Below are 72,089 nucleotides of genomic sequence, written 5' to 3'. Positions count from 1 at the left end.
TTTTCAGTTGTGGACATTCAGACTTAAAATATTCTGATTTCTTACATTCATAGCAAATAAAGAGTTGCTCCTTATCTTTCTCTTTGCTGTGTTCTCTTTTTGTGGGTGGCCTCTTCCTCATCCTTTATTTCTTTTTCCTCAAAAACTTCTTAAACCTTCTAGTAATGAGAGCCATTTCTTCATCCTGCTCCTCATTTTCCATATCATCAGTTCCTTCATCAAGTTGAGCCATGGATTTGAGGACGATTGTCCTCTTCTTTTTGACTTCTTCTTCTTGATGTTGTTTCATGCTCAGCTCATGTGTCATCAGTGATCCTAGAAGCTCTTCCAAGGGTAGGATGTTCAGATCTTTGGCTTCTTGGATAGCGGTCACTTTGGCTTTTCAAGTTCTTGATAAGAACCTAAGAATCTTTCTCACGAGATCACTGTTAGAATAAGATTTACCATGACTTTTTAGATCATTTATAATATCAGTAAAATGAGTAAATATTTCAGTTATAGATTCATCATGCTCCATTTTAAAAAGTTCATATTTATGCACGAGCATGTTAATTTTGGATTCCTTCACTTGATTAGTTTCTTCATGAGTTACTTCTAATCTATCCCATATTTCTTTAGCAGACATGCATGTTGAAATACGATTGAATTCATTAGCATCTAGAGCACAATATAAAATATTCATGGCTTTAGCATTTAGTTGAGCCATTTTCTTATCAACCTCATCCCATTCTTTTTCGGATTTGGTTGATTCCACACCATCAATTAATTTAGTAGGTGTGTGTGGTCTATTTACTATGATACTCTACATATCATAGTCAAGTGCTTGAATAAAGATTTTTATCCAAGCTTTCCAATAGGTATAGTTTGACCCATTGAAAAGTGGAAGTCGGTTTGTGGACTGCCCCTCGACTACAGAAGTGCCAACTTGAGTTGCCATAGATCTTTAGCTGTTTGATGGTTAAATAAAAGTAGGACTAGAGCACCGAGCTCTGATACCACTTGTTGTCCAGTAATGCAACCCAAGAAGGGGGGGTGAATTGGGTTTTAAAAAATTTAAACTTAACTTACAACTATGAAGATTATTTAACAATGAGCAGGATGAGTATGGAGAGTGTAATTTATGCAAGGTGTAGAAATTGGATGCAAGAATGCAAGAGGATAAAAAAATTTAAAAGGAAAGTAAGTAAGCACAATACAAACAAGAAGATTTATAGTGGTTCAGTGCCAACCTTGCACCTGCATCCACTCTCCAAGCTCCTACTTGAGAATTTAAATCCACTTAACTGTATTCAACCTGAATACAATGTCGGAATCTCCGACTCTAGCTATCCCAAGCTAGAATACTTATTTTTCGGGTACAAGCTAACCCAATACAATCCGATTCAAAGTTCGGATCAATCTTTTCACATTTTGGATTCCTTCCAAAGTAAAATAAACAACTCAAAAATAGAGTATAAGAGTTAATCACATAAAAGTACAGATGTAGCTCCTTTAATGAGCAAATAATACTTTAAATACACTTTACACAATTAGAAGGAAGCTCTTTTTGATTTTCTCAAGATGGTTGGAGACTTGAATGAGCTCTTAAGGAGTTGGTGAACTTGAAATAAAAGTTTCTTGACCTTTTTAAGAGGGCTCTTGCTTAGGGTTGAAATGAATGCTTGAAGAACCTTTTTCAAATCTCTTTCTTTGTGAGAAAAATTCAGTGCAGGGGTAAAATGGTAATTTTAAAACTTTTACAAAATCATTATTTTACAGTAAAAATTATTAATTAATCTAACTAATTAATAAAAATTTATCCTACACTAGGATCTAAATATGATATATAGAATGCATGCATTTAAATTTGAAATTTGAATTTGAACAGTAAACACTTTACTGTAATGTGTTCAGAACACAATACCTTTGTGCGGATAGTAGATTGCCACAATCTGATCATCGTCGAGAGAGTCTGATCATCGTAATGTAGCCACACAGTATATCTGGCCTCTGCGGATCGTCCACACGAAGCTCTCAGTCTGATCGACTCCTCACGAGTGCTAGCTCATTGTAGAAATCTTTCGACGGCCGATGCTAATCGAACTCCTTCGATCGATATCTGTCGATTCTTTGAATACTCTGGATCATCAGCAGATGTGCCTGAGAGGATGTTGAAGATCTTCTTAAAATTTGGTGGGATCACGACACTCGTACCTCACCTTCTCACTTCTCGAACTCCAGGCTGAAATCCTGAAGAACTCATTGAAACCCTGCGCACATTTTTTCCTTCTTTTCTTTCTTTTTGTCTCGGAAGGATATAGACCTTCACCATGCACACAAGATTTCTCACGTCCAGATTTTCTATCCAAAATTTTTCTTTCACACGTCCCACTCTTCTCCTCCTTTTAAAATAATATCAAACGTCTTATCCATGTGAGAGGATAAAGATGAGTAATTGCACATTTGAATTCAAATCAAATTTTGAATTCAAATGAAAATCAATTTATCCCTATCCACTTAGGGCGTGAGAAGAGGAGGGCGTGGCTTAATTTGTGCATAAATGATTTTATGAGAAATATTTTCTCATGTAATAAATGGGGCGCTAAAAGAGGATAAGGTCAAGGCGCTAAGGTTGGCTGCTCATTCAAATTCAAACTTTGTTTTAAATTTGAATGGCCAACCAATCATCCTTATCCACTCATTTGGCGCATTAAAGTAGGGCATGAGGAGGGCTTTGCGTGAGAAAAAATTCATGAGAACTTCCTTCTCGTGAATTCAAATGGGCGCAGTGGAAGTGAGGTGGCGCAGGGAGAATGGGTCAAGGTGGTTTCATTATTTAAACCAACCTAATTGAACCAAATAAGTTAGGCCCAATTAGATTAATTTAAATCTAAATTAATTAGGCTTAATTAGACTCAATAAAATCTTAATCAAATCAAAAATTGATTAAGCCTAACCTCTGATCAAATCAGGGACCAAACCATCTCGACGATTAGGTCAACTCTTAACCTAATCGGATCAAACCCAACTGAATCCAATTCAATTGGACTTGATCCAAAAATAATTACTCAATCAAATTGAGTTAATTAATAATTAAATTATTAATTAAATCTCTCATAAATATTGAGTCTAAATCCGATGGGTAATCGGGCATCAGAATTCATCGATATGTCACCCTGATCGAAGAGTCCCAAACCAGTGGGACTCTTGACCCCGGTACCCAAAATGTGTGGGACTCATGATCAGAGAATTTTGATTCTCAATCATAAAGTCTCAGACACGTAGAACTCATAGTCTACGAGCATTAGGACTCTTCATCAGCCATCAGATCAGATAGGAACCTCTAATGTGTGTGACCTCGCAGGTTCGAACCTAAGCCGGTAGCACAGGAACCAATTCCTGTACTAATTGAAGTGATCATCTAGCAATGGTACCCGATGATCGGATAGATCGAATAATCACAATCGCAACACTCAGAACCTACGTGAATATGGTTACTGTATAATTCATCCCTTTGACCTCTGTGTTTAGGACGACTCAGGGTAAAACTGTCAAACCTAATTAGATCATCCGAATCGTGCTCAACTCAAACAGTCCTGTGACTCCTCACAAAGACTACCCTGGCCAAGATTTTACTAAATTAAAATATGACTGTACACAGCTCCTAAACTGAAGTGGTCAATCCCATCTTGACACACGCACCGACAAGTCAAGTACTTGACTACACCCAGCAGCCTTCCGTCACTGAATTAGAAATTCAGGTAGTCCAGTGCTTAAGTGTAGTGAGTTGCTTGCAAGTCACCGTGGCGGTCTCAGGTCGGAGGGATATTTATACCCATATTCCATCGAAGCAAATCTTGGTAGCAGAAATAGCTCTGGAGTCGGTCACGTTCAGTACAGATGTACCCTTACATCTCTCCTGTATGCCATACCAGTGTCTCCACACTCATTGGTTAAGAGGACAACCAACCTATATGGCACACCACGACCTATGCCTGATAAACGTTGTCGTCTTTGGTAACAACGTATCATTTGGTCGCGAACAGATTTAAGGACTAAACGATAAATCCTCCTTTGTCGAGTCTAAATAGTCCTAAGGACTTCACCACAACATAGGAGTTCATTAGAAGATAAAATATTTTATGATGAAAAATATCAAAATAATTTTTATTAATTCATAATTTATGTACATATACAAAAATGAGCACAACCGTCAACAAGCTGACGATTGATTTTAGGACACTATTCCCAACAATCTCCCACTTGACCTAAAGCCAATCGGTGCAATATCTAATCCCCATCTTCGACTTGTAGTCGTCGAACTCCTTCACCGCAATGACTTTAGTGAATGGGTCGGTCAGGTTCTCCTTTTCGTCGATCTTCAGAAGATCGACGTCACCTCGATCCATAATTTTCCGGATGAGATGGTAGCGGCATAGAATTTGCTTCGTCCGCTGGTGAGCCTTGGGTTCCTTCGCCTGAGCAATGGCTCCAGAGCTGTCACAGTAGAGCAGAACTGGACCAACAAGGGAAGGTGCTACTCCGAGCTCAGTGATGAATTTTCTCAGCCACACCACTTCTTTGGCATCATCTGATGTAGTGACATACTCCGCCTCGCAAACTGAATCAGCCACTGTGTGTTGCTTGGAACTCTTCCAGCAGATAGCCCCACCATTAAGGGTAAAAATAAATCCTGACACACTTTTACTGTCATCGTGATCAGACTAAAAACTAGAGTCTGTAAACCCTATAAGTCTCAAGTCCGATTCACCATAAACAAGCCACTGGTTCTTAGTATTTCTTAAATACTTCAGGATGATTTTAACAACCTTTCAGTGATTCACTCCTGGATCAGATTGGTATCTACTCACTACCCCTAGTGAGTATGCCACATCTAATCGTGTACATGTCATGACGTACATGATAGATCTCACTGTCGAAGCATATGAAATCCTATCCATACGCTCTCTCTCTTGAGGTGTTGTCGGACAATCCCTCTTCGAGAGAGAAATTCCATGGCCTATCGATAGATAGCCTTTCTTAAAATTCTTCATGTTGAACCTCTTCAGCATAGTATCTATGTAGTAGACTGGGATAAACCAAGCAACCTTTTAGATCTATCCCTATAGATCTTCATCCCTATGATGTAGGTAGCTTCTCCCAAATCCTTTATGGAGAACTGTGACGACAGCCAAATCTTTATTCCCTGTAATGCAGGGACATCATTCTCGATTAAGAGAATATCATCCACATACAATACAAGAAATATCACTACTGGATCATTAGCCCACTTATAAATGCAGGGCTCTTCTCCGTTCTTAACGAAGCCATACGTCTTGATCGTCCTATCAAAACATATATTCCAACTCCGGGATGCCTGCTTAAGTCCATAAATGGACCTCTGTAGTCTGCACACCTTAAACTCATCAGTGGATGTGAATTCTTCAGGTTGTATCATATACACCTCTTCATCCAGCTCTCCATTTAGGAAAACTGTCTTCACATCCATCTGCCAGATTTCATAGTCTAGATGGGCAGCTATCGCAAGCATAATCTGAATGGATTTGAGCATTACCACAGGAAAAAATATCTCGTCATAGTCTATACCATAACGTTGATGATATCCCTTGGCAACCAGATGGGCTTTATAGGTTTTCACCTTTCCGTCTACGCCCCTCTTCCTCTTGAAGACCCACTTACACCCTATGGGTTTTACTCCTTCGGGTGGGTCAACCAATGTCCACACATCGTTGACCTTCATGGACTCCATTTCGGATTTCATGGCCTCTAGCCATTTCTCAGAGTTGGGTCTCTGCATTGCATCCATGTTGGTGATCAGATCCTCATCATTTTCATCAAGTTTGATAGGATCGTCGTTCCGAACTAAGAAACCATAGTATCTGTTCGATTGACGTGGTACTCTACCAGATCGCTTTAAGGGTGCTTGAACAATGGGCTCCGGATCTGATCTAATCAAATTTGATTCAGGTTCAGCAACTTATGTCGGTTTTTTCACCTGTCGAAGTTCGTCAAGTTTGACCTTAGAGGCAACAGTCCCTTCACCAAGGAACTCTTTTTCCAAAAAGATTGCCTTAAGACTGACAAACACCTTTTGCTCATCAGCCAGGTAGAAATAATACCCTTTGGTCTCTTTTGGGTATCCTATAAAATTACACTTGTCAGACCTAGGTCCAAGCTTGTCCGTAATTAAATGTTTAACATAAGCCGGACACCTCTAAACCCTAAGGTGCGAGAGTACTGGCTTACGTCCTATCCATATCTCATATGGCGTTTTGGTTACAGACTTACTCGAAACTCTATTTAGAAGGTAACAAGCCGATTCGAGCGCATACCCCCAGAGGGAGATCGGCAGACCAGCAAACCCCATCATGGATCGAACCATGTCCAACAAGGTCCGATTGCTCCTTTCAGATACACCATTATGCTGTGGTGTTCCAGGAGGAGTCCATTGAGAGAGAATCCCATTCTCCCCAAGATATGTCAGAAACTCATTGAAACGGTATTCACCTCATCGATCAGATCGAAGAGTTTTAATACACTTTTCAGTTTATTTTTTTACCTCATTTCAGAATAGTTTGAACATTTCAAATGACTCCGACTTATGCTTCATTAAATAGACATACCCATACCTCGATAGGTCGTCTGTGAAAGTTATGAAGTAGAAATATCCACCTCTTGCACTTGTGCTCATGGGTCTACATACATCAGAATGTACCAGATCCAAGAGTTCACAGGCTCGCTCACCTTTTTCAGTAAAAGATGACTTGGTCATTTTACCAAGATGACAGGATTCACAGGTTGGAAGTGATTCACAATCACCTACTTCAAGAATTCCTTCTTGAGCCAACCTGTTTATCCTATTCTTATTGATATGACCTAGCCTACAGTGCCAAAGGTAGACTTCTGACACATTATCTATTCTAGGGCATTTACTGGAGGTTTGAACCATATTAACAGGTTGTGATAGAAAGTAAATTCTATTATAAAGTTGTCCAATAAATATTGTAACACCATTCAAAATGATATTGCAAATATTTTTTTTTATTAAAAGTTGATAACCGTTCATTGCCAAAAGGCCTACAGAAATAATATTTAATAAAAGCTTGGACAATAGTGACATTCACTCAGAATTATATTTCGAGAATTGATTATAAGGTTCATGATTCCTAATGCTAGAACTGAAACTTTGCTTCCATCTCCAACGTTCAGGAACCTCTCGCCTTCATCAAATCTCCTACTGACCTGCAGACCCTGCATCGAATTGCAAATATGATAAGGGCTTCCGATATCCAATATCCAGGCAGTAGTATCACAAATGAAAAAGTTGCAAGATGTTATCATATAAGTACCTTGCTTCTTCTTTGGCCTGTTCGGGTCCAGTGAGGCAATGTATAGAGGACAGTTCCTCTTCCAGTGCCCCTGCTTCTTGAAAAGAAGCACTCTGTCTGGCTCTGGTCGGGCTTGCGCTTCTTGGTCTGACCCTGTGCAGACGTCTCAGTATGCAGCTGTACCTTCTTATTCTTCTTCTTCTTGTTCTTCTTTCCTTTCTTAAAGGGTCGACGACTAGAAAAAGACCCTCCCACAATATTCACCGACTCCTTATGGAGCTGGTGATCCTTCTCAAAGTTCTGCAGCAACCCCAACAAGCTGTGATAGTTCACTGTAGGCTTTGTCATTCGAAAATGAGTAAGGAAGGGAAGGAAGGACTTGGGCAGAGAATTAAGGATCGCATCCTTACCGAGCTGCTCGTGCAGGGGAAAACCTAGTTTACTTAGGCGCTCAATCATTTCAATCATGTACAGTACATGATCAGTGACTGAGGCTCCATCCCTCATCCGAGCATTGAAAATGGCACAACTAGTTTTGTGCCTTTCAACGTCGTCAGGCATGCCAAAAGAGTCGTTCAACATTTGAAGCATCTCCTATGGCTGGGCGTTCTCGAACCTGCGACTGAACTCATCATTCATTGCCGCCAGCATTATGCATCGAACGTTGGTGCGGTCGTTGAGCCACTTATGGTAAGTGTCTCGGACCGACCCTCTAGCATTCAGGGCTGGCTACTCAGGTGCCGGATCCGTTACTACATAAAGGATCCGCTCATGCTCAAGGATGATTTTTAATTTTCGATACCAGCTATCGAAATTAGGTTCCATGAGCTTGTCATTATCTAATAATGATCGGAGCGACGGAGTAGTGGCCATAGCTGCATAAAGGAAAACCAGACCTATATTAGTACATAAATTATTAATACTAAAGACTTGGACTTTAATCTAAAGTTTCTCTCAGTATTTTTACGAATTGGTAGCCTCAACCTCCAATTCGAAGAATTACTTTAATTCCTTAGTGGGTACTAGAATCCATACAGACTACACATGAGCCCAACTTTGGTTGGTCAACCCATGTGCATCTATGGGTAGGTTCATAACCAGTTGTTTCTCTAAATAACTTTTAGTAATTAATTTTGCCCCAAAACCTAATCAGTAGGCTTTGGCCTCCACTGAAAAAATCTGGTTAGATCCAACCATTAACATGATTTGATTTGGTGAATCGGACCAATAAATAATCAAGTCCGACTTTGGTCGGCCAACCTAATCACCATCAGAAAGACTCAAACCAAATTATCATACTATGAATGATAATTCCATTAGTCAATAAGTACCAGGCCCTTAGGCCTCCAATGATTATTGTTGGTGCAAAAATCCGCTTGCGCCGGAGAAGCTGGAGTCGAGGAAGTCGCGGTCGCCGTCGGGACCTGCAAAGAAAGTCTAAACCGAAGGTGGGGTTGCTCTGGCAAGACCCTCCGACGCTCAAGTCAGTTCTCTGCCTCAACAAGAATGGAGTGCTCGAACGGAGAATTTAGCAGAGTTTTTAGATGAAAGATGAGAGCTTATAGAATAACGTATCTGGGGTCCCCCTTTTATAGACGGAGGGGGCAACAAATTGATAGCGACGCCCGTAACCGTCTAGTCGTGGGCTGCCCAGAGCCAGGAGGAATTTATTGCGGAGGATAATGGAGTGGGATCGTGGCTATCGTCGTGGCTCGCCACGTGGAATCAGTTACGGGGAGTGGAGCGACGTCCGCTGTCGTGACTCGTCATGGAGTGATGGAGTCACACAGGATCCGCCGTAGGGAGTGGGGCAGAATCGTGGCCGTTAATACGGCCTGTCAGGGAGTAATGGAGCTACGTAGGGCCCGCCGCAGGGAGTGGAGCAGTGTTGTCCGTTACTGTGGCCTGCCAGGGGGTCCAGACTTGTCGGTCGAAGTTCGGTTGGAGTCGGTAGTGGGGTCCAATATCCGTAGGAGTTTGGGCGAGGTCTTTCCGCAGTCGGAATAGAAGATGGAGTTTGGCTTCAGTAGGAGTCCGGACGAAGTCTACCTGCAGTTGAAGTCGTGGACGGAGTCCGGCTCCCGTAGGAGTCCGGACGAAGTCTGTCTGCAGCCGTTGGAGTCGAGTACGAAGCCCGGCTCCCGTAGGAGTCTGGGTGGAGTCTTCCTGCAATTAATGTTAAAGGCGAAGTTCGGCTCCCGTAGGAGTCCGGACAAGGCTTACCAGCAGTTGATGTTGAGGATGGAGCCCGGCTTCCGTAGGAGTTCGGGCGGAGTCTACTTGCAGTTGAAGTTGTCGGCGGAGTCCGGCTCCCGTAGGAGTCCGGACGAAGTCTGTCTGCAGCCGTTGGAATCGAGGATGAAGCCCGGCTCCCGTAGGAGTCCGGGCGGAGTCTTTCTGCAATCAAAGTTAAAGGCGAAGTCCGGCTCCCGTAGGAGTCCGGACAAGGCTTACCGACAGTTGATGTTGAGGACGGAGCCTGGCTCCCGTAGGAGTTCGGGGGGAGTCTACTTGCAGTTGAAGTTGTCGGCAGAGTCCGACTCCCGTAGGAGTCCGGACGAAGTCTGTCTGCAGCCGTTGGAATCGAGGATGAAGCCCGACTCCCGTAGGAGTCCGGGCGGACTCTTTCTGCAATCAAAGTTAAAGGCGAAGTCCGGCTCCCGTAGGAGTCCGGACAAGGCTTACCGGCAGTAGATGTTGAGGATGGAGCCCGGCTCCCGTAGGAGTTCGGGCGGAGTCTACTTGCAGTTGAAGTTGGTGACGGAGCTCGTCTCCCGTGGGAGTCTGGGCGGAGTCCGCAAGGGCTAATCCTGTTGAGAACTTCGACCGTGGGTATTTTGTACCCAACAATTATTAAACTAATGGACTCATTATCACTCACTTAATGGGAGGCTATGACTTAGTTATCGATATAACTTAATTATTTTTAGGATCTAATAATTTTTTTTTTGAGAATTTTATTAAAGAATAGATGAGAAAAAAATATCCAGCCAATTTCAATCCTCCCACTGACTTCATCAAGTCAGATTAAAAAGGATTTACTTAAAGCTAGCATTAGGAGCACCTAAATCAATCAAACTGATTTACCTAATGACATGGGTGAGCCCTAATCACCAAGTGATCTAATCAAAACTTAATTCACCAGGTTGGCCAGGTAAGTGAGATCAGTGGTGGGGATAAGCCATTAACTCGTCAGAGATCGAATCACTGCGAGTAGCTCCTGCTTAAAAACCACTGGTCGAACTGCCAAACTTACCTTAGACACCAACCGATTCATTAGTTTTAATTTGATCAACTTAGTAAATAAGATTCCACCGTGTAGCCATGAATTAAGTCCATCTTGGTCTAGTTAAAGACATGGACCCATTCAACTACAACTATTGGAGTTGAGTCTAGAGTATCCTTGACCTAATCTAATTCAACTTTTGATTAGATTTGACCAATTACTCTAATTTAGTCTATTTCTTTAAGCTAACCTTAGGTCTAACCCAATTATGAACCTAATCCATCTAACCCATTGACCCATAAGTTTATGCAATTATCTTAGGTCTTAATTCACAATTCTAGACCTACTAGACATCACTTAATTCTTTTAATTAAGTATTTGGGCTGATGGGTCAGGGTTTAGCATTTCGAAAATAATTTTTAAATTTGAAAAGTTTTATTTTCTGTTCACCAAATATGTTGACTTATTACACAAATATATCAGCACATTTCATAAATAGCAATCCTATTGCTAATTACATAACAGAAAATAACTCAATCAAAATAAATCATGAATATTCCTTTCACTGCTTTATCTGCATGAGATATAATCGTATCGGTACCCCTACCGTCGTAGGAGATCCCATCGAATGGGAAGAGAGGGCCTTTAAATCCTATTTTTCTCCTATGATCAGATGGCCATGGTAACCAATCTAATTCGATTACTTGCTATTTGGATCAAGTATATCTAAATATATCAATTTTAAAATTTAAAATTTAAATTTTAAATTTCAAATTTTAAATTTTGAGTTTCAAATTTCAAACAAATTTCAAATTTTAAATTTTTGAATTTCAAATTTTGAATTTCAAATTTTAAATTTTAAATTTTAAATTTTAAATTTTAAATTTTAAATTTTAAATTTTAAATTTCAACAAAATTTTAAATTTTAAATTTCAAATTTTAAATTTTTGAATTTTGAATTTCAAATTTTAAATTTTAAAATTTAAATTTCAAATTTTGAATTTCAAATTTTTGAATTTTGAATTTCGAACAACTTTTAAAATTCAAATTTTAAATTTTAAATTTAAATTTTTAGATTACAACTTAATCTACGTATGCAAATATATATATCATATTTAAGAACCTGCTCTGATACCATTTTTTGAAAAAATTCAGTGCAGGGGTAAAATGATAATTTTAAAACTTTTTCAAAATTACTATTTTATAATAAAAATTATTAATTAATCTAATTAATTAATAAAAATTTATCTTATACTAGGATCTAAATATGATATATAGCATGCATGCATTTAAATTTAAAATTCGAATTTGAATAGTAAACACTTTACTGTAATATGTTCAGAACACAATACCTTTGTGCGGGTAGTAGATCGCCGCAATCTGATCACTGTCGAAAGAGTCTGATCATCGTGATGTAGCCATACAGTATGTCTGACCTCTGTGGATCGTCTACACGAAGCTCCCGATCTGATCGACTCCTCGCGAGTGCTAGCTCGTTGTAGAGCCCTTTCGACGATTGATGCTGATCGAACTCCTTCAATCGATGTTTGTCGATTCTTTGAATGCTCTGAATCATCAGCAGACATGCTTGAGAGGATGTTGAAGATCTTTCTAAAATTTGGTGGGCTCACAACACTCGTAGCTCACCTTTTCACTTCCCGAACTCTAAGCTGAAACCTTGAAGAACTCACTGAAATGCTGCGCATACTTTTTCTTTCTTTTCTTTTTTTTTCTCTCGAAAGGATATAGACCTTCACCATGCACACAAGGATTCCTCACGCCCAAATTTTCTCTCCAAAATTTTTCTTTCACACGCCCCACTCTTCTCCTCCTTTTAAAATAATATCAAACGTCTTATCCACGTGAGAGGATAAAGATGAGTAATTGCACATTTGAATTCAAATCAAATTTTGAATTCAAATAGAAATCAATTTATCCCTATCCACTAAGGGCATGAGAAGAGGAGGGCATGGCTTAATTTATGCGTGAGTGATTTCTTGAGAAATATTTTCTCATGTAATAAATGGGGTGCTAAAAGAGGATAAGATCAAGGCGCTAAGATTGGTTGCTCATTCAAATTCAAACTTTGTTTTAAATTTGAATGGCCAACCAATCATCCTTATCCACTCATTTGGCACATTCAAGTAGGGTGTGAGGAGGACTTTGTGTGAGAAAAAATTCATTAAAACTTTATTCTCGTGAATTCAAATGGGCGCAGTGGACGATTCAGGATTAAACTGTCCACCTTGATTAGATCATCCGAATCGTGCTCAACTCAAACAGTCCTGTGACTCCTCACCAAGACTACCCTGGTCAAGATTTTGCTAAATTGAAACACGACTGTACACAGCTCCTAAACTGGAGTGGTCAATCCCATCTTGACACACGCACCGACAAGTCAAGTACTTGACTACACCCAGCAGCCTTCCATCACTGAATTAGAAATTCAGGTAGTCCAGTGCCTAAGTGCAGTGAGTTGCTTGCAAGTCACCGTGGCGGTCTTAGGTCGGAGGGATATTTATACCCATATTCTATCGGAGCAAATCTTGACAGCAGAAATAGCTCTGGAGTCAGTCACATTCAATGCAGATGTACCCTTACATCTCACCTGTATGCCATACTAGTGTCTCCACACTCATTGGTTAAGAGGACAACTAACCTATATGGCACACAACGACCTATGCTTGATAAACGTTGTCGTCCTTGGTAACAACGTATCATTTGGTCGCAAACAGATTTAAGGACTAAATGATAAATCCTCCTTTGTCGAGTCTAAATAGTCCTAAGGACTTCACCACAACATAGGAGTTCAGTAGAAGATGAAATATTTTGTGATAAAAAATATCAAAATAATTTTTATTAATTCATAATTCATGTACATATACAAAAATGAGCACAACCGTCGACAGGCTGACGATTGGCTTTGGGACACTATTTCCAACATTCTTGTCTTTGATTTCCGCCTTTAAGAGCCTTTTATAACTTCAAATAATGGTGGAGAGTAATCTGGACTGAAATAGAGCTGTTAGAGCATATTAAATGAGCATTAAATACAATTGAAATGGGTTAAAAACTAATCGTTGCGAAAACTTTCTGTCACAGGGGTCGACTCATAGGGTCGACTCTTGCTCATTGGTCGACTCATGGGGTCGACCTCTGTGGAAAAGAGCAGAAAATGACTGTTCTATAATTTTGACCTGCAGAGCAGCAGAGGTCGACTCATAGGGTCGACTCATGCCAAGAGATTGACTCATGGGGTTGACTCATAGAGTGTGCCAGCCAAAAATTTTGCGTGCCGTTCAGCCCTTTTAGCCATGAGTCGACTCATGGGGTCGACTCAAAAATATAAACATGATTTTCTTATAAAATACACTTCCAAAAATATTGAAATTACCTCCAATAGATTATACATCTTTTGTTCTTGCTCTTGAGGCTTCCGAATCAGGTCTGATAAAATTATGATTTTATTTCTGAAATATAATAAAATTTTTTTCAAGCCAAAATCATTAGTAATCTCCTCAAATACTTTGTAATCATCAAAATCAATTCAAGGAGCAACAATTGGTATCAATTCAAAATAATTTATCAAAATAATTTAATCTAAATTTAATCAATTCAACCTTTTTGATCAAAAATTTCAAGAATTGGTATCAAATAGACCATCATTGTCTTGCACTCTATTTATTTATCTTTTGACAAAATGAAAAGACTGCTTTATCTCAAATATATTTTGCATAGCTTTGACATTATATCTTTGAGATAAATTCTGAAGATTGATACCTTTATGCATCAAATTGATTGATACCTTTCAAGAAAAGAAAGAAATAATTTTGATAGATTTTCTTTGGTATGAAGAAAAATATTTAAGAAATTTGTTGTTCTAATTTTGTTCAAATACTACATGTTAGGACCGTACATTTGCTCTGATACATTCATAATATCATTTTTGAATTTAATTAATTATTATCTATTATGAAAATAAAGTGATGAATTTTGAAATATATTTTATGCTTGACTTTAATACTTAAACATCTTTATTTTGAAAAGCTATATCATTCTTGAATTTTTGAAGCTCAGAACAATTTTGTCTTTAAATTTGAAAATTTAATTGATGTAGCAACTTTATTCAAAAAGAGGGAGACATATTTTTTTTTAACATATATTGATCCAAAGCAAGAAGAAATTCAATCTCAATTTGCTCTCAAATTTTAAAAAAAGAGGAGTTGTTATGGTATCATAAGCTAGAAAATCTAAATTTGAACATTGAATATGTGTATATTTGAACTTAAATTAATTTTGTTGATTTTGTTTTAATCCCTCTTTGCACTTTTTAATACTGTTAAAAAGAGAGAGAGTATGTTGAATTGAGTATATGCTTGAATTGCTTGAATTGATTCACTATACATGAGATACTCATTTGTTTGTTTAAGAACATCATATGAAATGAATATATGTTGAATATAAATTTGATATTTGAATTTAAGATAAATTTAAATACTTATGAAGTTGATATTGACAAGTTCTTACTTTTTAACTTCATGACTATTTTTGTAAATCAATTGAAACATATTATATTTTTATTGTGTACATACTTAAAATTTTATCATCATCAAAAAGGGAGAGATTGTTGACCTTACGATTGATTTTGATTATTTTAAAATTTTGAGTGATTATGTTAGTAATCATGTATTCATGAGTAAATGTAGAATTTCTCAAGTGCTGAAAATAAAAAAATTATTCATAGAAGAAATTCTCTCAAAAGAAGCTAAGTCAAGGATTTTAAAGATGATTATTTAATGTTCAAGCTAAGTGGAGTCGACTTCAGGAGGCTAAGAGCCAATCCTTGCACTACAATAGACTAAAAATAGAGAGATTTTATATTTCAAGATGTTTAGGAGTTGATCCCAAAATAACTGAAGTCGACCTCAGGATAACTGGAGTCGACCCCAAGCTTAGGATTGCACTAATGGCTAATTTTCTGCACACTTTCAAACAGCTAATTTTCTACTTCCATGGCTAGTCCAAGCCTTCTTATGGTCAAAACTCATTCTTCAGCCAATATCAAATCTATTAAAAGCTAGAGAATCAAATTGGAAAGCAAGATAAAAGGGAATAAAGAAACACATCTTTTTGTAAGAGCTTCATTGTATACCTTTGGAAAGGAAAAAAGAGAAGGATTTATGCTCTGAATTTAGAGGGCTTTCAAGAGAGATTTTCTCCACTTTCAAGCACATCCTCTCAAGCATCATTTGAAGAGAAGTCGAGCTTCAAAAAGCAATTCTTTAGCTTCTACTTCAGATTTTAAAGAGTTTAAATTCTATTTTTATTTTGAGCTGAAATTTTATATCTTTAAAGGAAATATGTCATAGTGCTATGCATGTTTTTTTAAAATTTTTATGCAGCAAAAATAAAAGATTAAACAATTTAATCCTAATCAAATGCATAAGATCTAATCTTAGACTACTACATCATAATCTATTATATACAAAATATGTACTTTAGATCTAAAAACAAAAGCATACATCGATCTCATCGATGCTGAAATCCAAGATCTAACTATTAGATCTAACATTGCAATCAAGATAAGATAGAAATCATTACCAAATCAATTTGATATTGATCTCCTCTAGTCCAATGGTTGGAGAAGGTGTTCCTTAGATCGCTCGCAGCCATACGAAGTTGTCTGGCCTCTACAAAAAATCCACTCGAAGACTGACGCAGATTTGAAGCTTGGAGGTGCTAGCCTGCAAGTAACTTCGATGGCTGATTTCTTCCTTCTTTTTCAAGTACCTTGGACACTCCAAAGCAATAAGATATCTGGAGGAGGAAGAGAGGAAGAGGAGAAGAGCTTTAAAAAATCAAAAATTAGCAAGAAAACCAATGATGGGACATCCAAGAGAGGAGTCCCCTTTTTTATAGACTAGGGATTAGGGTTTTCATCCAAGGAAGGGCGCAACAATCACCACGCCACAAACCTTTTTGGGCATCCAAAAATTTTCAGATTTAAGAGTTGGCATGGGGAAGGAGATTTGGTATCTCATATGTCTAAAAATTCTCTAGAAAAAATAGGAAAAAATCAATTTGGCACCAACAGCCTTCCATGTATAAAAAATTTCTTTCGTAGTTTATATCTTATCTCTAATTCGGATCGCATTCGAATTAGGCAGGAGATAAAATTATGACTCATCAATCATTATCGCCCACCCTTATTGGGTCAACTATTTTGACACCAAAAAGGTCAAGCCAAATCTAATTTGGCATGGAGATGTGGGCATGAGTCCAAATATGGTGCAAGGAGATAAGGATAGAGTCCGAGTTAATGAGCACTCTTCATTTCTAATTTGATTCTAATCCAAATCAAATTTGGATTGAACCCACTGATAGAAATGAACCTAATTCAATTAAAAATTTAGATATCTCATCAAATTTTTAATCCAATTATGAATTAGCTGAGTCAAAACTTTGATCGAATCAGGATCAAAATTTTCTTGTAATCAGGATTGATCATATCAAACCCAATCTGAGTCGAACTGAATCTAATTCAATTAGACTTGATCTAAAGCTCTTTACTCATTTAAATTGAGTCAATTAGTAATCTAATTATCAGTTAATTCTCTATTAATAGTAGAGTCCCAGTCCCAATGGGACTCCTCACCAGAGTCACAGTCTAATTGGACCCTTCAACCATTAGATCTGATCAAATCTTCTAATGTGTGTGGCCCCATAGATTCGAATCTAAGCCGGTAGCATAGAAATAATTTTCTATACCAATTGATGTAACTATCTAGCAATGGTGACCCGACGATCGGATAGGTCAAAGTATTGCAAAGCAACATTCTGGAACCTATTGGCATATGGTTACTGTATAATTCATCTCTTTGATTCTAATTCTCAAAGTGACCTAAAATTTAACTGTCAACCCTAATTAAGTCGATCATATTGTATTTCAACCTTTCAAATTTATCTCATGGATTATTCTGATCAAGATTTTACTAAATTAAAATACACTGATGCATATCTCTTACTAATTCAGAGGAGTCAATTCTATCTTGACTCACACACCGATTTGATAAGTACTTGACTACATCTAGTATCCTTCCATCACTAAGTTCGAAAGTTAGATGGTCTAATACTAAAGTACAGTGAGTTACTTACAAGTCACTATGGTGGTCTCAGGTCTGAGGGACACTTATATCCATACTCTTCACATGCTACTCTTGACAGTAGAGTGCTCGACAAATGGTCACATTCGATATGAATGTACTCCTACATTCTATCTGCATGTCATAATAGTGTCTCCACACTTCTTGGTTAAGAATATAACCAACTCATATGGTATACAATGACCTATACTCGATATTGCTATTATCCTATTAATAGCATATCATTTGGTCGCGAATACTTTTAAGGACTAAACGACAAATCCTCCTTTATTGATCAATTACAGTCCTAAGGACTTCATTACAATATAGGAGTTCAAAGATGGATAATTTATAATAAAAATATTAAATAACTTCTATTAATAAAAATTTATATACAATTACAAGAATGAGCACAATCATCAACAAGCTAACAATTGGTTTGGGACACATTTCCCAACAACTATCACTTGGACCAAAGTCAATCGGTACAGTATTGTATACCCATCTTCGATTTATGATCATCAAACTCTTTGATTTCAAGAGCTTTAGTAAATGGGTCAGCTAGATTTTTCTTTCCGTCGATCTTCTGAAGATTGATGTCACCTCGATCCACGATCTTTCGGATAAGATAAAAGCGACATAGAATGTTTGGTGTGCTGATGGAACCTCGACTTTTTGGCTTGAGTAATGGCTCCAGTATTGTCACAATATAACAAGACGGGGCCATCAATGGAGGATGCCACTCCGAGCTCGTCGATAAATTTTTGCAACCATACAGCTTCCTTCGCAACATCGGATGCCGTGATATACTCCGCTTCGCAAACAAAGTCAGCCACGATGTGCTCCTTGAAATTTTTTCAGTAGATCGCTCCATCATTCAGGATAAAAATATAACCGAACATACTTTTGCTATCATCATGGTCTGACTGAAAGTTAGAGTCGGTAAACCCCATTAGTTTTAAATTAGTTTCACTATACACAAGTCACTGATCCTTAGTATTTCTCAAATATTTAAGAATAGTCTTTACGACCTTCCAGTGGTTCTCTCCTAGATTAGACTAGTATCTACTCACTACCCTTAGTGAGTATGCCACATCTGATCTCGTACATGTTATGACGTATATAATAGAATCTACTGTCGAAGCAAATGGAACTCTACTCATATGCTCTTTCTCTTGAAGAGTTGTCGGACATCTCCTTTGGAAAAAAAAATTTCATGACCTATCGGAAGATAGTCTTTCTTGAAATTTTCCATGCTGAACTATTTCAGCATGGTATCTATGTACGTAGATTGGGAGAGCCCAAGCAGTCTCTTAGATCTATCCCTATAGATCTTCATCTCTAGAAAATAGGCTGCTTCTCCCAGATCCTTCATAGAGAATTGTGACGACAGCCACACTTTTATTCTCTGTAATGCAGAGACATCATTTTCGATTAAGAGAATATCATTTACATACAATACAAGAAATATAATTATTGAACCATTAGCCCACTTATGTATGCAGAATTTTTCTCCATTCCTAATAAAGCCATACGTTCTGATTATCTTATCAAAATGTATATTCCAACTCCGAGATGCTTGCTTCAATCCATAAATGTATCTCTGAAGCTTGCACACCTTGGACTCATTTGTGGATGCGAATCTTTCAGGTTGTATCATATACACCTCTTCGTTCAGCTCTTTATTTAGAAAAGCTGTCTTCATATCTATTTGTTAGACTTCATAGTCCAAATATGCTGCCATCACAAGCATAATTCGAATGGACTTGAGCATTACCATAGAAAAAAATATCTCATCATAGTCAATACCCTAATGCTGACGATAATCCTTGACAACCAAATGGACTTTATAGGTCTCCACCTATCCGTCTGCACCCCTCTTCCTTTTGAAGACCCACTTACACCCTATGGGTTTAATCCCTTTAGGTGGGTCCACTAATGTCCATACATCGTTGACCTTCATGGGCTCCATTGTAGATTTCATGGCTTCAAGCCATTTATCAGAGTCAGACCTTTGCATCGTATCCATATAGGTGATCGGATCCTCATCGTTCTCATCGAGTTCAACAGGATCTCCATCCCAGATCAAGAAATCTAAGTATCTATTCGACTGATGTGGTATTCTACCGGATCACCTTAAGGATGTTTGTGTATTGAGCTCTAAATTTAATTTTATTAAATTTGGTTCAGATTCAATCATTGGTGTCGGTTCTTCTATCTATCGAACTTTATCAAGCTCGATTTTTGAGGCAGTTATTCCTTCATTAAGAATTTTTTTTTTCAAAAAGTATGTCTTATTGCTGACAATCACCTTTTGTTCAATAGGCAGGTAAAAGTAATATCTCCTCGTTTCCTTGGGGTATCCTATGAAATTATATTTATCAGACCTAGGATTAAGCTAGTCAGTTTGTAATCATTTAACATAAGCTGGACACCCCCAAATCCTAAAGTAAGAGAAGTTCGGCCTACGTCTTGATCATATCTCATATGGTGTCTTACTAGCTAACTTGCTCGGTACATTATTGAGTACAAGACAGGCTGTTTCAAGTGCATATCTCCAAAAAGAGATCAACAGAGTTACAAACTCCATCATGGACCGAACCATATCCAACAAGGTTCGATTCCTCTTTTCTGAGATGCCATTATGCTGTGCTGTCCTTGGAGGGGTCCATTGAGAGCGAATTGCATCCACTCCTAGATATATTAGAAATTTATTGAAAATGTATTCATCCCCTCGGTCAGACCAAAGAATTTTAATACTTTTTTCAGTTTATTTTTATACTTTATTACGAAACTGTTTGAACATTTCAAACGATTCAGACTTGTGTTTCATCAAGTAGACGTACCTATACATAGATAGATCGTCTGTGAATGTAATGAAATAGCTATACCCTCTTCTGGCACATGTGCTCGTGGATCCACATACATCAGTATATATCAGACCCAGCACATCACTGGCTCGTTTATTTTTTTCAGTAAAAGGTGATTTGATCATCTTTCCAAGCAAACAAGACTCACAAGTAGGTAATGATTCATAATCATTTTTATCAAGATTCTCTTCTTGAGCTAACCTATTCATCCTATTGTTGTTGATATGACTTAGCCTATAATGCCAAAGGTAGGCATCCGTGACATCATTTATTCTAGGATATTTATTAAAAATGTACATGACATTAGGCCTAGATACAACATAGATACCATTGTTCAACTGTTTATGCAAAATTGTAAACACCATTCAAAATGATATTACAAAAAATTTTTTTATTGATATTTCATAATTAAATTTGGCCAAAAGGCCTATAGAAATAACATTCAAAAAAAAAACTAGGACAATAATGACACTCATTAAGACAATGTAACAAGACTTGAATACAAGCTTGATGATTTTTAAAGCTAGAACTGGAACTGATCTTCCATCTCCAATGTTCAGAAATCTCTTGCCATCTTCAAATCTCTTACTAACCTAAAGACCCTGTAATGAATTGTAAATATGAATAGGGCTACCGATATCCAATATCCAGGTCATTGTATCAAAAAGAGAGAAGTTACAAGGTATTATCACATAAGTACCTTATCCAGCAATCGATTGCTTCTTCCTCTTTGGCCTGTTCAGGTCAAGGGAAGCCTTATACTGAGAATAGTTCCTTTTTCAGTAACCCTGCTTCTTGCAAAAGAAGCACTCTGCCTGATTTTGATCAACTTTGAACTTGGATTTCTGAGACTGACTTCCAGCATCTGGCACCTTCTTATTCTTCTTCTTTTTTTCTTTCTTAAAGAGACAATGACTAGCCGAAGAAGATCCTCTCACTAAATTCACCGTCTCCTTGTGGAGCTGGTGATCTTTCTCAAAAGTCTGTAGCAATCTCAACAGACCGTGGTAGTTGACTACAGGCTTCATCATTCTAAAATAACTGAAGAACGATAGGTAGGACTTGGGCAGTGAGTTCAGGATCACATCCTTCTCCAGCTGTTCGAGCAAGGAGAAGCTGAGTTTACTCAGTTTTTCAATTTGTTCAATCATGTACAATACATGATCGATAACAGATGCACCCTCCCATATCCGGGCATTGAAAATGGTGTAACTAATCTTGTGCTGCTTAATGTCATCAGGAGTACCGAAAGAATCTCTCAACACTTGGAGCATCTCCTCTGACTGAGCCTCTTTAAATTTTCGATTGAACTCGTCATTCTTGGAGGCTCGCATAATGCAACGAACCGTGGTGCGGTCGTTGAGCCACTTCAAATAAGTATCTCATATCGCACCTCGGGCGTTGGGAGTAGGCTCCTCAGGTATCGGATTCGTAATCACATATAGGATCCGCTCGTGCTCCAGGATAATCTTTAGCTTTCGATATCAATTATCAAAATTTGATCTGGTTAGCTTCTCACATCCAATAGTGATCGGAGCGATAAGTTTGAAGCCATATCTGCACATACAAGAAAAAACTAAAACCTAATTAGTATATGAATTTATTAATCCTAAAGACATAGACTTTAGTCTAAAGATCCTCTCACTATTTTATACAAATTGATAGCCTCTACCTCCAATTCGAGAAATTACCTTAATTTTTTAGCGGGTACTAGAATCTACACAGACTGCATATAGGTTCAAGGATGGCTCAATCAACCCATATGCACCTACGGATAGATTCTCAACCAAGTATTTCTTCAAATAACTTCTAGTAATTAATTTAGCTCCAGATTTCATTTCAGTAGGCGATGGGCCTCCAATGAAAGTTTTGGTTAGATCAAATCATTAACATGAACCTACTTAGTGATTCTATCTAATGAGTGATCAAGTTTGAGGATGGCTCGATCAACCCAACCATCATCAAATAGTTCAAAGAGTCATCATATGATGAATGATAATTTTATTATTCAGAGTGAACACCAGACGGATGGCATCTGCAACGTCAATTAAAAATAATGGACTTATTATCATGCACCTTAATGGGAGGCTATGATCTAGTTATCATCATAACTAGCTCATTTTAGGAACTTAATAATTTAGAAGATTTAATCAATTTAAAAAAAAAAGAAGAAGAGTTCAATCAGTAGACCACAATCCTCTCACTGACTTCACTAAGTCACTGAATCGGATTCGGTCATGCTAATTGAACTGGTACCTAGATCAGTCACACTGATCAACCTTAATGGCATGGGCTACCTCAAATCATTTAGTGATTTAATCAAAATCTAATTCACCAAATTGGTCAGGTAAGTAAGATCAGTGGGAGGGCCTGCTAAGCCTGTCTTAGACACCATCGAAATGGTCAGGTAAGCCGTTCCCAATTAAAAATCATCGATCGAAATGTCAAACTTATCTTAGACATCAATTGATTAATTAGTTTTGATTTAACCAACCTAATGATTCGAATTCAACCACGGAGCCACAATCAAGGTCCATCTGGTTTGATCAAAGATATGGACTTGACCATCTACAACTATTATATTAGAGAAATTTTGATTAATCTAATTCAATATTTGGTTAGACTTAATCAATTTCTCTACATGATCAATCAATTTTTTGATTTTAACCTTAGGCTCACCCAATTAAAGAGAAAGATCTGATTTGAGCTGATCCATGCTCCATATTTTATGCAATGTCATTAGATCTTAAATCATAATTCTAGATCTAATTAATTCAACACTTAATTCTCAATTAAGTTTTGCATCAACATGGTTAAGATTTTGAAATAATTTTCTATGTAAACTTTTTATGTTAAATCATAAAATCTTTTAGATCAAATCTGAATTTTTATGATTTTAAATCAAAATAATTTTGATTAATCAAGATTAGATGTAACTAGTTTCTTTGCAACTTGCATTACATACAACAACACTTAGAATTTCAAGATCTAAGATTTTACAAGAAAGTAAGTTTTCTCCTTTCACTTTCTTCTTCATGGGACCTCACAGTGGCACCCCTACATGCCATGAGAGCACTCCATTGAATGGAAAGAGAGGGTCATGAAATCTTATTTGTTCCTATGATCGGATGGTCTGGTGATTACCCAATCCGAGTACTTCGCTACTCAGAATATCTAAACTAAACAGATGATAATCAAATCTAAAAATAAACTTATTTAGATCTAATCTAAATCACAAATGATCAGATCTAATATCAAAAAATTTGATCTAAAATCATAATAATTCATATCAAAATGACCTTACTCTGATACCAATTGAAGAAAATATATAGTAGTGCTATGCATGTTTTTTTTAAATTTTTATGCAATGAAAACAAATGATTAAATAATTTAATCCTAATTATATGCACAAGATCTAATTTGAGACTACCACATCATGATCTATAATATGAAAAATATACACTTTAGATCTAAAAATAAAAATACACATCAATCTCATCGATGTTGAAATCCTAGATCTAACTATTAGATCTAACATTGTGATCAAGATAAGATAGAAATCATTACCAAACCAATTTGATATTGATCTCTTCTAATCCAACGGTTGGAGAAGGTATTCCTCAGGTCACTCATATCCACACAAAGTCATCTGACCTCTACAGAAAATCCATACGAAGACTGATGCAGATCAAGAGCTTGGAGGTGCTAGCTTGCAAGCAACTTCGATAGCTGATTTCTTCCTTCTTCTTCAAGCACCTTGGACACTCCAAAGCAATAAGATATCTGGAGGAGGAAGAGAAGAAGAGGAGAAGAGCTCTAGAAAATCAAAAAATAGCAAGGGAACCAATGATGGGATGTCCAAGAGAGGAGGCCCCCTTTTTATAAACTAGGGATTAGGGTTTTCATCCAAGGAAGGGCGCCACAATCATCATGCCGCAAACCTTTTTGGATGTCCAAAAATTTCCAAATTAGAGAGTTGGCATGGGGAAAAAGATCTGATATCTCACATGTCTGAAAAATCTCCAAGAAAAATAGAAAAAAATCAATTTGGCACCAACAACCTTCCATGTATAAAAAAATCTTTTCCTAGTTTACATTTTATCTCTAATTCGGATTGCATTCGAATTAGGTAGGAGATAAGATTTTGACTCGTCAATCATTACCGCCCACTCTTATTGGGTCAACTACTTTGATGCCAAAAAGATCAAGCCAAATCTAATTTGGCATGTAGACGTGGGCATGAGTCCAAGTGCGGTGCAAGGAGATAAGGATAGAGTCCAAGTTGACAAGGACTCTTCATTTCTAATCTGATTCTAATCCAAATCAAATTTGAATGAAAACTCACTGATAAAAATGAACCTAATCCAATTAAAAATCTAAATATCTTATCAAATTTTTAACTCAATTAGAAATTAGTTGAGTCCAAACCCTGATCGAATCACTATCAAATTTTTTTTGTAATCAGGATTGATCATATCAAACTCAATCTGAGTCGAACTGAATCTAATTCAATTAAACTTGATCCAAAGCTCTTTACTTAATTTAATTGAATCAATTAATAATCTAATTACTAATTAATTCTCTATTAATGTAGAGTCCTAGTCTCAGTGGGACTCTCCTCCAGAGTCTCAGTCCTAGTGGGACTCCTCATCAGAGTCACAATCTAATTAGACCCTTCAGTCATCAGATCTGATCAAATCTTCTAATGTATGTAATTCCATAGGTTCGAACCTAAGTCAGTAGCATAGGAATAATTTTTTATACTAATCGATGTAACCATCTAGCAATGGTGACCCGATGATCGGATAGGTCGAAGTATTGTAAAGCAATATTCTGGAATCTATTGGCATATGGTTACCACATAATTCATCTCTTTGACCTTAATGCTCAAGGTGACCTAGAGTTTAACTATCAACCCTAATTAAGTCGACTATATCGTATTTCAACCTTTCAAATACATCTTATGGATTACTCTGGTCAAGGTTTTACTAAATTGAAATATACTGATGCATATCTCCTACTAATTCAAAGGAATCAATTCTATCTTGACTCATACACCGACTTGATAAGTACTTGACTATACCCAGTATCCTTCAGTCACTGAGTTAGAAACTCAGATAGTCCGGTACTAAAATATACTGAGTTGCTTACAAGTCACCGTGGTGGTTTCAGGTCTGATGGATACTTATACCCATACCCTTCACGAGCTACTCTTGACAGCAAAGTGCTTGACAAATGATCACGTTCGATGCGAATATACTCCTATATTTCATCTACATGCCATAACACTGTCTTCACATTCTTTGGTTAAGAGGACAATCAACTCATATAGACACAATGATCTATATTCGATATTGCTATCATCCTATTAATAGCATATCATTTGGTTGCAAACACTTTTAAGAACTAAACGATAAATCTTTTTTTGTCGATCAATTATAGTCCTAAGGACTTCATTACAACATAGGAGTTCAAAGATGGATAATTTGTAATGAAAATGCTAAATAACTTTTATTAATACAAATTTATATACAATTACAAGAATGAGCACAATCGTCAACAAGCTAACGATTGACTTTGGAATAATTTTTTAATAATTTTGTATTTTATTTTCTTTACAAGTTTCTTTGAAAAAAAGAAACTTGGGGATTAGACTCATTCAAGTCCAAGATTGGACTTGTTAGGTTTTAGTTGGTTAGTTCGTAAAATCAATTAGATTGATTGTGAGCTCAAAAAATAATCGGTATAGAGTTGTAGTTGATGATCTAAAAAAATCAACTAAATTAGTTTATGAGTCCAGTTAAAACAAATGCACTGTAATCGAAAAGATTGTAGTGAAATTCTCAAGGAGTTTTTGGAGAGTGGACGTAGATGTGGGATTGTACCGAACCACTATAAATTACTTTGTATTTATTTTGTGCTTTGCCTTTTTGCTTTTCTTTCTTACTTTATATTATTTCAATACTTGCATTGTTTCTTCTATATCTCAATTCCACTGCTACAAATTGCATATATCCCACAATTACTTAAGATAACTTAAATTGAAGCACATCATTATTTTGATTTTAAATTTAGTTAAAATTTTTAAAGAATCCAATTCACCCCCTCTTGGATTGCTACCTTTCTGGACAATATCCAAGTACTCTCACACTCATCCTTAACAACTGTCCTAGCTATTAGGAATATTTGGTTGTTTCCATCTCCTCCTACAGTACAAAAAAGTTGGCCTCCTAGAAATGTCTTTAAAAAACAACCATCCAATCCTATGATTGGCCTACACCCTGCTAGCCAACCTTTTTTCAGGGCATCAAATCTCATATAAAACCAATAAAAATATGGCTTGTTTCCTGTAGTTGGCTTATCAACTTCAATTTTAAAAGTCCCATTCTTACTTATCCTTCTCAGCACTACAATATAGGATCACAACTTATTGTAATGGTCCTCTAGAGAACCTGTAATTATGGTCAATGTCCTCCACTTAGCTCTATAACACTATATCCTAGTTACAGTCAAGGCTTTTTTTTTCATATTTGCTTCCATTTCTTTCATAATCTAACTGGGATTAACCCTAAACTTGTTAACATATTCCTTGGCAAGCCATTCAAAATTAGTTTGTCTATTTCTTAAACTTCTGCAACATCTGTGTTCATTATGAGAAGTTTTTACAGGAAATATCTTCTCAATCTACATCCAGCTTGCATATATCTTCCAAGGGCACCTATCCACATATTTGACCTCTATCTTTTTCTCACCACTTCATTCCTATCTAATATTATATCCATTTACTATAGCATATCTTTGAATAGCATCCTTAGATTTCTTAGGACCCTCAAACTTCATCCCTAGTTCAAACTTCACATCCCTACTATCATACTTTAGATTATAGCAAGTGTGCCTTACCCTCCTCTCACTTCTAGATTCAAATTGATCATCCTCACTACTATCTGAATTTAAGACTTCAGTATCTGAAGCTTCATAGTTGCTATGATAATTATGAATTTGTGTAAAATGGGAAGCTTTATTACCCTCAGCTATTCTAAAATCTGACTGCAGTGCATTTGGTCTTTATTCATCTGGGACACTTGTATATGGTCCAACAGCATCTGGTTGAAGTATATTTGCTTCAATAGCATCTAAACCAACATCATCAGCTCCACTTTCAATGCCACCTGCAGCAAATCTAAGATCATAAAATCTAGTACTGCTCTTTTGCATCATATCAGTATTCCTATTCCTAGCTTGTACATACTTTTCATCATCTGTCATGAGCTCATCATCGCTCAACATCTCACTGGATTCACCTAGCTCCATTGGCATGTACTCAGGATCATCATATTCATCTATAGGCTTCTCACTATCTTCAAGTACTGCAAGTTGACTACTTCCATTAGCTGTATCTATAATATTAGTAATCATAGTCTTAGTATCAGATTCCATAATTTCAATTATATTTTTACCCTCTAAGTCCTGAATAGCCCTAGCTTTTACATACATCAAAATGGTCTCATATTGAAGTGCAATGAAAATCATTTCCATCATTTAACTGCCCTTCTTAATTTCTCTAATACTCTCACTTGCATTCATGTTTGGAACTCTATATCAAATTCTTGATACCTTTTCATATCCTAACTCCTTGACCATGTCTACCAACTCAAAGTATGAAATAAAATCTAGATCATAGTTATCCCATGCATCGACCTTCCTTTCTACATATGTCACTTTCAGATATCTTTGTAAAGTACCCCCATGATGCATCTGTATGTTGAATCTATCTTCCGTTCTATAAGATAAAATCATATTGTTATCTATTATTAGTAAATATAATATTGTGACATTCACTAAAATAATATGCCATTCATTAAAATAATCAAGAACTCTAAATAAGATATGCGACATATGCTGTGTAATGCATATAACATTGACCAATAACCTAATAATTTTTACTTGTTTGTCATTCAAATCTGGTATAAAACTATAATTAATTAATGAACTAAATAGTCAACTAAATATAATATCAAATTCATTTTTGTCTTTTATTACAAAAAGCTTCTCAGGCTTTTCTTCAAACAACTTGATGAAGGACCACTGACAGAGGGTCAATGAGGGACCACTGAGGGAAAGGCTCGATCAAGGATCACACTCAAAACTAGTCTTTTTCTCAATCTATCACATATGATTGAGAAATCACTGAAGGAGAAGAGAATCAATAAAATCCCAACCCTCGCCCTCTTCAACCCTTCTCCTCAAAACCTCTCTCTTTGTCTCCATCTCTCTATTTCCTTTCTACCACAAATTTGTACGCCATTTTCCCATACTTAACGACGTGGATGACACATCATCCATATAATATGATATATTAGTTAGTAGATTGATGCCATGCATGACACATCAGCATCTTAATGGCAAACTTCAACATCGATTGATAGTATAACATTGCAACAAACTGGATAGTATACATACTTGATTGAAAAAACTAAAAGGTTATACTAAAAATGAAAATCTCCAAAAAGTTTAAAACTTTTTAGGTAATTAACCTTTATATAAATGATGTTCTATTAATAGATCTGTAACATGCATCTGAAGCTTTCATTGGCGTAGTTATTGGTGCATTGGGAGCCGGGCTTTTGATAATGGTGTCCTTCATGGAGCTGGATTAGGAGCTGTTGTTGGTGCAATCCTTTTTGTTGAAGTTTTAGAGGCTTCTCATGCTTATCGGTGCTAGAGGCTTCTCATGCTTATCGGTGCTCTAATGATTTGGTTCTCAAAATACATTATCCATAGTTTGTACAAAACATACTACCCTTTCAATTATTGCTACACTTAGGTGTGATAAGCTATTTGTATTGTTATATTGTGTAAAATAATACCTATGATTGCATATCTTGGTAATAAATTGTTACAATTAGAACAATTGGGACTTTGTTTTATCTTGTTTTATCATGGAAGTTGCTCTCCATGGCACATTATTTTAACTTTTTTATTAAATTAAAAGTGGAACATCCAGCAAACAACTCTCATATATATATATATATATATATATATATATATATATATATATATATATATATTGCAAGTTCATGAACAAGTCTAGTGGAGAAATTGCTGCTTGACCAAGTTTGAATTTTTCATCTATCCAAGAAACAAATAAAAGGTCATAGTTTTCCTCATCTTGTGGACAAAGAACGTAGCTATACTGACAAGGCCAATTTCTATTAGTGAAGTTCTCAGCATTGAGAATCATCTTTTAAAAGAGTAATAAGTTGAAGTATTTGATCTTCTCAAGTATAAAAAATTTTCAAATTCTCATGCCCAAAAAGTGAAGTGTACCACAGAAATTGGGAGTTCTATGGCAGTGCTTAATAGAAACTACCATGAAGTGACGTTGTCATTTCTATTGATGATAGTAATTGATTAAGGCTGGTCCATGAGAAGCTAAAGTTTATCAATAGCACCAGAAAGAAAATGCTGTAAGAATTCAATTTTCCAAATTCTAACTTAAGTTCCAAAATGATTATATAATTCTATTAATAGATCCAAATCTAAATCAGACTTAAATTAGATCCGATTTTTTCAAGTGGAGGTTGGGTTTTACATGAACCCTGCTTGACTTGAATGACTTATTGAGATAAAATTTTTTACCATGTGTCATGCCCCTAACCAAAATGCATGTATCTAAAAAATCGATAATCCACTACCCACTTGTAGGATGGAGTCCCACGAACATGCATGACAACAACTTATCAAAAAATATATAAAAAAGATAAAATAATAATCATAATTTAAGATCCAGCAAATCAAATTTTAAAGCATTCATAGCTTCTATATTCTAATAACTCCTTTCACATAATTTTTATATTTCTATATAAAGCAGTCTAGAAAGAGTTCTACAAAATTTTAAAGATTAACCTGACATAGATAACTAGATCCTTGCTCTAGTCTCATAATCTAACCTCTATCTATTTACTTTATGCCTTGAGCTATGTAAAAACATAAAAAATTAAAAGAATAAGCTAATAGCCTAATAAGCAATAAAGACATAATCAAAGGGATCAAGCAAGTATAACAATATAAACACTTGATATTATAACTGATTTAATAGTATAATATTTATAATTAAAGCCATACATGTAACTTTATGATAATGTAATATACACAACTTTGTAAATCAATAACCTATATGCTATCTAAGAGTATTTTAGAAACTAATACTAAAACCAAATGACTATACCAAAGTTTTCGGAAATATTTTATGATCACATATTTGCAAATGTAATTTATCAACTCATCAGTCTATAAAACTATGACCATATATAATCTTTGTGATAGAGCCCAAAGTATGGGATTTAATTCCTATAGAGCAGGTTTAAAGCACCGCACTTTACCCCCGTAGAGTAGGTTCATAATATAATATTGCAAAACAGTTAATGCCAAATGCCAACATATAGCCTATGTTTGGTAGGGTCCAAAATGCAAATAGATTGAGAGTTTAATACTTATGCACAAATTTAATTTATGCAATCACTATCATCACAAACATGGGTTTGTAATATATAATTTTGGCTCAATATATATAATCCATTACGATGAATAAGCATCAAAATCTCAATCATCAACACATAAACATGATTTTCTAGGTTGATACATTTACATTTATCAACATACAAATTCTAAAGATTCTTACCAAAATTTCCAAAATTCAATTAAATGGAAATTATTCTAACAAAATTTATAATTATCAAATTGCAGGAATATCATGAATACTTAAAGGCTCAAAATACAATAAATTGATGCTTCATGCTTGATCTAATTTTAACAGTATAACAAACAAATAATATAATTTTAAAAATATTTGGTTATAATTAATTTAAGATATATTCTCAAACTACATTCATTCATTATTCTATATAATTACTTTGATTAGGTGAAGATTACTTACATTTTAAAAATTCACTACTAAGTTAACCAACTGCCTCACTTGGATTCTTTGGCACCTAATAATTCCAAAATTATGAATAAGTCTAAAATAAGTGCTATAAATTTCTTCAAAAATTCTAAGATTTCACTTTCTAACTAACTACCATTTCTTGCACATCAGTCCTATTTCATGATTTATTTATCTAAGCTAACAACATTCAAAAATTTCCAAATTCTGTAGATTGATTGATCAACTAGCTAACAACTCCCAACTAAAATTTCATATTGAAATACTAAGCCATTTAGGAGTTAAAAATCCCAGATTAAAACTGCTCTAGATTAACATCAATTCTGTATAATATTCATTTTCTTCTAATTCATCCCTATCTCATCTTTCTAGAATTTCAGAAATTATATTAGCTCTTACCCTAAACCATCCTAGATTAATCCTAAGATCTAAAAATTAGATTCAAAGAAGGGGTTTGGGTCTTACATTCACATTAGCTTCACCAAGTTGATACTTTAGCCTTGAGATTCCCTCTCTGATTTTTCCCCTAATTCCACAAAGAAAGAAAGGGATGAGACATGAGATATAGGGATGCTAAGTGATGGGAGGAAGAGAGAAATGGAAGAGAAAAAGGTTTTAGAACTTATTTTCTTTCTCCAAAATACTATAAAAAAATAAAGATTAATGAGAAGAAAAAAGACTGATCAAACTTGAAAGGAAGAAGAAAAGAGGCATGGATGGTGTCGAGTATCCATGAAATTAAGAGAGGAGATTTAGACACAAAAAGTAAGGGATGTGAGAGGGAAAAATAGAGAGATGAAGAGAAATTGGGTAGAACAAAAGAGAAAATAGTGACAGTTTTGGCATTAGTAAGAAAGATCAAAATAGATGATGCTCTGTTTCTCCCACAGAGCTTGTCCTCCTAAATCCAACTAGAGCTCTCTTTCTTATTTTGCTTAGGATCTTATATAAATGTTGAGAAAGGCACCATGGGTCCACTACTTGCAGTCCTCATGTATCTAACATGACCCGATCCAGTCTAAATAAATGGGCCTTGGGCCTGAGGTCTTGCACATGGTCTGATCCGATTTTTTGTTTGGTTGGATTTAGGTTCAAACATTTGAACTTGTTCAAGATATTAGATTGGATCAGAGTCATTCAGGATCTGATCCGACTTGACCCATTTGCACTTTTATTTGAAAAAAACTATATAGGACTTGCTCGTATCCAAAAAAAACACGTGGCTAGCTAGGGAGAAGCTAGGATATTTGGTCGGTGGGATTTGATGTTATTATCATTTACAAAAGATTAGTGGATTGAAATTTTCAAGTGAGAAGCTTGGAGAGTAATATACGCATTGAATTTGGCACTAAACCATTATAAATCTTTGGTGTTTGTAATACATTGATTGCTTGCCTTGAGTACTTGATTCTTTAGCTTGTTTATTATTTATACTTCCCACTGTATATCATATATGCTTTGGAAAATCAATTTATTATTGTACATTATTCTTAAAATTTTTAAAAAATCTAATTCATCTCCTCTCTTAGGTTGCTTAGTTGGGTAATAAACAAAAATCTTAATTAATGCAATATGGTACCAAGTTAGTAGAATTAAACCTTATTTGGGTTCTAAATTGGTAGACCTTGGTTAGCTCTTTTCCTTCAAGTTCAAAAATTCTTAAAATTTTCAATAACACATAGTTTAAGGTATGTCCCAAATCATGCAAGCATTCATATAACACCAAATTCTAGATAAAAGCCCTATAACTTGTTTCCTTAAACATCCTAATACTGTCATTCAAAAATCTAAAATTTGATACATCCCTTTATAATTCACACCTCCAAAAGAATTTTTTCATATAAAAAACTTGAATTCTCTGGTGAAAATCCTATTGGCCTCTCTCTCTCTCTCACTTACACACCCACGCACACATGCACACAAATGATGGCTCACCTTTCTTTCTCTTTTTCTATAATCTTTTGATGAGTTATTGGAAATATAGCTTCTCCAATCATATTCATCGTAGATCCAAAAATTAAAAAATTTTAATTTAACTCTAACCAGCTTGTTATACTTGAATTCAATAATGTCCATCTTCAAATAATCAAATCTCACTCTTTTGTGCATCTAAAACATGTCAAATTCATACTCTTTCAAAGCTATCAAAGTCTACTTTCATAAAGAGTTGCTAGTTGAAGGTCAGAGCAATCAGTTTGGTTCATGTTTTTTATTAAAGTCCTTAAAAATCTAATTTAATTTCACTAGTTTCTAGACAACTCTAATAAGTATAATCAAACATGCACACATGAACTTATGCATATAACATAAATAAAATAAAATTAGGCTAAGGGACATGTGGGGTATTATGCCTGCATATTGCAATATAATGGCTAGAAGTAATAATTATTACATAAAAGTTGATTCCTAGTTGATTGGGTAAACAATAGCTTTCATCTACCAAATTTAATGAGAATTACAATATTAGATCATATGTAATGGAGTATATGATCATTGGCAATCCACCTGTGCATGTTATCCTATTTGATTTGCAAAGGCCTTGGTATAGGAAGTTTTTGTAGAGATCGTTGTGAAGATAGTTCAAGTGGTTATATGTCTGTTAAATTTATTAGTACTTTATCTCAAGAAAATAAAGTAATTTCTATGAAGTTGGACATTTGCTTTGATGATAAAAATGGTTGTTGTGCAAATGTGCATAGTATGGAGCCAAGAGATTCTAAGGAGTTAGTGTTCCAAACACAACAAAACATAAGAGAGTCGTACAATAAGGATGAATAAGAGCCAAGTATCACATAAAAATCTAAAGATATATTTTGATATGACAAAATAAAATATTATAGATGTATTTTAAGAGTAATCTTGATGTAGATATATTTTTGGTTATCAAAAATTTTTATAAAAAGAGAAACATGACTTTTATGTAGTGTATATAATAGGGATACATGAATTTTACAAAGCAAATGCAAAAAAAGGACTTAATTATTAAAATGGTCCTTGAGGTTTGGGGATAAAAATATTTTAGTTCTCAACCTTTAAAAAGTTTCAATCGAATCTCTGACTTAAGGGATATGATCCATTTTGATCATTATTATCAGTGTTCCATTATTAATCAAATGGAACCACACAGGTGGCTTTAAATGGCACTAATAGGTGCAAGAAATGGCAAAATGAGTCTATTTAGAGAGAATGCGCCACATTATTGTATTGTTATAGGGAAATTTTTAGCCAAAATATAAGAGAAAAAGCTATGATTTTAGAGAGAATAAAACTCCTACCAAAGAAAAAAAATATGGGATTGGGAGAGAGAGAGAAGAGAAGAGAAGAGTTACCTTGACTTTAGAGATGGAAGTCCCTAATGTTGTCATCCCCATTTATTTTATAGAAAAAGTGCATCATCGAAGACTTCATAGACAAAAACCAATCCAGAAAGAAGATTTCCTGGATGCAAGAGCTATGAAGTAGTTTGGCTTTCTTTTTCTTCTTTCTTTAGCTAATTGGATCATGTGTTCTTTCTTTGTTTGATGCACAAAGCATTTGACCTCCTCTTTTTCTTTTTGATTATAGCAATTTGGTATATGTGGGTACTTTGCTTGGTATGACCCCTTAGTCAGTGATCATGACAGGCAGGATGTTATATGACTAGTATGAAAGATTAAAAAAATAGAGATGAAAAGTGCAACCGAAAGAAGAAGAGAGAGATGCTTCAAAATATGTTGTTTGCTTTTTGAAATTTGTACTAGTTTTTTTGTGTGTTTTATGGTTTGTCTTCCTATTTGCCTAGCTGGAATCAAAAATTAACAAAGGCTGTGATGACAATAAGCATCAATAGCTATATATGGCTTATACCTTTTTCTGTGTAGTTTAAGCTGGGGTAGATGACATGGCAATGTTTGTGATTACATGATCATATTTTGTGTGCTTCAATTAGGATAATGCTAATTATAGTTGCAATAATAGCCCTATAATCATCTCAAAAACCTATAATGAATTAATATTTTTATGTTTTAGAATAGTTTTTTTTTTGTTCAATCTCTTTTTTGCTATATATCATTGAGTAGCTGGTTAAATATGAGAGTTACTAATGAAATATGTATAATACATCATCTGAATTGAGCATAAAACTAACTCCTTTGTATTCAATCTCTTTTCTACTATATATCATTGAGCAGTTGGTTAAATATGGGCTCATATGATAACAAGCTAAAATTAAAATCTATATAGCATAGCATCCCAATTGAGGTTACCATTGAATTTTGTATCAAATATTCTACTGGTATATTCATTTAATCTATAATTATGTAAGGCAACTTAATGTAGTAATAGAAGATTGCTCTTTCTTGAATCATTTTTAGCAAAATAAGTAAATCTCAGCCATTTAAAGTAGAGAAAAAATTAATTGTAGATACATGAATCTATCTAAATAGAATAATGCTACACTATATTGCTGTTTGATTACAAAGAACTCTTTTGAATTGTATCACAAATACTAAGAGTTACCAATCAGTCATTCTGAAAAATATCATACATTAAAAAATTGTAGTATAGAACTTTTCACTTTCATTAATTTTCTATAAAAGAGAATGCTATACAAAAAGTTTTAGTTGAGTATCTCCTTCATCCTCCTCTTCCAAGCCACCAATAAGCTATTCTCCTCTACGGCAGCCCTCTTCATCTCCACCCCTTTTTACCAGCAACCCATTTTTTTTTCTCCCCCTCCTCCCCATCCTCCAGTCTTCCTTCTCATCCTCCAACCCATTTCTTGCCGCAACTTCTCTTCCCTTTCCTCCTCATCCACTTCTCCTCTTTATCCTTTTCTTCTTCTGAATCCACCTATGAGCCCTACCCTCTATGACGGCCCCCTCCACATCTATCTTTTCTCACCGGTAATCCATCTTCTCCCTCCCCTTCCTCCTTAGCTATTTTAATTTCTTCCTTTATGGCAGCTCCCTTCACCTACATTCATTTCTCCACCACCTATCCTTGCTCCTCATCCTCCTCTTCCAAGCCATATATAAGCTATCCTACGGTGGCCTCTCCTCCTCCTCATCTTCTTTCTTCTCCAAGCCCATCCATGAGTGAGGGGTATTTCTATTTATTAAGAGAAAAAGATAATACCATTTGTTAGTAAGTGAATGACTGTAATATATTGAAATATATCGATAACTAAAAGGATCAGTTTAATACTTTTTAAAGTACAAAGAATGTAAATAAAATCAGATTAAAGTTAAGAAGATATTTCTGTAATTTTTTTTTAAAATATAACATATAAATTGAACTTACAAATGGCATTTAGTTAAGAAATTCAAAATTATATTTGATCATCTTCATTAGTAAACTGTTACAGCTGCATTTTCTCTTGTTGCTCCACTTGATTAACTAAATTATGGTGCATCTATGCTACTTTCATAAGTTCTTTTACCCTTCAAGTCAAGAAAGAAGCAATGTATCAGTGCAAATATTATTCCTTAAAAAAGATATTATGTTATTATACTTAAGAATATGACTTACTTTTATTGTTGCATTAGATTCTCTCAAGCCACTTGGTTAACCAGCGGATGATGGTTCTAAGCTCTTACCAATACCTTTTTTACACGTCCTTTTATTATGCCCTTGTCCACCATATTGTTCACAGTATAGGTTGAAGCTTCTTTTGAGCTTAGTTGGATTTTTTGGTTTATCTGCCTCCTTCCTCCTTGATACCTTGGGCCTATCTGGTGTCTTCTTAAGAACATCAAGAGATTGTATTTCTCCCATACCAGATTTTAGCTATAACTCAAAACCATTAATTGGGTTAATAATTTGATCATATATTTTTAGGTATGTATCCTTCTTGAAAAGGTCATGTACATAAGCCTCAAGCTTCTCTCTATTATCCCAAATTATTGTCACAGCATGTACACATAGGATCCCAATCAAGTCCCATTTTCTATAGGTGCAAGTGTGCTCTCCCAAGTCAATTACAAAATCATCTAAGTTATTTAGATGGCTTATCCCAACTTTTAGATCCACTGAAGGGCTAGGCCACCATCTGGCAGACTAATCTTTATTTTTTTGAAACTTCTTTTGAATTTTGGGGCAAATTTAATCTTTGAATCTCATCATCTTATTCCTCTTGTTCATGATCCTATTCATTATTTTGTTTCTTATAAGCTCAACCATTATTAAAATAGGCTTCTCCCTCACATTTAAAATAAACATATTGAAAGCTTTATAAAGATTGTTTAATAACATGTTACACTTAGGATATATGCTAAAATATAATCTCGACCAATAGAAAGGTGACTTATCTTGAAGCCATTTATAAGCATCTTTAGATAGCTCATTCAGCTTGTTTATCTTCTCCTCAAAGTCCATCACATATCTTGCCCACCATAGTTCCATAAAGCATCCTTCAAACTCGTTCCTAGATGTTTTGCCTGAAAGTTGGACTATAGATGTCTGACATAGAATCTACATTCATCATGTGGAAAAAGCTCTTTAAGTGCTGGCACCCGTCCTTAGCATATGATGCAAGTGCACATTAGATTAAAAGTAAGCATAGTTAATGATAAATAAATAAAAAAAAAGAAAGAACATAACTTGTACCTTCTATTGATTAGATATCCAAGTCCAATGATGTTGATTCTCCATTCTCGAGTCCACTCCCAGCAGCTTTAGAATACATGTCCAAGAATCTTTGCTCTAAATTTCACTTACAGTATATGTAATGGGGTACATGCAATCATTTGCATCTATCCTCACAGTAGATAACAACTGACCCCCATACCTATCCTTGAGGATGTAACCATCAATACCGACCAGGGGTTTTCAACCAGTTGAAAGTCTTTTTTACAAGCATCAAGACAAATGTAGAATCTTTTAAAAATCAACATATCCAGCTTAGTAATAGTGGTGGTCCTAGAATTTGTCCTTCTGAACTCAGCTGTATAATCACTAAGTCTTTTATATTGCTTATTATAATCACCCTCCAGTAAGTTTAGTGCTTGGCTTTTAGTCCTCTAAAACTTACTTCTAGGCATCGAGATGTTATAGTCCTCCTTAATCGTATTTTCAAATGAACTCACAGACATTTAAACCTGTTCAAGTACTTTCATGCAAGAATCTTTGAACTCATTCTTTTGTTGGAGTGAAATTTTTTGCAGTTGTACTCATTAACATAACTTTTTACATGATACATAGGATTTCTTGAATTGTTGCTTACAAAAATTGACCACATATAGCTTTTTTTGCACTTTGCATAATTTTTTTTATCAATTTTAATAAATCTAATGTTGTACATGTTCTTCAAAGTATATCCATTAATTGCTGTCTTAATCTGCTTTGTATTACTGAATTTCATCCCAACCACAAACTTGGGATCATTCATATCATTCTCTCTAAACTCAGGATATCTCTGTCCACTAATGCCATCATCATCATTTGAAGTATCAATACTATACAGATTCTCTGAATCTTCATATCATATAAAGTATCATTCCCATTATCATAATTCATTATATTGCTTTGAAATCCAAATATATTGAGCTCTTTAGCTATTTCCTTTTGCTTTCTTTTATCTCTCTCAATCCCTAGGTCCATATTTTCTTCAAATTCCAAATCATTATCTATGAAGCTATAATCACTATCATTAAAATCAGATTCATCATTTTTAATGCCTGAATCCTTTGGCACTCCATTATCAATGCCTGCATCCTTTGGCACTCCATCATCAGTATCTGAATCTTTTGATATCCTATCATCCATCCTCAAGTCCATTTACATCACATCATCAATGTCTAAATCCTTTTGCACTCTATCATTCTCATCTTCACCCTCTATATTAATCTCAATTGGAATATTATTTACATTCTTCATAAGAATATCCTTAGATATCTGTTCTACATATGTTTTAATCTCCTTACATGCAGAGATATGCTTTATCATTTCTATAATATCTTGATCACACTTAAGAGATCTTAACCCATCATCCAAAATTTTTATTGGTTCTCTCCAAAAATAATTTATACTCATAAATCCACCGTATTCTAATTTCTCTAACATGTCATCAAGCATAGACATTATGTCTATATTATAATAGCCATAATAATCAACCTTTCCATTAACATATGATTTATTTTAAAGTTGAATAAAATGACCATTATGGTGTAAAATAATTATGGAATGTTCAGGATCATCTACCATATGCAAAACATATAGATAGTATGATCATATAAAAAATAATGATATATTACTACTTTAAAAGCAAACCAATTTTAAAAAGATATAAACAATGCAGGTGAGCGCAATATGGTCTAATCACAACTAAAAGAGTAAATATACAAATAAGATAGCAGTTAAGCAACTAATGATTGCAGAACAGAAGATAAAATCAAAATTTCCCTTAAACTTCGTAAAAGAGACTATATGAAAGGCTTTAGAGCATGGACGATAGTAGCTCATTTAGAGTTTTTTATCTTGAAAGTTGGTTTATTTGTTTGCCCTTTCTAAAATAAAAACTAGTAACAACTCTTGTGCCAAGTCTCCACACTGTCTTCACAAACAAACATATTCCCAAATACAAATATAATACATACAGTAAGAACATAGCAAATAAAAAAAAAAAATAAAGTACTCATTCTCAGCATATATAATGTGCGCATTCACAACTAATACGCAATCCAAAAATCATGGACCAATTATGGGGCACAATAGAAAAATAGTAATCAATTGTAACAAACACAATAACAATGGAACAAAAATATATAAAAAAATCATAATATAGAGAAAATATGAGTTTATTCTTACCATATCGACAAGTCGACAATGTAGACGTGAAATTATGCAATACAATCTCTTTTTCTCCGATCATTTTTTTTGTTTACTTCATTGCCACACCTCCATTGTTTGTGAGGCAATGTACCATGTCTTTCTTTTCCTACTTATCAATTAATAAAAATAAGTCTAGGATTCAAGTGACATTTGAATAGAGGAACAAAATAAGAGGTAGGATGAGGAATCGAGGATCCGAACTCATTTATTTTTTGTTCTCAATTTTGATCAATGGACGAACCTTAAAATTTCCAAATCATTTGGGCTTCTCTCCAACCATATGTTGATGCGACATATTTTCTTCCAACTTGCTCTCTTTACCCTATCTTTGATCTTCAAATGCCATTCAGTTGCTACATCATACAAAAAAAAAAAAAAGTACCACATGTATAGTTCGTTTGATTAGCAGTGGAACACTCATAGTAACGAATAAAATGGATCGTGTCCCTTGAGTCAAGGATTCGATTGAAACTTAAGATTGGAGACTAAAATAATTTTAGCCCCGAATCTCAGAGATCATTTTAATAATTAAGCTTAAAAAAATTATTTCAAAAGAGATGTTCTAGATGAATAATAAGACATTGCGTGCATTTGATTGAACTTAAGTCTATTATGGAATTAGACTAACTAAATTTCAGGTACATCATAATGCATATTTTTTAAACTTTCTGGCCAGGGAATCCTTAAGTGAGACATTTTGCTGTACTTTAAGTTGGAGATGCATGCTCAACCCAGAAATGTGGCATGAGAGTCCGTGGGATTGCTTGGTGGCGTCCAAGATTCCTGCACAGGTCATGTACCCGAACTTTCGCACTTCCTTTATCCTACATTCATGAATGTAATAAACCATGAGGAGACGCACCTGATCCTGTTGATCGACCAATCAAACGTTCAAGATTCGTCCACGTCAGCTGCACTCAAACCCGCGCGTACCGCATCGAAAGCCGCAACTCAGTCGGAATCCAGACATAAGGATCCTGCCGGACGCGCACGTGCGGCGGCCAGCGGCCTCCAAGTTACTCGAACCGCCTGGGTTTGCCCGGTCCAGTCCAGAAAATTCGAAGCCCAATCAGTTTACCAAAGCCCTTCATTGCTACGTGACGACATCTGAATTGTAAAGATATAAAGATTCAACGAGTTTAACCAATCAAATCCCGCCACATGGCCTGCAGCACTTTTAGTCATTTACCAGGGCCACTTAGCATGTCCCGACCGGACCAATTCTATCAGCGGGGATCGGACCGGAGGTATGGGGGATCAACGCCTGACCTAACCCTAGGGTTAAATACCGTTTGCTCTCTCTTTCTTCCTCTTCTAAGAAGCAAAGAGACTCAAGGACTCTCGTCTCCTCTCTTGTCTCTGCTACTTCTACTCCCCCGAAAACCCTACTGACCCACCCGAACCCTAGCTCGGATCTATTCCTTCTCCTCGTCCGTCCGATCGTCGGGGAATCCGCTGACCCTCGGGTTCCCGCAGTCATGGATCTGCCAAGCCTTACCGTTGTTCTCCGGGCCGCGCTCAGCCCCAACCCGGACGAGAGGAAGGCGGCCGAGGAGAGCCTCAATCAGGTGAATTCTTCGGCCACGAGTTCTATCTTATTGATTCCTATTTTAGTTTTTGAATCCTTGGTACGGTTCTGCAGTTGTAGGTGCTGGGGCTTTTTGCCCCATATTTGGTTTGTTTGATTCATCCTTCCATTTCATGGGTTTTTGTAATTTGATTCTGATTATTTTGAATCAGTATAATAATATCTGCTTTGATCTGAATCTAGTTCATTGCCTGCTGAATAGCTAAGCATGCCATTTTTGCCATTGAGCTGCTTGGATTATGTGATAAGCGTTCAAATCCTGTTTCTTTGATTTCTAATTTGTAGATCTCAGATAGTGTTGGAAATTTTTAACTTCCTAACAACCATGGATTCGGGAAATCCATTTTTCTGCTTTTCTTAGAATGGTACAAATGTGATTTGCTTCAATCTACGTTCATTTTACTCTGATAGAGTGTACTGAAAGTAGTGATACTGTTATGAACAGCATGCTGCTGGTGTACTATAATCTTCCAAGGAGATACATGCATGTGGACCTGTGTGAAAAACCTGAAAACAGGAGAAATTGGAAATTAAGTGACTGATTTTGTGTGTCATTCAAGTTTATGCCTTGCTTGAGATCTCTTCTTCTTTCTTCCCTTCATTCATCTATGCATGTATCTGCTGGCATTTCTTGTAATCCAATTATTAGTCTTTTCCCTTGGTTTTAATTGTATTGGTGATAGTATTCCTTTTCCAAACAAGGAATATGTAAAACAGTGATGTATATGCTTTACCATGTTATGTTGGGGATCGTGCTATATCATATTACATTCAGTTTTCTCACTTATGCTATTTTTCATTTCAATTGTGTGTAAATGCTACGCCTAGTTAAGTTCATTGCCTGATAGTTAAATTTGTAATTTGATGCATATAGTGACATGTCTCCTCACATTTTTTGAAGCTTTAATGAACTTTGAAGCCGTGGTTCATGATATCAAACTTATAGATCCCAAGGAATCTGCACAGTTAATTTTTAACCTCAAAAGTTTCTTCTTTCCATCACATTGTTTTGCTTCACCATATCACGAATTTTTTGTGATAAGGTCCATTGAGCCTGTGCATCAGACTTGGAAGCATATAGTAACTATTATTTTTTTTCTTATTTATATATTTAATAATGATATATGGCCACAGAGACCTTCTAAGAATCTGGGAAATCAGAAATCAGATTACCTGTTTGCTGAATTTTGTCTTTTCTGTGATTTTTATCCCCTTGCCTCATGCGTGCGTGCATAGACACGAGTATCTTTTCTAGTCCAATTTCTACTTTTATTTTTCTTGGACCAACTGTATAGACACAAAGTGCATGTCACTTGTAAAAGGAGAAGAAAGCAAGGTTATGCTGTATATGCTCTTCCCAAGGATGTCTAGGGATTGTGCTATCTTAAATCTGAGTTATGCTATATATGCTCTTCCTAGGATCTTTAATGATTAGGCTATCTTATGTCTGAACAAAGATTTATGTTTCTTTGTATCTCAGCATGTTAATATTGTGAGTCTAATTTGTGCTACCTCTCATTGCTGCAATAAGAGTAGCATGCTTTAGACATGGATTTCCTACTGGAATCTAAAAAATGTGACTCTTCTTTTAAATTATATAGCCTTACAAGGTCCATCTGCACATGGAGCTATGTGAGGAAATCTGTTAAAATAATAAACCAACAATGCTTATTTTGACAGTTTTCGAAGGCTCTCATAAATCATTTACACATTGTTATTGATTTGCAGCTTGCTGATCATAGGACACCTCAATGTTCACTATTTTCCTTTTCAGCATTCATTGTGGTTCCTGTTTTGTTCTTGCTTATCATGTATCATTTTGCACTCACTCCATCTCAACTTGTCTGAGATGAGGCCATAATATTTTTTTACCACATATAGGAATTATAAACTTCTGTTCTAGTCCATTCACATCTCCTTCTGAACTTCTTGAAATGCATTTAAATGAGCAAGGACCTACATTCAAGAACAAAGGGTATTCAGAATTTGACAGATTCCTGTACTCCTAGTTTTGTGCCTTGCTTTCAGATTTCTGTTCTTCCTTTATTTTTTTTATTGTTTTGCCACTTATGTGCATAATGCACATATGTACTGGCATCTTATCTTTAATATCTTTAGCTCCATGTTTATTAAAAATATTGACAGAAAGTGCATCACCCAAGAAAAGATTGAACACGGATGAATGTCTCTTTCTTTCATTTACATGTTCATCTTTTTGTACACATGACTCATGCAACTGTTCTATTTTGCAGTTTCAGTATATGCCACAGCATTTGGTGAGGTTGTTGCAGATCATAGTTGATGGTACCTGTGATATGGCTGTGCGCCAAGTTGCCAGCATTCATTTCAAGAACTTTGTGGCTAAAAACTGGTCACCTCATGAATCTGGTGTGCATAAAGTACAAGGTTAAATCTTTGATTGCTTGATTGTTTTGGTGACTTGCAAAAGTTAATCTGTTTATCATTTGTAGGTGAGCCTCAAAAGATATCTGAAAGTGATAAGTGCATGGTCCGTGAAAATATCCTTGGATTTATTGTTCAAGTTCCACCACTGTTGAGGTACATCATTTGCACATCTGATTTTGGTATGCTGTACTAAACAAGTGCTGTAATAGTATTCTTGTGGGGTTCTAATCTAACTCATGGCAAAACATTATTGATTTTTTCTTCCTTCGATTATTGTCTTTCTATGTATTTTGTTATCCTTTATTCTGTTTCAATCGTTTCTATTGATAAGCAGCCATAACTTTCCAGTTAATTATAGGTTGCCTTGGTACTATTATCATGGTCAGCTCACTGTGACCTGATCGTCAATTATCTGTCGCATCTTGGAGGCTCTTCTGTTTTTATTTTATTTAATAGTTTTTGTCAAAGCACACTTGAGGAGATTGCATGTTTTATGCCTACTTCTGAGATGTGTTTTGCTTTAATAAATTTTTTCATTTGATTAATGTTTCCATTAACGGGAAACATGTCGTTAAAGTTCTCTTGTTACATAAGTTGAATAATGTCAAGTGCAGCTTTAACTTTATCATCAAGGAGCCTTTTAACTGTTGAGACTACTCCCAAGCTTCAAAATTTCAATTTTGAAAGTTTTAATATCTTCTAAATTTCAATTCACGGTTAAAGAATTTTTTGCTTTTTGCCTTTTTCAATCTCATATTCCTTCTCCATTCTCATTTCCAGTTATTATCTTGAAAGATGTTTCTGCGATTTTTTTTTTTTGGGTTTCCAATACCTGTTCTGATACTTACTGTACATCATACAGAGCTCAGCTTGGTGAATGCCTTAAAACAATAATCCATGCTGATTACCCAGAACAGTGGCCTAGTCTTCTTCACTGGATAAAGTGTAACTTACAGTTGCAAGATCTGCAAGTAGTTGGAGCTTTATACGTATTGAGGGTTCTCTCTAGGAAATATGAGTAAGTATGGCTTTTTGGGTAAATCTACAAGTGTAATGCCCATCTTGCTTCCTCGATCCTAATTGGTCCATCTTTAATTCATCTTATCGCGCATAACCTTTAATCTATCTCAGATGCTTCAGCTAGATACTTGGTTTTCCTTTTTGTCAAGGAAATAATTGAATTTGTGATGTTCATAAATCAATAGCAACTGTCAGCTATATACATATTTTTAAAATTCTTATAAAAAAAATCTTTAACTTCTTTTGATATGAGCATGCTTTTGAGGTACAATACAAAAATATGTTCTAAATATGCAATAAAGGTGACATTCAAGCAAAACCTTTCGTATAATTGCTGTTTATTTTGATCACTTTTGATCAGTGTATTTGTTGCTCATATGTAACATTGCCAGTTTGCAGTGGTGATTTATTTTAAAAAAAGACTTTCTGTTTATTCCCCCCTTTAATTGTTTATGAGAAGAAGTTTTCATCATGAATTGTCAAAATGAAACCATGTATATTAGTATTACCACTATTTGTATCCCTTTTTTTATGGTGCTTAAAAACATTGGTAGAGGTTCGTGTACAAGTCCATAATGTGCTGCATCATAAATTCACATTATTGATGTGCCTTTTTGTAACATCTTTCCTCTGGACTTGCTTATGTTTTTTCTATACTAATTTTTTTCTATGCCTTCTATTTGTTCTTAAGGTTCAAGTCTGATGAAGAGCGCATACCACTTTATCTCATTGTAGAGCAGACATTCCCTCACTTACTGAGTATATTCAACAAACTTGTTCAGATTGCTAACCCTTCAGTTGAAGTAGCTGATTTGATCAAACTTATATGCAAAATATTTTGGTCATCAATATATGTACGTTTCTGCGATATGTCAAGTCTCATTTTTTTCTACTTTAAGTTTTTTGACATGTGTAAGCTTATCTTCTATGTTGGTTTGAACTGTCTTTTTTCAGCTGGAGATTCCAAAGCAACTATTTGATCCCAATGCATTCAATGCATGGATGGTTTTATTCTTGAATATATTGGAAAGGCCTGTTCCATTGGAAGGTCAACCATCGGACCCCGAGCTTCGAAAATCTTGGGGATGGTGGAAGGTCAAGAAGTGGACAATTCACATCTTAAACCGTTTATACACTCGGTGAGTTCTTTAGTGTTAAAAAATGGGATATATGCTTTCTGTGATTGGGTGCTAAATTGGCATGTGCATCATTACTTGCAGATTTGGAGATCTGAAGCTTCAGAAGCCAGAAAGTAAAGCTTTTGCTCAAATGTTCCAGAAAAATTATGCTGGAAAAATTTTGGAATGCCATCTACAATTGCTCAATGCCATCCGCACAGGTGGATATTTGCCTGATAGAGTTATCAACCTTATCCTTCAATATCTCAGCAGCAGGTTAGTCATGCTTTGATCTCCCCAGTTGCATATCTTGCTTGCTTCATAACAAACTTAGCAACAAAATCTTATATTCAGCCATCTGATTCTTGTGGTTATTTCACTTTTTCCTTAGTATACACTGAAATCAAGAAGTAGGAACCAGTGAGCACCTGCTTCATTTTATTTGGTTTGGCTTTATAATTTTAGTTCACCATATGTCCCTTTCTATGGGTATACCTTGATCCTAAACTATTTCTGTGCCATCCTAGTTATTTATTGGTCCTCTCTCTCTCTCTCTCATATATATATATATATATATATATATATATCCAGATCTTTCGGATTGAAACCTGAGTGAGCTCTATTAGCAGATTTATGAAGATAAGTAGACTGTAATTACTACATGACATTTTTGAAGGATCGAATCTTAAATGGTTGTAAGATGCCATGGATATGGACCTAGTTGTGAAAAGAAACACAAATACCTGAGCAGTGGAAGGGTAGCCCTTGAGGGATATCTAGGTATAGGGAAAAAAATTCAGCAAATTAAAATATGAAATATCTGAAAATGTGAAAAAATAGAGTAAGTAATTTTCAACAAAAAAATTGGATGGCTAATTTTTTATATATTTTTTATTTTTTTAAAAGATGCAGCAATTCCTTTAATAGAATAGTCAAACAGCAATTTCTGAGATTTTGAGAAATTTCAATTATCTATACAAGGCATGGATTTAAGCATTGATTTAAGTGTATGTTGTCATGGCTTGTCATGCATGATATGTGCCCTGCTAGTGCCTTACCAGCACACGGTGTTGGCATGGCATGAGCTGCATGCTAATAATTGGCATTCTTACATGCTAGTGCATGCCAAGTACTGGCATAGTAGAGCATGACATGGTATGTACTATGTACCATGCTAAGGCCAATTTGGCATGTGATATCTCAATCTTGCTTTAAGGCTAGTGTTTTCATCAATTATATAATTGGTTAATTTTATACTCTTATTGATTAAATAAGAATAGGGTGACTGTTAGCCAAACATTTGTCGTTGAGGCTTTGGGAGTTAAACATGTAACCTGATTATCATGTGCTTGTTGTGGTTTGCAAACAATTATTTTTCTTGTGTTGCCCTTTCTCTAGGTTGAATAATGATACATGTAAAGTCACATTACTTTACGGGTGATTTAGTCTAGTCTTTTTTAGTTATCGTATGGACGTTAGTGTCTGAATGGTCTGGTTGGCTCTTGTATCACCTTATATGTTTTATGAGGCAGACTAGTTTGATATCTCAGCAGCACAGTGGACAGGTGTATCTATTGCTGAATCAACAAGTTTTGTCAATGATATGTTAATATTAAATTTCCATTTAGTTAGAAAGTAAAAATACTCTGTATAGCTTCCTGATTTCCAAGTCATTCTTTTTGATGCTTATGTACTTATCTGCCAATCAAATAGTGATAAGGTCTTTTTGTTGCTTTGTTCTGATTCTTTTTGCTATGTCTCGAGGTATCCTTTCCATTCTCCTGAGCAAAAGAACTATATTTTCTGATAGTTCAATTGTGACAATGCCTACAACCATTTACGTTAAAGACTGAACTTTACAATTTTGTTGCCCTTTCATGCAGTATTCCCAAAAACAGCATGTACCAATTACTGCAGCCACAACTAGACACTGTTCTTTTTGAGATAATTTTTCCATTAATGTGTTTCAATGACAATGACCAAAAATTATGGAATGAGGATCCTCATGAGTATGTCAGGAAGGGCTATGGTGAGTCTTCAGACTCGTGTAATCATATTCTGAAATATAAAATCATAATAAAGACAATATTCTATGACCTGTTCTCTATTTTGTTCATATATGTATTCGGTAAGATTTCATGTTTCTATGCAGACATTATTGAAGATCTATACAGCCCCCGGACTGCAGCCATGGACTTTGTTAGTGAATTAGTGAGAAAACGTGGCAAAGGAAACCTCCATAAGTTCATTCAGTTCATTGTGGAGATTTTTAGGAGGTACATGACACCCTCACTAAGTTGATACTGTCTCAGATGTTGCAATGTCATGATTCTGTCATGCGAGGAAGATATTTACTTTTCAAGATATTTACCTGTAACCAGATATGATGAGGCATCTGTTGAGTTGAAGCCATATCGCCAAAAAGATGGTGCTCTTCTGGCTATTGGAGCATTATGTGATAAACTAAAACAAACTGAGCCTTACAAGTCCGAGCTCGAGCGCATGCTAGTGCAACATGTATTCCCTGAGTTCACAAGCTGTGTTGGTCATCTTCGAGCAAAGGTTGCATATCATTCATTTTACTTGCAACTTTATGCTTAATGTTGTGGCCTATTACATGTTGTCTTTTTGGTTGTCTATTGAAATCCTTTATTACTTTTTGTATTGAGAATTGAAACTTATTATTATTTTTAAATTTCATATTTATTTTAATCATTTGTTACAACGATACATTTCTGCATGTTGCTTTCATATCCTTTTTATACAAGTAAATATCAACCACTATGTAAGCATTATTTCCTTGGATGATTCTGCAATTTAATATGCAATGTGCACTTCAGATTGTCCTACTTGTGTGTAGTGCACCTACGGGCCTTAGGTTTCATAATGCTGTGAATTTGCAAATATGATGTGCATTCTTTGCTGCTTCAGTTCTATGGATACTTGTTTAGAAAATCTGAAAGGTACAATACCTTTGGAAGTTATATATGCATTTTTTCCATCAGCTTTAGAATAATAGAGTGCATATTCATAAAATATGCATAGTAATTTCACTTGTATTAGTTCTTATTCTTTAACTTAATTAAATAGGTGAAGAAATTTGTATTTGTATTTTCCACTTACATAATCTCTGGCTCTCTGCCTGGCCATTTGAATCTAATTTGATGTTAGCTGGTCGATAGTATTTTTTTGAGTAGGAATAAACTAGTTAGTGAAGTCACATTCATGGATCCTTGAACATTTGATACTCCATGAGAATGATGAGAATTAATTAGTATTATTTGTTAAGATATGGTAATAATCAAGGTTCACCATCTTGGTACTAAACCTCATATTGATACCATCCTATTATAGTGTCAGTATGCGATATGGAACAAGGTGGCAAGACGTACCGAGTGTCAGTATAGTATGAGATTGTATACTGGTTCGGTATTGGTATAGTATGGTACGCTTGTTATGGTATGATGTGTCCGATAACGTATGGTTCCGACTGGTATGACAAACATTGATGGTGATAGTGAAGCAAAAGGTCAAAAATGAGCTTCAAAGATGGGGCACCTAAGTAGCAGCAGCAGATTGTAAAATTAGTTATGGTCAACTATGTTTCTTGTTCATGTCTTATCTACAATAAAGGCTGGGGATCGTGATGGGCTTTCAACTTGGTTGAAGGATCTGAAAATGGGAGAGAACCTATAAGGACTCATCTAGTTCGTTGGAAGAATTTTTCTTCCTTGGAATGTTATTACTGGGAAGTTGATGCCTAGGAATATGATGTCTGGAAAAGTGGTTTTGATATGTTTGGTTGGCTATAGGAAAGTGGTTTATGTCGAGTGGTTTATATTTGATTAAGCATTTTTCTTAGGAAAACTATGTAAATTACCTGTTATACCCTTAATACAAGGAAAAACCTTACCTTATTCTACACATTGCCATTGTTTGCAAATAAAAAAATTATGATGGTTAAGGGTACTTTTGGCCGTAGATCGTGGTGGAGGGTTAGAGGCGTTGTGAATTTGTGATGGAGAGCCATAAAACTTTTGATGGCTTAAAAGGGTATTTTTCGGGAAAAAAGTCTACCATTCCCATCCCATAGGAAAGCTAAAAACCCATGTAAGCCAAAAACTCATGTTTTACATGGGTTTTTCTTTCTCATGAAACATGGGAATTGTATTCCCCATGGGAACACCTTTTTCCAACATCTCTCCTTTGAAAACTTCAACCAGACAAGAGGGGTTTCTTCCACTTCCTGTTGATCACACTTCCCCCCTTCACTTGCCGCAAACCAAACGATTCCTAAAATTTTGAACTTGTGGGAGAAGAAATTACTGCATGTCTGTTTTTGTGATAAAATGCATTAAGGGAGCAAGCGATCCATGCAAAAAGATTTAGTGATCAGAAGATAGAAAGGAAAAGATAGAAATGCTTAATAACAATATTCAAATTTCTTATTTTTTAAAATAATCATTTTTTATAGGTCAACTATCCATACATCTAGTTTTAGTGGTACATTGAAAAATTGACTCATAAACTTGTTAATCAACTCTAAAACTCATTGATTTCTTTCCAGATATGGATCATACTCGCGGTTAGTTATATTCCCAAATTGACCTAATCTTTAGGGAAAACATGGACCAGGGTATATTTATACATATACTACAAAACCAAAGCCTTAGTGTTTCATTTTGGAAAAAGCAATTATTTTATTAGTGGATTATGCACATCAAGTAATGTTTTAAGATAGCTAACTGTTATATGAAATAGGATTTTAGTGATCTTTTGTAATAGCATAAATCAAGATTCGCAGATTCGGTACCGGAGCCCATGCTAGTCAGTCAGTCGTACGGGTCAGTATGGATCCGTATTGGATTAGACCGATGTGAACCGACACAAAGGAGAAGAGGCGAACCGGGAGGAGGAAAAGAGAGGGGAGGGAGAGGGAAGGGCAGGGAGAGGGGAGACGTAGTGGCTGGAGGAGACACCAGCAGTGGCCACAGGTAGGCTACCGGCGCGTTCGAAGGGCCACGAAGGCCTCCGCTTCATCTGCCACTCAGTTGAGAGAGAGAGAGAGATAGAGAGAGGGGGAAGGGAAAGAAAAAGAGAGAGAAGCTATCGGAGGGCCTTCAGTTGGCCGTTGTGGCCACTGGACGGTGCAATCATGGCCTTCGACGCCGCGAGCCTGAAACAGGAGTGATCCCCCCCTGTTTTATGGGATTTTTAAAAAATTGCGACTACAGTGAAGCTGGCAATGAGTTTGCCAGCTTCATTGTTTTGCTGGCTTCATTGTTTTTTAGTTTTTTTTTAAAAAAACTATCAAACAGTGAAATCGGTTGGCAAACACATTGTCGGATTCACTGTTCATCTTCATTTTTTTAAAAAAATCGATGCATGAACAGAGGCAGTCGCCCTTGTTCCGTGGCCGCAGCTCCACCCATGTGGTTTCCGCTGTTTGGTGGCCACGACGGCCGTCCGACAAACTCTGGCAGCCCCTCCGCTGGCTGCACCTCCTTCCGATATGTCGCTCCCTCTCTCTCTTTTTTTCTTGCTCGATTAAGTGCCCTATCAGACATTGCCGAGCCGCGGAGGTCTTAGTGGGCTACTGCCTGCCTTCGACGGCATTGTGTTGTGTCTCCCTCCCCTCCTCTCTCTCTTCCTCTCTTTCCCTCTCCCTCCTCCGATGTACCGTTTTCCTCGACTGAATCATCCCGATTCTCCATCGGTCCGGCTCGGTACGGGTGTACTGGCCGGTTTGGGCCGGTATGGAATTCCATGGCATAAATAATTAAATCCTTATCTCTCTAATTATGCCAATATCTATAGTTAAATCACATTGCTTTGTTTTCTTCCATAAGTAATATGAACCAAGGACCATTCAAGTTCCGCTTTGATTTTTCACCATTTGATTTGCAAAATTTGATTGTGGCATATAAGCTTTCAATTTCTTGCTTAGTGATTGGCATGATATTCATTATTTGACTTGTAAATCTTGATGGTGGAAGCTCAATGCTCAGTTTCTTGCGAAGCAACTAGCTCACATAAGGAATTTGTTGGAAGCCCTATTGATCTTGTTGCCATTTTAGGATTCTGGTTGGAGCTTCATGGAGATATACTAAAAGCTCAATAAATGGTCCTCCATACTTCATTAAGGCCATTGAAAAGAAATCTAATTCATCTACCAAGTTTGGAAGAATCGGTACCGACCGGTGTGCCTACCAGCTGTTGGTATGGTATAGTACCAATCTATATCGTACCGAACTTTGGCATACTGGAACCATGGTGAGAGAAAGGGTGATGGCTAGAGGAAGAAGAAGAGGGATGGGGAGAGAGAGAATGTGGAGACTCACTTGGCTTGGATCTAATGTAGGAGGTGGTGCTAGTGTTGTTGCATGGAGGTATTGGTGGCGAGCATGGGACTTGGTGTTGCATCCATGCATGCGGTTTTCTTAAGCAGAGTACATGGATAGGGAGGCATTAGAGGGGTTTCGAAAGCCTCGATTGTCTGCATGGGTTGGTAGCTAGAGAGTGGTTGATGCTTGGTCTGCTCTCCCTCTCTCTCTTTCAATCCTGCCTTCCTCTCCCTCTCCCTCTCTCTCTCGAACCCTTGCTCCCCTCCCCTCCTTACCCTAAGGAGAGGGGGAGAGAGGGACTGGGAGGGGGGAGAGAGAGAGATCTCTACCTGACTAGGGTTTCAACAATGAGGCTGATGGCAGGTTAGAATAGTCGATTGTGGAGCTCAGGGTAAGGAAATGCCAGAAGTGGGGGTCAGAGAGGTGGGGAGGAAGGGTGGAGAGGGAGTGTTGGTGGTCGATGTACCTGGGACAGTTGTTAGTTGTTGAGGAGGCAAAGTCGGGATGGGTGAGGGTGGTCGAGGATGTGAGTGAATGAGACGGAAAAGGAAAAAAATGTGTGAAGCTCGGAATCCTAACCCAATGCCCATCTCGAATTTATAACACGAATCGTGCCGATAGCAAACCAGTCTAGTACATCCCGAATTGATTGGTTTGGCACGTCCCAAACTGGCCGATTCTGCATGGTTCGGAACCATGCTGGCTACTTATTGTCTGAAATTCTGTTAAAAGTCAGCAATTGAAGCCTAGGGTATTGGAACTTTTGGAACATTATGAATATGTTTTATTTTGCGTTAGACTTGCAATAGTCTTCCTTATGGTCTTTTGTAACCGTATTTATGCTTTTTGTATCTGATAAGTAGGATCTACTTTTGGAATGTCAATATTTGGTTCTTCTTATCTGTTTGTTGTCATACTCTAATTTGATGCAAACACATGGCATTCGCCAAACACTTTTTGGTGGGTTCTATCAAGAGTTGAACTCTTCCCAACAATGAGTTTGGTTCCATCATGTGATGCTTTTACAAAGGCTGAGGATGGAGATGTTAAAAAACTGTTTTGGTGAAATATTATGTTTTGATTTCTTGAGTCAGTTTTGGTTTTCGGAGGAGGAATGTTTATTTTAGTAGCAATACTATTTGTAAGGTGTGTAAAACCATCCTTTTGGTTTTTCGAAGCTTTTACATTTACAGCATCCTTTTTCATCATTTATAACTTAGGAAATGAACAATCCTATGTCATAAGTTATTCTTATGAGCTCTATTGAAGATCTACAAGAACATCACCATTAACTAGTGTCACACGTTAGAACATATACATCAAACAGGTTACACTAATTAAATCTAATGATACTCAAGAGTGACATAGTGAACTAATTCATTATGAGTTAGTGGTTAACAATAAAGAAAAGGTTTTCTCAGGAAAAAAAAGAAAGAAAGAAAAGCTTTTGAAATTCTATATAAAAATTGAACCCCCTTAATATGATACTTATGTCAACAGAAATGATGCGCATGGCTTATTTAAGAGGAAGGAGCATATGATGGATGGTTTGTGATCCCATCAATTATGATTCTTTAGAGTAGATGTGTGTGTGACTTATAAAGGAGAAGCATTTGTTGAACAACTGTGACTTGATAAATATACTCCCTGTTGTTTTTGTACTTTGTTTTTCTTAGTTATTGATTAGATAGTGAACAGTGCATTTATTAAACTAAGTGTATTTATTGAGGTAGAGTGAGACAAATTGTCTTACAACTCCACATACAAGCATAAGGAGGACCCAGAAAAAAGCATTTTCCATGGATGTAGTAAGAAATAAGATAATTGTTCTCAATTTTTATCTTTTCTATTCTATAGTGTCCTAAAAGATTTATATAAATTGGTTAGTTAATCATATGCCTCTTTATTTGTTGTCTTTCATCTTGATGATGAAATACTTGGGTATGTATTTGAACTATACTCTTATATTTGTGCCCATGCAGTACTAGACACATCTTCAATCACCAGTAAGGTTAAGCAGATCTTTCATTGTTATTTTCATATATGTTCTAATCACATTCAATTCTTGGAAAACAACTTTTGCTCAGGTACTAACTGATGTAAACTAATTCTGGGATATTTTTCTTTTCTTTTTTTTTTTGAATATGGTCTCAATAGAAATAGAGTTGTTTTAGGTGGGTCTGTACATCAAACAAACTGAATGAGCAGAACTTTTAGGGTTTAAATATTAAAAAATAAGTTTGTTGTTCATACAATCAAGGCTTTAAAGTTGGTTTTATTACCTGTCCCCGGTCAGTGGACAGCAGGGTATGCCCCAATATGTGCCATGCCATCCTAGGGTATGAATCTTTATGGCCCTGGTAGGTCATCATGCTAGTGGTACACTCTTTATGTATTATCCTCCCCTAACTACTGCATTGTCTGTCTTGTGGGCTTGTCGGCATCCTCCTTATTTTCCATGTTCTTGTTGTGTATTTGGTGGTCGTACCACTAATTGTACTTATCAAGGTTTGTCGTAACATACTGAACTGGATGGAACGGGGTGTGATATATTGAACTAGGTGGTATGGGGTGGGCCAGTATGCGGTAGAGGGCATATCATTGGTTCGGTCTCGATATGTGGTATAGAGGGCATATGGATACTTAGTATGCTGAACCGGTCTCATATAACATAGTAACAGATTGGCATGGGTACGGAGTCTAGTACCGAGATGGCGAACCTTGGTATTTGTAAATTTCATGTATTGTGCATGATAATATGCAACTTGAGCAGTCTGTATGGGTATCAACATTGAAACACCAGCTGCATCAAGATGGTGTGGAGTTGTTTGACTATATTGGTAGGCCTTGCATGTGATTGATCATTGGAGATGATGAAGGAGATCTCTCATATGATGACCAAAAGTCGAAGGTATCGTGCAATCTATAATCATATGACATAAGGGATGTGGATGATCCACCCTACTATGAATATTGATCATTAGCATTGGACCATCTTATTGAGCCAACTTCCTCTGTGATAGCATCCATGTCCTCCTGATGTCCCCATTCAGAGCTTTGGTACTCCTTGTGGCTATTTGTAGCTTCCACTTTCCCCTGCCCCTACTTCTTCAGTATGACCTTGCGGGAGTAGGATGATTTCCTGTCTACCTCCGACAATGAGATCAGAATCCTTGGTGTAGTGACCAATTGACCTTATAGGTAAATGGGCCTACTGACCCCGATGATTCTGCTTGTGTCTCATAGCTACATTGAGATTAGAGTCCTACAACCTTAGCTGTTGCATTTTCATTGTTGTCGTGTCTAGATAATTTGGGCAAGTCATAAGCCAAAGCATCTAAACAAGGTTCGCTATCTTGATACTGGGCCTCATATCGGTGCCAACTTGTTACTGTGTTGGTATGAGGCCGGTTCAGCATACCGAGTGTTGGTATATACCCCCCGTATCATATATTGGATACCAAATCAGTATGGTATGGTATGTCCTGTACCGTCTAGTTTGGAGTGGTACAACAAACCTTGATCTAAAGCATCAATAGTTTTCTCTTTAGTACTACTATGATACTTTTTTTTGCTCAGCCTCACTAATTTGAGTAGCACTACTTGCTGGTTCTGATGTTCTTAGTTGCACCTTTATTCTTCCCGCCATCATGTTTTTGATATTGTGGTTGGCCTTGGTCCCTTGGCTGGCCCTTGCACCCTATCATGCTTGATAACATGAGCTACAGAGCACTGTAATGTGCTCCTGCTGTTCATTTGAATCCTTAATGAACCAGTCATCATCTTCATTACATCTTCCCACTCATCTCCTTGCCCTTGGCCTGAGTCACCCATTAGGTTTCTCATGTTCCCCTCAGCTTATTGATAGACATCTTGAACCCTGGCCTGCTCTGTGATAAAGGGGTAAGGTGCAGGAGGAACATTAGGCTTGTGCAGCTCTGTGTCCTCTTGGTTTTGTTAATCCTCAAGTTGGCTGATCATAGGTTCTTCTTGTCACGTATGATCTCTGTGCTAAGAAGATCAACACACACCTCTCCTTTTGTGCTGGCTAGCACACTTTAGCATTACAGGCATGACATAGTGCATGTATAACAACTTCTCACACAGGCCATGTGCGAGGTCATCTCTTACTTTTGAATGGATAAGTACCAATATGCTTTAGTTCCTCTCACACCCATTGAACAAAATGTTTTGCGAGTGGATGTCAAATACAATCATTTAGATTTGGTATGTTTCTAGCATACAAAATCTACCAATCATCTGCAAGCGAAAAGTATTCATGTAAGCCCATTTGAAGGCATTCTACTAGTAAGTAGTAGTGCATGAATTGAGTTCGGTAAATATGTATTTTGTAGTGAATCACACTGGGCTCAAGCTTATCTTTCCCAACAACTGCATTGGCTTCTCCTAAGCATGTATGACTGGCTAAATATTTCTCCATTGATTCAAATCCATTCATGTTAGGATGATGTTTGGGACTCGAACTTAATTATACTGATAGGCTAGCCAGGCTATCTAGGACACAGTATTACCCCTCTAAGAGTAATATATGCCTCTTTTCTGAATCATCAAGTCTATTCTCCAGTATCTTTAAAGCTAGTAGGAGATGATCTCGAACAGCCATATGGTGCCTGTATTGATAGGCTGGGTACAAATAATAATCTGTAAGAGACTGATCATAGTGATGTCTAGTAAATTATGTTACTAGAATGCAGTAAGTAGGAACTGACAAAATAAATGCGAGTTGTCGTACCTGCTACATGCATATTCCTGCCCCTCTGCATTTCCAATTCTCATCAATAATACTAAAGTATGTTTGATAATTGGGGGTATGTTTGCTTTTCCTCATGCAAATGTGTGTGCATGCCTTGAGATATGTTAAGATGTTAGTGTTGTAAGTTTCTCAACATCCAATCATGTAAATATATTGGATGAATCAAAGTATTGTTGACTTTTAGAAGCAAAATCTTGTTCGCATTTATTCTTAGATGATATCGTTGACCTTCTTTTATCCTATTTCTAGAACTGGATTTGTAAGAGTCAGTTTTGTTGATTGTACCTATCTTTTCATTTTAAATCCACTTCTAGGTCTATATGTTAAGGATTGAATTAATTTTTTGTTTATATTATGGACCATCAGGCAGCATGGGTTGCAGGGCAGTATGCTCATATCAACTTTCAAGACCCAAACAATTTTCGCAGAGCATTACATTCTGTTGTCTCAGGATTGCATGATCCAGAGCTTCCTGTGCGTGTTGATTCAGTCTTTGCATTGCGCTCTTTCGTTGAAGCGTGCAAAGGCATGTTTTCTTGGCCTCTTTCAACTTTTTATACTATTTATTTTTGTTCTTCTGAATTCTATGAGAGTGCTGTTTCTGATACAGATCTGAATGAGATCCGTCCAATTCTTCCTCAATTGCTTGATGGTATGTATTTTTTTTATAATTCTATAAATATCTGCATCTGAAGGAACATTATTTAATGGATTCTTAATTTCACTTGCAGAGTTTTTCAAACTCATGAATGAAGTTGAAAATGAGGACCTTGTCTTCACTCTTGAGACTATTGTGGACAAATTTGGTGAAGAGATGGCGCCATATGCTATTGGCTTATGCCAGAATCTGGTAATTTACTTGCATGTCTAACAATGCTTAATATATTCATGTGCTGTAATGCAGTTCCTTACCATATATATGCTGAAAATCTTTGCCTAGGCTGCTGCATTCTGGAGGTGCATGGATACCTCTGAAGCAGATGATGAGGCTGATGATTCAGGTGCTCTGGCAGCTGTTGGTTGTTTGCGTGCCATAAGCACAATTCTTGAGTCTGTGAGCAGGCTTCCCCATCTTTTTGTCCAAATTGAGCCTATATTACTACCTATAATGCGGAGAATGTTGACTACAGATGGTCAAGGTACGACTTCTACTTCTAGGATGCATATAACAGATGTAACTGATCAAATATGTGCAATGAACACAAGTAGTTCATATGCATGGTATCATTATTATCAAGCTGAACAAAAAATCCATGCATTGTGACATATACCTATGTCCAAAACATCATGAAGTTTGGCCTTTCCTCTTAGTGGCATTTTTCTGTCATATGATTGTCTAAATTAATAAACGTTTGGTATTATGCTGCTTGCTTCTGATGTTCTTGGAACCTATCAAGAGACATCTATTTCATGGTCGCAAAATTGTCATCATAATCTAGTTATTCTTTGATTCTCTGTGTTATGTCATTGTCCCTTTATCTTTGTTTGCTTGCTTAAGCAGGTCTTAGTTTGTTGTCAAGCAATTTGATAAATATTTGGAACTGCATCTATGCTTTCCCCTCTGGAAATTTTATTCTTAGGTGAAGATTGGATCTAGTAACTTTTTAGATCTGATTTTTAATTAAATCTTGAGAAAGGTGTGGGAATGAATAGTCTAACAAATCTAAAATTGCGAGGTCAAACAATCATGTTCAAAAGCCCATATTTGAGCAGGGAGTGTTTGTCAGAATGAATTGGAACCAAAAAAATAAATTTGTTGGTGTTCTAAACCATAAATTGACAAACCTGTCTGGTGTTGGTAACAATCTGTTTCATCATTGTTACTTGTTCATGTGACATGGTTGCCGAGTGTCTTGAGTGTTCTCATGTGTTGAAAATGGTAATTTCCAAACATCTAGGCATGGGAACATGGTATGAGCATGCGTATATACATGCATATTTATGTATGCAGTCCTTGTTTTGATGCTTATCCAAAAATGCAAAGTTGAAAAGAGAAAGATGAGAAATATATGCTATTTAACAAACAAAGTAATAGAGCAGCCATAAGTTTGCAAGTTGTTTAAGTTATTCCATAGATACATTGAAGATTACATAAGATGCGTTTAAGGTGCTTGAGTTAATAAATAACGACCGAAACTTTTTTGTTGAACAAATAGTGAGACTGCACTTATAGTTTTAATAATTGTATTCTGAGAATCCCCTAAATAACACTCCAAAAAAATGTGCCAAGTGTCAGCACTTCTTACTGAAGTCAGCTTCTGCAATCTGGATAAGTTTTAACAAGAATTGCTAACCAGCCTTATGCTATATATTTTGTGTATGTTCTGGCTTTTAAATCACACTGATTTTGATTAAGTTGTTCATTCTTTTAATGATAGGCTGCTAATTTGATGTCAATCCTTCATCATGGTATTCCGAACCTGTCCGAACCGGCTGGTACATCCCGTACCGTACCGTACCGGTGGAGAACTGGTTTGGTTCAGGCCGATTTTTCGAAAAATAGCCTGAATCTGACCGAACTGGTCAGTTCGGTATGGTAGTGGCCCGAACTGCCCAATACCGAGCGGTTTGATCCGGTATGGTGCGGTACGGTACCGGTACCGGTTCGGTTCGATTTGGTTTGGTTTTCTTTCTTTTTCTTTTTTTTGGCTATTGGGTGGGATTTTTTTTGAATTTTTAATTGTCTGTACCATATCGTACCAACCAGGAATTGGTACGGGCCTCGGTACCGGTTCCTGAAATCTTGCCTCTGCCTTTTCTATAATTGCTCTTGATCAGCATTATTGGTCTTTGAGCTTGGAGTCATGTGTTGATTTATATAGTAGAAGATATGTCTATATGTGCTTGAGTAATAATTCTCCCCTCTTTTAGCTTTTTATTTTAAATGTTACTTGTTTGTTGTGCATATTTTTTTTTTCTAATATATGTTAAATAGTAACTAGCAGCCTTTGTTGTTTTCTCATTTGTTGATTATCTAGTTTAGTTGCAAGTAGTAAATTTTTTGTTAATCTTATCAAGTCCAAGGATGTTATTTGGCAACGATCTCTGATTTTTTCATTTGTTGTGTATGTTAATGTCTCTTTATTGCATATATAAGATTCAGTTAACATTTGCCAATAGGAGGTCTTTTGGAAAGCTTGCATCCTCCTTATGAACCTATTTTCTCTTGTTATCTTGTTTCATCTCTTCCTGAAAGTCTGCAGCATCCTTGTGAATTGAACTTATGTTTCTCTTGTTTCTCTCTTTACAATTGGCAGATGTTTTTGAAGAAGTTTTGGAAATTGTCTCCTATATGACATTTGTCTCCCCAACAATTTCATTGGAGATGTGGAGTCTTTGGCCTTTGATAATGGAAGCTCTTCATGATTGGGCTATTGATTACTTTGAAAGTAAGTCATATATTCTGATGTGCTCATTTCCGTTAATTATATTTCTGAAGCTTCTATACTCATTTTTGACATTTTTGTTTCTCTCTTCAATGGAATAAAGGGCTTTGCTTGGTAGGTCAGGCTTTGTATTACAATTTCTGTCTGCTGATGTTGTCATCTCATTTTACGTTCCATATATGCTTTGCATATTTTTGAACATATGATATATTGACTTTTGCAATGAAAATATACTTGATTATTTTCTGTTATGCTGGTTATGCTAAATTTTTCATAACTTTTCTTTTTTCAAAATTTTGATTTGCAGTTTACCAATGCATAGAAAAATATAACTTCTTATGTTGAAATTTCAGGATGTTTTCTAATTGAATTTTTTGATTTACTGAAATATTTTCATTCTGGTTGGGACAAGTTGAGTAAAAGATGCAAGTTATGTATTAGGATGTGTCACTAGTGATTTTAATGAATAATAACTGACTTTGGCTAAATCCATGCGATGAATACATGTTTTTTTTTTTTTTTGCTGTGCATGATATAGAATCTGATATAATTGAAGCTAGTTTATTATGGAGCACATCTAGGCCTGTCACTGTTTCAAACTTTTATCGGCCTGTCTTTTCTCAACATGAGCTGATTGCGTGGAGAGAATGCAAGATGTGCTTTTGCCACACATACCCTTCACTATTTCTGAACCTTGAGTTGGGTTATATGTTGTCTTTCTCAGCTTGATGGAACAATGCTTTTGCAGACTGAAAAACTAACCAAAGTTCAGCCATATTTCCCAATCCTAGAATACAGTGTGCTTGTCTTCAGCTATAATGAGTGCAAGCTTATCAAACTAGAATTTATGAAAAATGGAACATGTATCAACTAAAAACTTAGTCCTGGATATAGGTCAATAATTCCAGGTAATGTATGTAATGACCAAAATCTGCAATGCATATTGGGCACAAGAAGGAGGGTTATTCTATTTATAGTGATAAAGAAATAAAACTTTCTGCAACCTAAAAATAGTAGGTTTTGTTCTCCCATTAGGGAGGAGGTTGGATCTGTTTCCTGCGATGGATGCCTGGGTGCAGCTTGCTTTTCAATTGGTGTCTGGAGCAGATGTCAACTTATATCAACAAAACCTCAGTGAAATCAGTATCTGATGTGATCACGGGAAAGTGAAACTTGTGGACTTTTGATAAATGTGGCTAGCTGCCTAGATAAATATGTTGGATTTTTCTTGGGCATGATCTACTGTACCATCCAGTATAGGATGTACTGTATCATATTGGTACAGTGTTTCGTACCATACTAACACTTAGTATACTGCCTTATACTGTACCAAACTGCGTACCAGTGCTGTTATAGGATGGTATTGGTACGGGTCTGGTACCAAGATGGTGAACTTTACTTGGGTTGTTATGCTGTGATGTAAGCAAGCAATAAAAATATTTGAGGTTTTGAGGGCTTAGGAGCGGAAAGGATGTATCTAGGTTCGAGATTTTGGGCTTAGAAAAAGGAATATTAATGGCGCAGATTTTTTAATAGGAAATGTCCAAGAACTAAGGCTGGGTAATTTTTTTTATCCTATGGGATTCAGGCTGGTCCACTCCATAGGTTCTTGGGTATTTCTGAATACAGACCTAGCCCAAGCTCATTATTTCCAACTGTATAGACCTAACCCATGAATCCTATGGTATTTTGGGCTCATGAATCCAAACAGGCCCTAAGTAGTTTCCAGAAGCAGGTCTGGTGTAGGTATAGGGAATCAGATCTCTTAAAAAAATAATAAGAAAACACTTAGGAAATGGCTGTGGGTATGAGTTTCCAAGGAGATGCGGAACTAAATAGAAGATTCCCACTATCAAGCTTCAAAATAAGTTGCAGGCAAAACCAGAGGTCTGAACAACCGTTTATCTGATTCTACCAATAATTAGAAGTGCTCATGCTCTTTGGATCCTCAGAGAAGGCAAATCTTCAGAGACTGCTTCTTTACCATTAGAGGAGGAGACAGAGGAGGATGAGAAGGAGCAGGAGGTTTGAAATGATTATTTCTTTTGCCGCTGACTAGTAATCAGGCTGCATGGAATGTACGTTCCATCATTAAGTTGTTTTTACAGATATCTGCATATCCAGATGATGCATTAGTGATTTTGATTTTGTGTTTATTTCTATTTCTAATGAATATTATTTGGTTATTTTTTATAAATTTTCTTACTAAAATTTGAGAACCTGTCCACCTTTTTTTTTTTCATGCAATTTCATCTAATAAAAAGCAGATATATATAAAGTCTACCTGCATTTATCTGTTTTCTTTCTTTGTTTGTTATATGCTTTGTTAATTTGAGTTGCATTCAACACTTCATGCACCAGTATTTTTTTAAATAAGTTTTCCAGCATCCCTGTCTTCCATTTTTAATTTTACCTCAAGATCTTACATGGTTATTTTGATGTAGATATTCTTGTTCCATTGGACAACTACATATCCAGGGGTACCGCACATTTTCTTGCCTGCAAAGATCCTGACTACCAGCAAAACTTATGGAATATACTTTCATCTGTGAGTCATGTTTTTTTTTTTGCTTCTTTTTTTTTTTTTTGTAAACTTCAGTCTTCCTGGAATTTCTACTGTTCTTCCCCAAAAAATCCAATACTATGGATTTTGTTGTCAATATGAAATATTAAATTCTGAATATTGTTGGGATCAGGACCAAGTGATAAATCATGGATTGATTGGATCCCTTGTAGATTGAATCACAAATCAATGAAATTTAATTTTACCTCAAGCTGGAGGTTATGATCCAAGGTATTGTGGATCCATGATATGGATCTTGATCTTTTGATCTGAACTGATACTGACTTGGAGACAATATCCAGATGGTTTATGCTCATTTTGATTTGGATCTGAGGACTCAGTACATGGATATTAACATTTTAGCAGCAGTGATCCTAATTGCTGTTTATGCTCGATCAGGAAAAATATTGATGAAGCAAAAATTCTATTTTTTGATGCAAATCGATTGAGAAACCTATATATTATGTGTTATGCAGATTATGTCTGACAGAAACATGGAAGACAATGACATTGAGCCTGCACCAAAGCTTATTGAAGTAGTATTCCAAAATTGCAAAGGTCAAGTGGATCAATGGGTTGAGCCATATCTCAGGGTTACAATTGATCGATTGCGTCGAACAGAAAAGCCACGCTTAAAATGTCTACTAATACAAGTGGTATGAGCTGAGATACAACTGTTGTTTTTCTGCACCTACTTGTTTTTATAGTCTTATAGACATGCTGATAGCATATAGTCATCTAACATTATGGATGCTTTTTATATGTTCTTATATATTATTGTTTTATATAGCACATAAAATTTTAGCTTTTGTATGTCTTAAATCTAGCTAATCATAGTTGCAAGCTTTTTCTCTCTCAGTTTTCGGTAACTATGGGTAAACTAAGAAACCAATCCTATTGATATTTACAGCCTTAGTAGCTAATCTGACTGCAAGCATACTCATCATGGGTGCTTAGGTAGGCATCTAGGTGTGGCCTGCTCAGATGTCCTAGCATGGGGCCAAATGCCTAACCTTCTGGACACCCACCTGGTGACCAGGCCATGCTTGGGGGCCCTTTTTGATTGGGTATATGATAACCCACCCAACCTGATGTGGGCTGATCCAGAGTCCAAACCATCTGTATGCGTGAGAGAGAGAGAGACAGGTTTTGACCACTCTGCAGCAGGTTGGAGCTCGATGGTTAAATCTACTCTCTGGGCTCCTTTCTTCTTGATCTGCTCAAAAGCTTAACTACTTTATGTTCATTAAGCTTGGATTCCCTATTTAGATGTTGTTTGTTATTTTAAGCTTTCTGTCTGTTTTATTGTAAAAACTTGTTCATTCTACAGATTGCAGATGCTCTTTATTACAATGCTTCCTTGACACTTGGGACTTTACATAAGCTTGGGGTTGCAACAGAAGTCTTCAGTCTCTGGTTCCAGATGCTGCAGCAAGTTAAAAAAAGTGGTTTACTTGCAAATTTTAAGAGGTAAAATTGTTATTTCTTGCTCTTCCTATGTTCTTTTCTTATATTATCTTTTGCCTTCCTGGTGGCATCAATATCCTCCTGTTATGCAGAGAATATGACAAAAAAGTTTGCTGCCTGGGATTGACTTCGCTTCTTGGCCTTCCTGCGGACCAATTACCAGGGGAAGCATTGGAACGTGTCTTCAAAGCAACACTTGACCTGCTTGTTTCTTACAAAAATCAAGTTGCAGGTGTGACATCTAATTGTCCTTTTGTGCTATTGCTTTGTATTGTTTCTGTAATGCCATTTTTTATTTTTTAATTTTTAATCCCTCAGGTTGGTTACCTAGACGGTCTCTTCTTTTGATTGTTTCAAAATGCTGCAATCTTTTAGTTTTCTGAGAAGCATCTTGTTGTGCATAGTCTTGTTTTCAGTTGGCCACGCTCTTTTTCAATCGTACTAGCTCCACCTATGATGTCTCAAAACTTTATTCTGTATTCCAAATGTCTTTATTTGGGTCATTTTTCGCATATAGGCCTTGCTCTGTTGATTCATTTCTAAATAACTTTTTGACTGATTGCTTTGATCCTGGGTCATTCTTTGAACTTGTCTATCATGTTATTTTGTTGTATATTAAACTATCTATGTTATGCTTGTGTTTCCATTTTCATCATTTCTCTTGCTTTGCTTACCCTTCTTTTGCTCCTTCGAGCAATTGTGAAACTAAATGATCTCTGGTTACCCCTTTTATTGGGTTTCCATGGACAGAGAGTAACAAGCAAAATGATGTTGATGATGATGATATGGATGGCCTTGAGGCTGATGAGGAAGATGAGGAAGAAGATGATTCTGACAGGGAAATGGGAGTTGATGCTGAGGATGGAGATGAAGCAGACAGCCTCAAGCTCCAAAAGCTAGCTGCAGAGGTTAGTAGTATAAGCATCAAGTCCTTTCACTAGCCCTCCTGAATGGTTGTAGTGTCAGTCTACCATCAGGTTTCTTCCCCTACTAGAAAGAATCTTGTGGTTTTTGAGAGTTTTAGAGCTTTGTGTTCATGTTATCTAAGTAGAATCTCTTTAAACCAAGCATAAGCTTTTTAGTCTAAATTTTGGTTTGGAACTATGGGCTTATTAGCAAAAAATTTCAGTTTTTTTTTTGTTGTGTCATATTCAAGTTTTGATTCCCCACAGATATTTTATCTTACTTTGTCACATCTTGAAAATGAGCTTTTTTTCATTTCTTATATACATTTGGGCTGTTTCTCTGGATCAAGGTATAGTTTATATAAGCTTGAGAGTGTTTTATTGGTGGCTATCTACCAAACATTAACATAAAATAATTGCTATAATAATAGGTTTGAGGACTTATTGCTTATACATTCTATGTCCATTAAATTGAGTATTAACTGTCAGTCCCTTACACTTGGCATAAATCATTCTCATATGTGGTTTATTCAGATGAATGTGTAAATCATGTGTACATCGACACTTGATATACTTACTAGGAAAAAACATATTTGAAGGAAAAAAAATGATATGTTTAGTAATATAAAGAAGTAAAAACATACAAGTAGTAAAGCTTGTACAGTCCAACAATGAAGAAACCAGAATCAGGTATGTTACGTTTAATGCCGGGATCATCAGCTAGGTACTGGAAGAAATGTATAGCAATGCAATGTGGTGACATTTAGTTAATACGATTTTCAAAGTGAAATTTCTCTATGAGTATCTCTTTGTCAGCTTGGGCATCAAGTTTCATGATTTTGATGTTAGATCTTTTTCTTCTTTGCTGTTAACATTTTTTGATTAGATGTTACACCTCGTTATGTACATGAAACCATTGGCTTAATTTGGTGATATATGAAAAATGAAGCTCAACTGTTAGCAATATTATGCCACACTTTGGACTTATGTCTGGAACTCTGAAACTTAGTAGCCAGAATGTTCTACCTAGTTAATGCAACCACGTTGAAATCTTCATGAAATCTCGAACCTTCACCTGCTTTCTAAGCACTTTTTCATTCAAAGTGTTTCTAAAATATCTGCTTCCTTGTACTAACACCTCACTCCTGTACCCACACTAAGCTTTGATATCAAAGTTAATTTCCAACTTTGGCTAAACTAGGCTAAACTTAGTGTTTTTTTCAAAGTTTTGGCCGCTTGCAAGGTCAGAGATTGGTGGATATATGGGATGGTTATGCTTCTTTCCCATTTCTTCATTTCTTTAAACGTCAAGAAGCATTCTCTCTAGATTAGACTAAGACTGCAAATTTAAGAAGTGAAGAGTTTCCACATCAGATTCTAAAGAGATTTGCAGAAAGGTATTAGATTACCATAACAAAGATCTAAACTTTTGTTGTAGATTCGCTATCCTAAGGCTCAAATCTTATTAACAATTTTTTTGAATGTTAGTAAGCATTAGATGTTGCAAATGAAGTTGGGTTTTTAAGTTAGAATGGCTCTAGAGGCCTCAGGCCAGTGAGGTCCATTTCCAGCACCATGGGAAAAGGATCTTGTGTGTTTGACATTTGCAAATGAAGAGTAACGTTGTTGAATAGGGGTGCAGTCAAGTCGAGCCGAGTTGAGTAGCGGGGAGCTTGAGCTCGACTCAATTCAAAATACTCGGGCTCAAAACTTGACTTGAGATTGATTGAGCCTTGATATCCTAAGCTCGAGTTTGGTTTGATGAAAAATAAGCAAGACTCGAGATCGACTTGAATATCAACTGAGACATATTCGAGCTCGAGTTCAAGCTCGAAATCAAGCTTTAACCTACTAATACTATATATATTAATATATATTACAAAAAAAATAATATATATTAAAAAAATATATAAACTCGAGTAGGCTCGTGAACTCAATAATAACTAAGTCGAGTCAAGTTTGGATTCGAGTCGAGCTCCAGTAGCTTGCGAGCAACTCAACTCATTTGCACCCCTATTGTTGAATCACTATTAGAGGTTGCAACGGCTCTTATTTGACCGTGGTGTTAATGTTAGGACTAGCAGTTGAGTGTATTGCATGAAGTTGTTGTTCCTTACCTTGTGGTTTAAAGATCTAGCAGCTAAAATTTTAATTTGGAATTTCGTTGGCAGATTCTTCTAATAGTAGCCTGTTGGCTACCACACAATTTGATCTTCCCATGGCATAGCTATTCAAGTTGTCTAAAGACCACAATGATTGCTATGTTATATGCTATCAAACTAATGTCAAGATTAGAAGTATATTGGATGCCTATTGTATGTGCACCATATTTTTATGAAATGGACATGGTCTTGGCATAATCCAACTGAACTTTGGAACCTCTGATTTTAATGTGCTCCATGTATTCGAAGCCAGCATATGAGTTTCTTTGTCATTGCTTTGAGTTCCGAAGATGGCTTGGAAAGTAATAATTGAAGACTCTATGATTTGATCAAGGAGAAGGATGTAATTCCCTTACCCCACTCAACTTAAATTTCTTAAGAAAATTTTAGGAGAAGTAGAAAAATTGTTGAAAGTAGGGTTTAGGTCCTCATTTCTTTCATGAGTTTCATAATCCTTTTTTAAACTAGTGAGATCTGCCTTTGCATGATACATTGTTGTATTCCCTTTTTAGTTAGAAGAGGATGCAACTTTCAGATACAACTTTTCTGAGACATGACCAGTGGAAATAATCATTGAAAATGTTAAAATCCCGAAGAAGGTAGATTTCGACTCCTGATAATTTTGCTTTCATTTTCTCTTATATTCTTCTCAGATTTGAAGATATGTCTGATCAAAGTTTTTCTCTAGAAGGAAATTTTTTCTTTGATTGGCTCATTGCAGGGTCTAAATGATGGGATTTGGCCCTCATGCTTGGTGCGCCGCACCCTTTAGAGGGTGGTGCTATGTTGTACAGCTTGAAAAGCTATCTGATTTTGAAAAAAAAAAAGCACCTCAATCGGGCCTTCTATTGGCAAATTTTGTCTCTCTTAGACTTGTTCATTCCTTCCTGTAATAGCTAAAATGGTCCACACCGAGTCTGCTAATCCTTCTAGATCACTCCATTTCAGAGAACATAGTCTTTGATAGAAGTCAACCTCATTTATGAGTAATAACGACCAAAAATACATGCTTGAGGTTTATTTGAATGAGAGTTGACTTTAAGTCATCATTTGAATATTATGTAAGTTTTGAACTAATCTATCCTTTGCATGTGATATGTGTTCTTGGTGATATGTTTTCCAATGCAAGTTTTTCCTTATCATTAAATTTTCTGTATATTTTATTCATGACAAAATCAGGCGAGAGCTTTCCAGTCGAATGATTTTGATGATTTGGATGATGATTTTACTGATGATGAAGAGCTACAATCACCTATTGATGAGGTGGATCCTTTTATTTTCTTTGTCGAAACTGTCCATGGTAAGCATTCCTTTACGACTCCAAATCAGTTCTTATTTTGCTCTGGGTCAGTTCACTTCTTTTGTACATGTTAAAGAACAAAAACATCTAACATGTAACAATTATGTTCAGCTATGCAAGGGTCCAATCCAACTAGATTTCAGACCCTGATGCAGACCTTGGACTTCCACTATCAGGCACTTGCTAATGGCGTAGCTCGACATGCTGAACAGAGAAGAGTAGAGATTGAGAAAGAGAAGCTGGATAGCACAGCTAAGTGATAATCATCTACAGTGCTTGTTGGATCTCTTGGCATTCTTGTTGCCGATTGATCCATCAATATAGGGTTACAACTGAGGTAGGTTGCAGAGTCCCGTGTATTGGTTGGCTCTGTTGTGGAGAACCTATAGAGCCATTGTCTTCCCGCGGTCTGATTTGTCAGGGTTGTTCCAGATTCCTACAATTTTTCCCTCCCCCATGATAGGAGAAATTGAGGTTCCAGATTCAAGGTGGGGAATGATCTGTTGTCTATGGTAGTGCTCCTAGCACTTCTGTTGCTGGTTGGTGCTGGTTGTGACAGCTTCTCTGGTTGGGGTTGTCATGCCTATCAGTGCTTGTTGTTTTCCCTCTCTGTTTTTTTTTTACCCTTTTGAGGTATACAAGCTTTATTTCATTGGGATCAATTTCCCCTCATCAGCCGATCTGTCTGAGTTTTCATCAAGTGTCTTTGTTTCATAGTGAGGGTTATTAGTACAGAATGTATATGTTCTATCAGGAACTACTATGACGACAAATGAGAGGCAAGGTGAGAGGCTGTCATATAATTTTGTTGTGTCAAAAGTTTGTCTTTTTAGTTTTGTAAGTTCTCTGTTCTTCTCCCAAAAAAAGTCACAACCCTCGTTTGTATTTCAACAATCTATATTCTTTCCGTGGTAGTCATAATTGGAGGTTGGTTGGTTTTGTTGAAGTGGAAGTTTTCAAGGTTATCATAGCCATATTTGATTTTATCTATAAGAATAAATTTTAAAGCCATGTATGATTCATTTATACTAACATATTGATGGCATAAGAATAATAAGGAGCAAAATTATTTGGTAGATCATGATCAACTAGTGTGCTGGGGCTTTAGCTGTTATTTGTAGTGTAATGTTGCTATCTAACTTGTCACAGCTAAGTATGTTGGATTTTTTTTTTAACCTTAATTTTGATACATTGGAGTAAGTCATCAAATATCCATATGTATTTGCCATTCAGAGTGTTTTCTATATAAATTCTAATTGAAAATATGACAGACACAGTGGTAGGGTAAATGTTCATCGAAAACAAGGCCAGGCAGAGGACTATTGATCTATGTCAAGGTATGCATGGTGCCCGGTCTCCGCTCTTAACGAACGTGCGTCAACCGAACTTACCGAGAACTTGGTGCTAGAGGGGTGGCGAGAGTAATGGATGCGGAGACGATACCCTCCTCCCATTTCATAATATGATAGAGGTAAAGGTGAATCTTCATTCAAAAGGGATGAGCGCGTGGTGATGATTTCGGAACCAACCTTGGTGCATTGTTTTACACGCTTAAGACCCAGAGACTGCTTTGTTTTAAAGTGTGGCTTCTTGTTCAAGTATGCAACAAAGAATACACTTCTAAGGCGAGTCTGGCCCCAATAAGGTTAGTGTTTGTTATCTTAGGAGGAGTTCGGTCTAGGGTGATTATCTTGAGATCAAAGATGGCGTAGGTAGAGATGATAAGGTCATCATTTTTAATTGCAATATAATGATCTTTGATAACAGTGATTCTAAATCTCCTTCACTCCTTAAATCATTATCCAATTCAGTAATAAAATTTTTTTTCTTGAGATTAGATATCTAAGATTATCCTCGGTCAGCCATTCCGAGCTAAAATTTGAGGGATAAAACATGCCTCTCACCCAAACAGAAAAAATTGGTATATCAATATATCTAATATATTATATTAATATTATATATTATATTGATATTACATGATATAATATATATTATAATATATTATTGTCATATTATTATTCAATTATAATTTAAAAATATAATAAAAATGAATTATTGTACTTTATATTTATGGTATGAAATTTTTTAATATAATTCTTCCATTTACATATTTTCTTAATCAAAATAAATATTAGTATTAAAATAATAATATTTTATAATTATAAAAAAATATTAATTATATAATAATAACTAATATATTTTTATACGATTAACAATTTATAAGATTAGTAAATAGATTTTTATGAAATATATTAATGATTAACATATTAATAAATATATTAATTATTTATTATAATATATTTTAAGGATTAGCAAATAATTTTTTGAAATATAGTGAGGTAATTTTGGTACTATATAGTTAGTGATCTTGGATTTTCATAAATACCAAATAATTTACTCATTGATACTTAGCGATCTGCAATCATTAGAACATGGTCTACCAAATATGGTGATTTTAGATCATCATAGATCAGATTACTCTGGGATGAGGATCACCAATGATTTAACATCTCCTTGGTAGTTCTATTTGTGTCACTAAATGACATCTTAGTAGCTTAGTTATGGGCCAATTTTGGGCTTTTGAGTTTGTTCGTATATATGAGTTATGGATGTTGTACCTTTGAGTGTTGAGCTTTATTTGTTGGCAATAATTAGGATGGTGTGGTTGTTCAACCAGGTCATTTCGGGTGTATGCATTTTGGCTTTGGTGTGCTAGATCTACTATTTATTCTTTTATTTT

The 72,089-nt window shown here is 36.0% G+C and overlaps 1 protein-coding gene across 1 annotated transcript; it reads left to right on the top strand.

Moving 5' to 3' along the window:
* The first annotated feature begins 41,621 nt into the window (after positions 1–41,621).
* Positions 41,622–70,295, top strand: LOC105034813 (importin beta-like SAD2). Its single transcript, XM_010910109.4, has 22 exons — positions 41,622–41,884; positions 44,157–44,292; positions 44,376–44,463; positions 45,173–45,328; positions 46,022–46,184; positions 46,285–46,469; positions 46,551–46,724; positions 48,332–48,477; positions 48,601–48,724; positions 48,830–49,010; positions 57,933–58,092; positions 58,177–58,218; positions 58,298–58,416; positions 58,507–58,705; positions 60,824–60,955; positions 63,397–63,500; positions 63,992–64,171; positions 64,846–64,985; positions 65,075–65,214; positions 65,733–65,890; positions 69,229–69,349; positions 69,461–70,295. The coding sequence occupies exons 1-22, from the start codon at positions 41,795–41,797 to the stop codon at positions 69,607–69,609; spliced, it is 3,087 nt and encodes a 1,028-aa protein (XP_010908411.1). The 5' UTR covers positions 41,622–41,794; the 3' UTR covers positions 69,610–70,295.
* The last annotated feature ends 1,794 nt before the right edge of the window (positions 70,296–72,089 follow it).

Source organism: Elaeis guineensis, chromosome 1, assembly GCF_000442705.2.
Source record: "Elaeis guineensis isolate ETL-2024a chromosome 1, EG11, whole genome shotgun sequence".
NCBI classification, from domain to species: domain Eukaryota; kingdom Viridiplantae; phylum Streptophyta; class Magnoliopsida; order Arecales; family Arecaceae; genus Elaeis; species Elaeis guineensis.
This window is presented reverse-complemented; position numbering and strand designations above follow the sequence as displayed.

What these genes read in the sequence shown, in the direction of transcription:
- LOC105034813 (XM_010910109.4), top strand. Translation starts at nt 41,795, where the DNA reads ATGGATCTGCCAAGCCTTACCGTTGTTCTCCGGGCCGCGCTCAGCCCC. An exon ending in TCTTCCTCAATTGCTTGATG is followed by an intron (nt 58,219 to 58,297) that starts GTATGTATTTTT and finishes TTTCACTTGCAG; the next exon opens with AGTTTTTCAAACTCATGAAT. An exon ending in TTACTTGCAAATTTTAAGAG is followed by an intron (nt 64,986 to 65,074) that starts GTAAAATTGTTA and finishes CCTGTTATGCAG; the next exon opens with AGAATATGACAAAAAAGTTT.